General features: G+C 46.7%; 4 protein-coding genes across 4 annotated transcripts; 2 read left to right on the top strand and 2 right to left on the bottom strand.

Annotated features, from left to right (window-relative positions):
* Positions 1 to 7,869: 7,869 nt before the first annotated feature.
* Positions 7,870 to 8,996, top strand: LOC125517574. Its single transcript, XM_048682779.1, has 2 exons — positions 7,870 to 8,386; positions 8,483 to 8,996. Exons 1-2 carry the CDS (start codon positions 8,024 to 8,026, stop codon positions 8,678 to 8,680), a joined length of 561 nt encoding a protein of 186 aa, XP_048538736.1. The 5' UTR covers positions 7,870 to 8,023; the 3' UTR covers positions 8,681 to 8,996.
* Positions 8,997 to 12,177: 3,181 nt separating this feature from the next.
* LOC125516789 lies at positions 12,178 to 23,994 on the top strand. Its single transcript, XM_048682103.1, has 3 exons — positions 12,178 to 12,732; positions 14,804 to 15,780; positions 23,519 to 23,994. Exons 2-3 carry the CDS (start codon positions 15,420 to 15,422, stop codon positions 23,992 to 23,994), a joined length of 837 nt encoding a protein of 278 aa, XP_048538060.1. The 5' UTR covers positions 12,178 to 12,732; positions 14,804 to 15,419.
* Positions 23,995 to 24,312: 318 nt separating this feature from the next.
* LOC125513542 lies at positions 24,313 to 25,050 on the bottom strand. The gene has a single exon (XM_048678667.1). It carries the CDS (start codon positions 24,875 to 24,877, stop codon positions 24,425 to 24,427), a length of 453 nt encoding a protein of 150 aa, XP_048534624.1. The 5' UTR covers positions 24,878 to 25,050; the 3' UTR covers positions 24,313 to 24,424.
* A 3,557-nt stretch (positions 25,051 to 28,607) lies between these two features.
* LOC125512141 (putative serine/threonine-protein kinase) lies at positions 28,608 to 32,781 on the bottom strand. The gene is made up of 7 exons (XM_048677220.1): positions 32,703 to 32,781; positions 32,525 to 32,548; positions 31,968 to 32,435; positions 31,761 to 31,876; positions 31,407 to 31,667; positions 31,042 to 31,239; positions 28,608 to 28,878 (listed from the first exon to the last, which is right to left on the bottom strand). Exons 1-7 carry the CDS (start codon positions 32,779 to 32,781, stop codon positions 28,810 to 28,812), a joined length of 1,215 nt encoding a protein of 404 aa, XP_048533177.1. The 3' UTR covers positions 28,608 to 28,809.
* Positions 32,782 to 71,390: the final 38,609 nt, after the last annotated feature.

The raw sequence follows: 71,390 nt of genomic DNA, 5'->3' as shown, positions 1-71,390 counted from the left end.
CTCTCAAATTATGAGGTGACAACCTGCCACTCGCAGAAAAAGAATTGGATTGGTATGAACAAGGAGACGAGGAACTTATTTCACCGGGAGGATAAAGAAGAACTTGGGTCCTTTATAAGCACCATAATAGCAACAATCCTTAGGGAAGAACTTTAGGTGAAATATAACCCAAGATAACTCCAACGAAGAGGTTGATGGATTTAAAATACCCCATTCTCGATAACTTGTGAAACATGAAACAAGAACTCAAATTATCAAGAATGACATAATACCATCTCCGATAATATGGTAGAAAGAATTGCACTCCTGATTGCAAGATGAAGAAACTTAAGCTCCTTAGAAAAGAATCTTGATGAACGCTTCGAGAAGGGAATAAATCCTTGATGAACCGTCATGTATAGCCTCCATGAAGAAACTTCGGTAACAAAAGAATAAAAAGAAAGAGAAATTGAAAACACAAGGTGAAACCTTGTAATGATTTAGATGGATCTTTGCGACGAGATAAAGTGGAAACATGGAACTCCAGAAAAGAAAGATGAAACAAGTGAAACCGAGAATTTGAAGAGCCTCCGGAATAAGGAATTGAATTTACTCGATGAAACAAGAATAAGAATTACATTATGCTTATCCTTCACCAATTTAAATTGATGACAAACAATGGATTTGACATATTAGTTATTCTCGTAGAAAGGATTAAGATAGATATAGCGTAAACTTGAGAAGGTCTTCCACGAACCACCGGTAGGATGAAACAACGAAAGAATGGACCTGATAAACGAATGACGAGAAGTCTTGGACGAACCACCGTAAGAATTAAAATGACCGAAGGAAAGATAAAGGAACACCGGGAAGAATTATGAAATGAACGAGGATACTTGAGAGAATTTAGATACAAGTGAACGAAGGGATCACAAACTGATTAGAGAATATTGAATGATGCACCGGTAAGATTGGAGAATGATAATTGATAGCTGAGAATGAATAAACCCGAAATGATGGCCTTCGGGGAATAAAACTGAAAAGACTCTTGAATTGCTCCGGATGGATGAAAAGAATTCTCACAATTGAGATCAATTATGAGAAGATGGCATAAAGCTAGCATCATGAATCTTGAAGAGAATGGATAATATATGGAGGTAAAACTCTTCTTCAGTCTTCAAATGCAGAGAATGACGATGAGAAACACCACCATGAATCGTTGATGCACTCCGGAATGAAAAAAAAAGAGGAGAGGTTGAGCCAAAGATGAAAAGAATTTGAACAATCTTGGAGAAAACATAAGACTTATGATAATTCATTCTTACGTCAAACTTTAGAAAAGAATTTGAGAAGCTCCGGAAAAATAAGAAGAGTCGGGTAAGATCCTGGGAAAAGACCTGTGTGTTAGGGCCCACTCAAAAGATACACCATTGAACGATTTGAAGGAGAGATTGCACCGGTTGAATTAAATGACTTGAAAGAGATAACATCCTCGAAAGAGTTTGAATGAATGCAGAGTGGAAACACGAATCTCCGAGATATCTTGAGCACTCCGGAACAATTGAATAGCGAGAAGTGGATGAATATGAGGAGCACCGGCAAGAGAAAGTATTTGAAACGAGGAAAGAATATGATCAACAGAGTTTGAATTGGATCCACCGGAGAAGAAAAAAGAATGAATAATGGTGAACTAGAAACTCCGTTAAAATCTTCATGAGCATCACCGGGTAAGAACATTGATTGAAAAGAAAGAAGAGGCTTCACATGAAAAAGATGGATAGCTGATTAAGAAATCTTAGTCCTAAAAAAAAAGGGGGGGGGGGGGGGGAAAACAAGGTCAACTTGGAACGGATGAAGACAACACCGTTGAGAAGAGCTAGAAATAGATCTTGCTGATGTTGAAATGACCGGATCCACTTGAAGAGAAACACGCCGGTTGAAAGGAATGACATGACAAACTCGATGACCGAGAAGGATTAGTATTCACATAGGAATATGAGAACACCGCTTAGGAAAGGTGTGGAATCAACATTTGACTTCGAAGCAACTCGAATACCACAACTGAAAACAAAACAAAAGATTGGCTTGCAAAATAAGCCGGAACAAACATATGATAGAGATTTCGTCCGAAGTTTTCGTGGTGGGGCCTACACGGGCTCGATCGTACAACACCATCATGTACAAGGCAGTGCACATGACATACGAAGCGTCCCTGAGTCGGCATAGCCAAGGACTCTTTAAGACACAACGAGACCACTATAAAACCAACCGTGGATAGGCGGACCACTAGACGTCGAACCGCAATTTCATATCATACATCTATCAGAAAGATATCCTAAGAGCTACTTGAATTCCCACTTATAAACTCCCGAAATTTTCCGGTTATGCAATCAGGTGTTGGGGATACAGGGGAAGCATAATGTCTCACCCAAACTAGCAAATCCTACATCCAGCTGTATCCATCCTTCAACACATAACCGAGAAAAACTTCGGAAATCGTCTACCTCAACCTTCGAAAAGCATCCGTTATACAAGTTATGGCAATACTCCCGAACTCCCGCCCCAGTACAGGGTGGCGTCAAGGTTATCTCACCAACAACTGCATAAAAGAGATTTTCGATGTCGGCGAAACTAAACTCAGGTATTCCAGAACTGTAACGATAAAATTGTGACGACAACACCTCGGAGCTCAACTCCCCGGGACACTGCCACAACCCCTAAATGTCAGGAGGCACCAAGAACAATGTTCTCGTCACAAAACCATCGGAACGATTCCAAGATACCCGCGTGATCCTAAATTTTTTTTAGTGAAATTTGAGAAGAGAAGAGTCAAAACTCTATGTCAGGATGCCTTACCAGAGCGATGAAGGGACTGGGGAGTAAAAAGAAGTCCTAACTCTCCGATATATATAATCCTAAATGACTCAAAACATTTTTCTAGACTCAACAACGCCAGCTATTCGATCAAGCAGGGGGGCTCCTAAGGTCGGGGAAGGCTCTGATTACCAACTTGTAACGCCCTCAATGCGGCTATATCTCCCACGTGTCGAGGCATGACTTAGAGGCATAACCGCATTGAAAGCAGTGTCGCAAGTGAGGTAATCTTCGCAAACAACCCATGTAATAGATAAAAGGGGGTAAAGGTACATAGTTGGCTTACACTCGCCACGTCACACAAATACATGAATAACATTACAATCATCCAATACACTCATGGTCCGACTATGGTACCAAAATAAAAGATCAACCCAACATGCGACACAGTCCCGATCGCCCCAACTGGGCACCACTACTGATCATCAGGGAAAGACACATAGTAACGGCGTGAGTCTTCGTTGAACTCCCACTTGAGCTCAAGCGCATCATCTGGAACGGAATCACAGGGCCCTGCATCTGGTTTGGAAGTAATCTGTGAGCCACGGGGACTCAGCAATCTCGCACCCTCGCGATCAAGACTATTTAAGCTTATAGGTAAGGCAAGGTAATATGTGGAGCTGCAGCAAGCGACTAGCATAAATGGTGGCTAACCTGTTCGCAAAAGAGAGCGAGAAGAGAAAGCAAAGCTCGAACGAAGAACTAGAGAACAACCTATGGCAAACATTACTCCAACACCGTGTTTACTTCCCGGACACCGCCGAGAAGAGACCATCACGGTAACACACACAGTTGATTCATTTTAATTAAGTTAAGGTTCAAGTTATTTACAACCAGACATTAACAAATTCCCATCTGCCCATAACCGCGTGCACGGCTTTCGAAAGTTCAAATCCCTGCAGGGGAGTCCCAACTTAGACCATGACAAGCTCTCACGGTCAACGAAGGATATACCTTCTCCCGAGACATTCCGACCAGACTCGGTATCCCGGTTCTACAAGACAATTTCGACAAGCTAAAACAAATCCAGCAACACCGCCCGAATGTGCCGACAAATCCCGATAGGAGCTGCACATATCTCGTTCTCAGGGCACACTCAGATGAGCAATCCGTACAACTAAAACCAAACCTCGAGTTTCCCCTAGGGGGCGCTGCACAGGACTCTAGTTTGGACCAACACTCGAGGAGCACTGGCCCGGGGGGGGGGTTTAAATAAGATGACCCTTGGGCTCCGGAAACCCAAGGGAAAAAGAGGCTAGGTGGCAAATGGTAAAACCAAGGTTGGGCATTGTTGGAAGAGTTTTATTCAAGGCGGTTTGTCAAGGGGTTCCCATTATTACCCAACCGCGTAAGGAACGCAAAATCTGGGAACATAACACCGATATGACGGAAACTAGGGCGGCAAGAGTGGAACAAAACACTAGGCAAAAGGCCGAGCCTTCCACCCTTTACCAAGTATATAGATGCATTAATTAAATAAGATATATTGTGATAACCCAACAAGTAAACATGTTCCAACAAGGAACAACATCTCCATGTTCCAGCAAGGAACAAACTTCAATCTTCACCTGCAACTAACAACGCTATAAGAGGGGCTGAGCAAAGCGGTAACATAGCCAAACAACGGTTTGCTAGGACAAGGTGGGTTAGAGGCTTGGCTCAACAATATGGGAGGCATGATAAGCAAGTGGGAGGTATCGCAGCATAGGCATAGCAAAAGAGCGAGCAACTAGCAAGCAAAGATAGAAGTGATGTCGAGGGTATGATCATCTTGCCTGCAAAGTTGTCAGAGTTGACTGGATCCTCGAAAACAAACTCAACGGGCTCCTCACAAACGCGACGTTATCAGAACCAACCCGAAGAAGCAACACCGGAAAGAAGCACACAACATAGTAAACAACCACCACATAAGCATGACATGATGCACAACCAAGTATGATGCATGTCCGGTTTAAATATGCATGGCATGGCAAAGTGCACAAACAATAATACAAATTAAGTGGATCTCAATATGCAACGAGTTGCATATTGACGGAACACCACATGACTTATTTAGTTCTCTCTCGGTTATGTACCCAACAATATTAAATGTTATTAAGCATGGCAAGAGGTGAAGCATAAAAGAAACTATCTAACTAAGCAATTTAAATGGGGCCGGATATAATAAACAACAAATCCGGTAAATCCCCATATGCATATATTAGATTTGGTACTGTTCTGCCCTAAACACAATTTTGAGTTATTAAACATGCAAGAAAAGTGCACCATGTTAAACTAGGCATTTTTCTACCCCATTTACATATAAAGTTTATTAAATTTGGAGCTATGGTTGAATAGTTATGAATTAAAGTATTTTAGCATGGCATCGGAGCAAATTATATGCAAACAACATTTTAAACATTTTAAGCATAGATGAAAGTTGCAAATTATTAATCTACACAAAATTCTGTGCAAGTTTCATATACAGATCATTTTAATATGATGCACGGTTATTAAGTTATTATATGCATGAACATGGAGGGTTTTTCTGCAAAACAGGTAAACTCTGGATAAAAGACAAAATCGCAAACACGGAAAGAAACTACATTGGGCCAAATCTGCAGCCTGGCCCAACAGTGGAAGAGGGAAAAGGGCGCTGGGGTCAGCTCACATTGGGCTGAGGCCCAGTCGATGCAGCAGGCCGGCTTGGGCACGGTGAAGGAGGCAGGCCGCTGGGGAGGAGCGATGAGGCACGAGGCGAGGCACTGGACGAGTGGGCGGTCAACGCGGTTGCGTTCTCCTCGCTCGTTCACGAAGCAGAGGACGCAGGGGGACGGCGGCAAAGCAGCAGCAGGGGGTGGCGGATCCGGCGGGCGACGCGACAGGGGAAGCAGGAGCCATCGACGTCGTCTTCGTCGTGGATGCAGGCGCGCGGCGGTGCAGGCTTCGTCGGGCGCGGAGGACGGAGCTGAATCGAGGCAGAAGAAGGCCCCGGGCGGCGGCTCTGCGAGGGGGCTTGGCACGGCAATGGAGCCGGTCTCCGGGAGGGGCGGCGCTTGACGGCAGGGCGACGCGAGCAGGGCTCTCGGTCTGGCGATCGCCAAGCTGGAGGCGGGGGTGGTTCGGTGGCGTCGGCGTGGATCCGGGTCGAGGAGGCTGCAGCGGCTTCCGGGCGAGGGAAAAAAACAAGGGCAACGGGGAGGCAGCAGCGGAGGGCGGCAACACCACGCGAGGAGCTCGGGAGTTTTTCCATGGCGCCATTGTTCTCCTATGAACAGAGAAAAGAGAGTGACGTGGTGAGGGAGGAAGCAGAGACAAAGGCGGCGGGGAGAGAAGATAGAGATGGAGAGGGGCAGCGGGGTGGAGCTCCTGCTGGTATTGCTCCGGCGAGGGGCAACATGTGGTGATGGAGCTCCGACATGGAGCTGCTGCTACGCGGGTCAACGGGGAAACAACAACCATGGGGATCGGGAGGAGGAGCGGGGTTGGTCAGGCACGGAAACAGAGGAGGTGGGTGCCGACGGATCTGGGCGATGTGATGGGGAGTAGTGGCGGCGGGCTGAGAGGATCCCTAGGAAATAGGGTTAGGTCTAAAATGGATTAGGGATAGACTATATATAAGGGAAGAAGGGATTTTTTGGATCATCCGATCGAAATCTGACAGACGAGAATAAATATGCTAGGGAGTCCAATTAACAAAACGGAGACGTTTTGTAGATGTTTGGGGATGTTCCGGACACAACGGTGACGTCTTCTCGGGTCGGGTCCGGGACAATTTCGGACGCGCACGTGAGGGGTTCGATGCACTGTGCAGAGAGGGTTTCAGACCGTGCGGTCGCATCGGACAACTCCGGAAGCGAAGAGGGGAAGGAGGATGGACTAGGTGGGCTGTGGCGAGACTGCGAGGGGGAGAAGAGAGAGAGGGCCCGGCATCTGTTTCCGGAGACCGAAAACGTCCGACGTTAGACCGGCTATAATGCCGCTATAGTTAAACGTTGGGGCGTCAAACGAACTCCGAATGCGATGAAACTTGACAGGCGGTCTATCTACACTATAACAACATCGCATGCCAACTTTCAACCCAATCCGAGAACATTTTCCGGCCACTTATAAAATAATATTTCGGACATGCCGCGGACGCGTGCAAGTGTGGTTGGGCTCAGAACGGACAACGGAGAGAACTCGGAGAACCCGGACGGATGCAGGTTTTGAAAACATGATGATGCAATGCACAAGATGACATGATAAGATGCGACACGCAAGCAAATGACATGACAACGACAACGAATAACTGGAAGACACCTGGCGCATCGGTCTGGGGGCGTCACATCCACCAACTCCCAACGTCACACCCCACCCCTGCCCCAAATCCGCCCAGATCTGGCCAAAATCGACGCAAACACCGTCGCTCCATCTCCAGCAGTCGCTAGCCACCGTGGCACATGCGACAACGAGCAGCACCTAGGCCGCTAGCATCCATCCCGAGCCCCCCAACCACCAAGGCCACCCACGTCGTCCCGCTCACGTCAAATCTAAAGGGGATTGACACCTCGCCAAACATGCCATCCGCCTTGTCCCGCGCCACCCAACAGTTCTCCACACTGCCTCCACCAACCGTCATCGTCGTTGAAGCCGTTGCTAGTGCCACGCCTTGCAAAGCGCCACACATCCATCCGAGTTGGCTACCCCGCGCTACTCAGTTCCGAGGAAAGGGAGAACATGGCCCCGTTGTCGCTTGCACCGACCGGGCTTTGCTCGACGGCGATGAAGGGGAGTGAATGCAAGGATGGAGAAGGTGCGGACACAGGAGGGTCCCCTAGGAGCGGGAGCGGGCCAGGCGAGGTGTTTTTCTTTTTCCATGTGTCCTCAGGCAACCAGGATGCTTCGTACTTATGGTAAACTTTTTATAATAAATCCGGGTCTTTCTTTGAAAAAAGAAAAAGAAATCAAAACAATTTGGTGGCTCAAGCCGATCTGCTCATAAACAACTCACCACCTCTCTCGGTCCCTAAAAAACTGATGAAAAAAAGAGGCTCACGATCTCTCGGCCGCCACATTTTCGAATTGCCGCTCGGCAAGCCCCAATTTTCGAAATTCCAGGCCCCAAACCCAGACCCCGCTCCTCACCCCGCATCTACGCACCACCACCGGATCCCCTCCTCGCGCTGCCGCGCCCATAGTGCCCCAGCCGATGGCGGCCACCTCCGTCGGCGGCGAGTGGGAGATCGAATACGATGAAGGCTTCGTCTTCAAGCGCCCCCGCGTCCTCTACCCGGATGGCGCCGAAGATACCGGCACGGCGGCGCCCTCTACACCGGCCCCGGACCTCGAGTCCGCCCGCCTCCAGCGCCGCCGCCGCGCGCTCCTCCACCTCCGCGCCAAGTACCAGCCGGAGCTCTCCCGCTGGGAGTCCCTCTCCTCCGACATCCTTGCTCCGCCCCCCGCCCCCACCGCAGCCACTTCTGGAGCTTCGTCCGCTTCCCCTCTTCCCCTCACCCCCTCGGCCGCCACAATCTCCTCGGACCACACTATCCTCGATGACTATCTCGCGGAGGTAAGATCCTAAACAACCTGCTTCGCTCCATCAGCTCACCTAGTCCTCTCCCCGCTGCCTAGCTGCTAATGCGTTCTTTTGGGGGTGGTTGTGCAGGTGGAGGCGCAGGAGGAAATGCTCAAAAGAGCATCAGAGATGTGCGAGGAGATTGTTGAGTTCTGCAATGAGTACGAGGCAGCCGTCGTGGATGCCGTTGCCGCGCTGCCGGTATGGGGGGATCCACGTGACCTTGTGAACTCCCTGTGCAGTGCAGATGAGCAGGCTGCCGGGCAGCCTGTCCCTGGTATTAATTAGGCACTGTGCAATTTAATTGGGGCCATTTGTATTTAACTAGATAGCTTGCTTTGTTGTGTTTGGTGAATTGCAGTTCGATTGGAGGCAGAAACTAGGCTCAATAGTTGTAGGATTGGCACAGATTTCCTCCTGTTGTACCTGAGGGGGTTGTGGACATTGCAACTGTGTAACTAATTTAGGGTATGTTGGGCTAAAATATTTTAGATTTATTTTTTATCAGGTGCTGTCTTAAGTATTGGAGTTGTACTTGTGTATGGAAGTGTTTTTGTGCCTGATTTGCACATGACTTAATATGTTTCTTGCCTTCCAAACCGGATGAATTGTGTTGGAGTTAAGCACATTTTGGCATAATTTTCGTTGTTACTTTCTTATTTTGTACTTCTGAAGTACGACTTCGCTTTTTATGCCAAAATGTGTCTACTTGTAACAAACTGAACTTGTATTAAGAGGGTATTGAACATTGACATAGGCACTGAGTGATGTCTCAGTTTGATGTATCTATGATCTCTTTGCTTATGTACTGTATTAATGGCAGACCTGTATAGCAGCTTAAAACAGAGCTCATGCGCTCCAGATTACTGGTTGCTCAGAAGACCCTTTACACTGCAACTGCCTCAACTTAGTATTTGTTCCATCAAATCTTCTACTGGTCCTTGGAGAATGTGAAGATCTCAAACTGACCCTTTAACAACATAACACCATTGTATTCTTGGTTATCTTCAATACCCAGGTACATGTCTTTTTTTGTCATGAAAAACAAACCATGGTGTCCTTTTTTAGTATAGTATCGGCCTTCTTTGCAAATGGCGCTCAGTTACTTGTATTGTAACCAATGATTTTCTTGACTTATAGATAATTTTAACTTGATGGCAACGTATATTCCAAGCAACCATTTAATGTATGGTTAGCCGGTAATAACTCACGCCTCATGCAAATTTCATGATATCTTTTACTCCAATTTACAGTGACATTTGTGATATAGTTGTGGAATATACACTATTGGCTTAATTATGTGATATGCTGAACTCTGTTTTCTGCGTTATTTAAGAATGTTTGGTAGTGAAAGAGCATGAATTGTTTAGGTTATCATATTGACGATTTTGAGAATGTTTTTTTTTGTGTAGTTGGAACTTATAGGTGACAGCAATTTTGTTCATCTTAAATCACATAATTACATTACTGCGGAAAAGTTTTTATCCATTGTAGTTGAAAAAGCATCCTCCCACCTTTTATTTCCCTAGACGATTCCTTGCCCAGAAAGGAAAAGTAGAAGGCAAAAATTGGATGCAAAAGAGGGGATGATAGTCAAAAATGAAAACTAACGACAGTTCAAAGGAAAAAAATGCTGGCAGAAAAAAAATGGCGCAAAAAGTCAAAGGGAAACAGTGACAAAAGTGAGAAGTGACGAATTGGATTGAGTGCTCCTCGCTGTCCAATTTCTGGGGATGAAAATGATACCCGCAGAGTCATTGCTTTTGGTGGTTGCGACTTGCTACATGCAAAGAAGGTGGAACTTTATTTGTCACACAGCTATGATTTTGCAATACTGGATTTCAACCAGATCAGAGCTACACTTACATAATGACATACCATGCTTTAATATGTGCAGTTGTGGTGTTTATTACGTACTAGATAATATATTTCACTGTCTTGCATCTCAAATTGTTAACTGATTTGTCATCATAGTCCCTTACAGTGATGGATCTCAAAGAGAGCAACAACACCATATTGAAGTTTGTGTTGAATAGGGCAATCAATATAAGTAGATGAATTATGGCAAGCTATGACATTTGCCATACCTTAATCTAGCCATACATCATAGATGGAGTTTAGTCTGATAATCCTGATTCACCGGACATTGCTGTAACTGGATGCTTGTTAGTAAATAACGGAGTGTATTCCTTGTTACTACTTTTTTTTGTGTACACTTTTTTGGTCTATGGTGCTGACTTTGCCATACCAAAATTTCAATCCGTAGGCTGCCACTGCATGAATCATATTCGACATTTGCTAGATGTTGGCCTGTGTATCAGGAAAGGTTTTAAGATTTGTGGTGTGCCAGAGTATTCATGTTCCCAAAGATTGCCTATTCCCCATCTGTTTATGGACTGTACTATACCTTAACATTGCTCATACTATTTTGTTGCATGTGCGCACTGCTACTGATGAATTTGTTATCCCATGATTTTATCTTCATTTTTGTTGACATATTTTTCCATGGTCAATTTATTTGTTTATACTCTGCTTCATTAGTGAACTACATAGATGTTGTTTGGTCTCGATAGTACAAATTACTCATAAACTATTATTGTTGCTAAGCTAAGCACATCCCAATGACACCGGTTCTTGTACATCAATTTCTGTAATAAATCTGCCATGCTAAGTGTATCTTCATATGTATGCCCAAATTGAGAGCCGTTATACACAGTGGTGCGTAATTCCCCTACTGCTTTCATTATATTTCTTCTCTGTTTCCCCATGAAGAATCATAGTGTACCAATTTCTAAGTTGATATACTTATTTCACTTCCTTTGCACCGAACATGCCTTTAATTCACCGTAGTCAGATGTTTCAGTTGCTATAATAAGCAAATATATGGTGCACAGCTGTTAAATGTTGAACTTGCTCTAGTCATATTTTTGCTCACTACAGTTAGATGTTTGGTTCTACGGACGGTCCCAACACAATCAGTCTGCTCGCCAAGAGTGCACTCCGGAATAGATCAGGGGTGGTGGGTTTCTGCTACCAAACTCACACGGATGATAGTATTAACATAATGCTCGTGAAATGTAATTGAGAAAACATAGAATAGATTCTGCAATTTTAGCCCGGTCGATACATCATTTCTGTTACGCAAGCAAGTACTTACAGAGGGTACCATGCGGCAACAGCGTCAGATGACAAGGACAATAAGAATGGGAAATATTCCCTTAAAAAAGAAGAATGGAAAATAGTTGTACTGTTACAATGCGGCAATTGTGGTGTTTTACAAGAGCGTGACCAGGATGGGGCCGGTCAAATCGGACCCTGGGGTATCAGCGAGTGACTATCTAACTTGGCATGTACGTTTCAGAGGATGCCTGAATGAATTTCAGTCGTTTCCAAACAAGCATAGCAGAGCTCTCCGTCATTGTCCACCAGGTGCGCAGTGGACGACATCCGGCGGAAGAACGGTGGCTCCTTCTCACTAGTCTCCACCACCATGAGACCTTTTTTTTTCCGGAGAGAAACCTTGTTTTTTTTAAACATCAGTACAGACGCAAGCGCTCATACATATGCGCATACATTCATTTCTATGAACGTACACACACATCCTATCCCTATAAGCACCTTCAAAGACTTAAACCTTGGTGGAGTTAGGATACCACTGTTCCTCTAACCATCCAACCATAGGTTGGTTTGCGAAACCCTTGTTGTTAGTGCAATAGAAGCGGCCTTGAAATGACATAGACATATATATAGCTGGTCAGAGTGAATAAGTATTCATTATGGACCAGCGTCCTAACCCTTGTCGAGGTGTATGCATATACGAGCGCTTGCATCTAGTGTGTTAAAAACAAACACTCGTCGCCCGGAGCATAATTCATTTGCGTGCGTGGAAGCGGCGGTCCATTTTTCCTTTGTGATTTTGCTTCCCGGCGCCGGTTCTTGTCTCGTGCCCATCAACTGCAAAGGAAGCCCCACGTATAAAAAATATCAAATGTGGTGGGCTGGGCATCCAGTCCAGCTCAATTTCCTCAGCAGCCCGCTCCGGCGCGAGATCTCTGAGCCCTCCGACCTCCTCCTCCTCCTCTTCCACCGATTTCCGTTGTTGCCGCCCCTCTCCAGACCCGCTCGCCGTCGCCGACTTCCAACCCAGGCCGGGCGCGGGGACGCTACCACAGGACGTCCGACGCCTTCAAGCTGTTCGACAAAATGCCGAATCCGTACGACAATCGGCCAAGTGCCCGTTGTCCGCTACTACCGGTGAGCTGTTGTACCGAGCGCGCCCATGGATCACGGTGCTTGCTCGAGAAAAGGGGCGCGTCTGCAAGGCGAGCTGGTGATCCACGGTACAGTACACATGTCTCATGCCTCGTGCTACTTCGGCATTGATGATTGGTGAATTGACATGAAATGCTGTTTCCGTTTCTAGCCATTCCACAAGCATTGTTTAATGTTTATACAGTCCAACTGTATTGCCAAGTTTAGTAACAAAACACCATGTTAACTCCCAAATAACCACATTTTACAATCACAACATACAACTAGAAGATCAATAGGTGTAGGTGAGTCCATCATCAACGCTCAAGAACCTGCAGCCAAGTTTGGTAAAGGAATAGGCTTTGGTACTTCGTTCGTGGTCTTGTAGCAGCTTCTATGGAAAGCCAATAATTTCTAGGCAGAGATACTATAAACCGTTCCCCCTGTAACTCTACTCTCTGTAATAACTTTGGTTTTGGCAATATAAGTTCAGGCCAGCGTAAGCCCGCCGTTGACGTGTCAAAATAAATAAATATTATAAATCGCTTATTAGCAGTACAAATTATGGGGCCTAAGGAGCAAGTTCTTTGCTTGGCAGAACTCGTTATTGTTTATGGGCCTGTCCTTTCTGTCCGTTCAAATATGTATCAACTGAGCAATATTGTAAATCTTTTTGTTTGTGCACAATAGGTACAAGCTCTACGATTTCATTCTATCAGTGTTAGCCTTATTCACCGTTATTAAAAATATTGCTTTGAATGCCATTTTTTGCCATCTAAGTTTTCTCTCTAATTAGTCGCCATGCAGCTGATGCATAGGAATGTTCATTTTTGCATATCTAGCTGAGGGTCCACGACTGTTGACATGGGAAAATGAAAACCGTTCCCCCAAATTTCCAAATTAAGTTCTTGTTACTTGCATTTTTGTATGACAAACTTCTGTGCAATTCTAGAGAGTACTAATTCTCTTAGAAGACTATATGGGGTAATGGCATTCATTTTGGCCTCGCTTACATGTCTAAAAAATCCGAGGAGTCAAGAATGTTTAAGTATTTCTTAAACTTTAACTGAAAGGAAATGCTTGATTTTTTGCAACAATATAAGAAGAATGGTATACATTAGTATGTAAAATAATATTCCATTATTATTATCTTTCGATATGGATTTCATGCATAGTTACACAAGCTTTATGTTTGTATGGAAAGGTAAGGACATGCCCTATCAGAGTTACATAGATTCCTTAGATGAGGGTTTATATCCAAAATATCGCATGATTCTATTCAAATGGTCCTGACGAGAACACAATATATTCCTTTGGCTTTGAAGGCAGGGATTATAATTGATTTACTCAATTTCTAAATTAGGAAGCAAACACACTAGGATTTTACTCTATTATAATTTTTCTCAAGTCGAATCTGTTCACCAAATTTCTAAATTAGAAAGCAAACTTACTATGCTTGTACTCCTTTATGAAATTTCTAAAGTCTATCGCCTTTACCTACTTATCACTTGAATTCCGGATCCAATCCAAGATCAAGGAAACCGGTTGCGCAAATTTTGAATAGTACAATAAAGCCATCAGACGGCCAAACATCAAAACCTTGCCACTTGTTCCCCGGCCTTCCTTCCTCCAATTCCCACACCTCAGGTCAGATCCCTTAGATCCAGTTTCAAATCCAGTTCCAGGTTCCTCATTGCTATTTGGTGAAATCCCTCAGTCTTTCCGCCTTTAGCATCGTCCGCTTTGCCATGACGTCATCAGGTGCTTTTTTCTTCCTTCGCATATTCTTGTTGACATTAAATGCAAAAATTCTCGTTGTACGAATAAATTGGTGCATCCATAGTTGTGCTTGGAGCAACTTTATCGTTTTATTCATTAATTGTCCTTGTATGGAAAATCAGGCATGTTCTTTGGAAAGAATAGTGTGTCTGTGCGAACTCTGCCCTTGATTAGGTGCTAGCCTGCTAGGCATATCAATATTTTGAATCTATTTCTTTGAGCTGATCTGGGGAATTCTATCTGGAAAACATGTTTTCTTCAGAGAGAGTTGGAATTTTTTTTGTGCTGGGGTGGAATACCTATTGTGTTTATGCAGTCTTTGTTTTTGATAGAAACATGGTGTGATAGCTGCTCTTAATCATCATTCATGTGTGTCAGCAGCTTTTAAAAAAGACAGAGACCTGAAGCCGGCCTTGAAGCTGCATTTGATATGCAAAAGAGCGAGCTAATGGTCCGAGAAATGGAGGCTGGAAGGCTTGCTGATAATGCAGTGAAGAAGGAACTGCTACAAGTGTGTCAGCGTCCAACATGCAGAGGGCGAGAGGCAGTGAAACAGCTGTCATGGCAGCGAAAGGCAAAGGCACTGCCATGGCAGCCGACCGGGCCATGTTGGCAGACAAGTGGATGAATCAAGGCGAAGGACGCGTCATCGCCAGGCCAACAAGGATTCGCCACACCAACCGCAGGTTTGTGGACCCAGACTGGGACAACACTACTTAAGCGCAGAATATCGGAGGAGGGGCATCCGGGCTTGGATCATGGTAACGGCAACGGCGCGGCACTTACTTTCGTCTTCCTTTTTCTTTTGGCAAGTTGTATCCAGAGAGTGAATCACTGCCCTCCTGTGGCTGTAATCGAATTGTGAGAGAAACTAGATCGGGTACCTAACATCGTGGTATCAGCTAGCCACCTACCACCCTTCCACGCCGCCACCGCCCAGATCTCCGTCCTAGAAACCCGCCGCCAGAAGCAAGTGCGTGATCACCTCATCGCCACCATGGATCCCGCGCTCAAAGCTTACCTCGACAAGATGAGCGACGAGGCCACCGCCCGCGCCAACAAGCAAGACGGCGACAACAATGCCATCCTCCAGGCCTTGGCGACACAGACGGCGCGGATTGACTCCCTCGTCACCTGGAAGCCGGAGTTGGAGGCGCGGTTCACGCAATTGGAGCTCTCGGTCGCGGCTCTCCAAGCCGCATCATCTTCAACTGCACCATCCATCGGATCGCCGCCACTTGCGACCCCTCCCATGGTTGCGCGCGAGATCCAAGGGCAATCAGGTCACGACGCGCCACTGCATCCTGGGGGATCCTCGTCGGTGATCCCCGAGTCACCGGCGACTTCCCCGGTCACAGGTATGACCCCTGATTCCGTCCGCATCTCGTCGCCACTATCATCTCAAGTTCTTTTTGCTCTGGGCCAAACTCCGCCGCCGATGACGTTTCCCGTCTTCGCCGGCGAGAACTATAGCTGGCCAAACGGGCCGGGCCAATCAGGCCAGCCCGTGAGCACGTCGGCACGGCCCGCCATGTGCCAGGCATGGCACGGGCTAAACGGGCCAGGCACAACACGCGGCACGCCTTGGGCCATGCCTGGGCTTGGAGGCTGGGCACGCGGGCCGGCACGGCACGGCCCCTTTTGTTTTATTTTTTATATATACGTAAAATACAGTCCAATAGCCCTAAAAATCAGCCCAACAGGCTGAAAATGTGCAGCCCAGCATGCTAAACGGGCCAACGTGCCGGCCCGTTTACTAAATAGGCTGTGCCTGGGCCTAGAGGCACAGCACGTGGGCCGGCACGGCACGGCCCGCTTACTAAACGTGCCTCCATGGGCCGTGCCATGCCGGCCCGTTTGGCCAGGTCCGGCGAGAACCCACAGCTCTGGAAGACGCTCTCAGAACAATACTTCCAGATGTTCACGGCGCACGAATCGTACTGGGTTCCAATCGCGATCCAGAATTTCTCAGGACCAGCCGCGATTTGGTTGCAGTCAATGCAGCGTAAAATTGCGGGGCTCAACTGGAGTCGTTCACAGCCTTGTAGATAAACATCAGCTATTAATTCGCCAGTTCTATGCTATCCGTCAGACCAATTCCGTCGCAGATTTTATTGAGCGATTTGAAACTCTGATGAATCATATGATCTCATACTCTGAACTGACCCATCCTTATTTTTTCCTGACGCGATTCATTGAGGGACTGCGTGCTGACATTCGAGTGGTGGTTCTCATCTAGCGACCGCCTGACTTGGACACAGCCTGCTCCTTGGCCCTGTTGCAAGAAGTGGCAAATGGCGAGGCCGTCCTACACGCCACCGTTCCCCGACCACCAGCGTCGCGCTTCGCATTGACCAGTACAGCGGTAGTGCCAGTGGCATTCCCTCGACCCACTGCTCCTACTCTGGCAGCTGAAGATGGAGAGGCACTGGCGCAGCCAGAGCAGCGTCTGATAAGAGCAAAATTGCAGCTCTCGGAACATTCTGTAGAGCTCGAGGTCTCTGTTTCAAGTGCGGTGAGCGATGGGGTCAAGATTATACTTGTCCCTCTACAGTTCGCATGTGGTTGAGGAACTGCTCGCCCTGTTCAGTACAGATGCAAATGTACTTGGTGATCGACAGGTCAGTTAACTGAACCTGAAGACAAAAACCTCTGCTTTATATCCGTGCACGCAGTGGCAGGTTCAGAAGGTCCTGGTGTTATGCAGTTGCATGCCAGTTGCATGCCTGGGTCCAAGGCCGAGAGGTTCTTTTGCTGGTGGATTCGGGGAGTACATCATCCTTTGTGGACCAACGTCTGGCTGAGCAACTGAAGGGTGTCTCACCATTAACCAGTCCCTGCTAGGTCAAAGTAGCTGATGGTGCTCTGTTGTTGTGCAATAGTTACATTCCACAGTGCCAATGGATGTGTCAGGGTCAAGAATTCATCACGAATTTCAAAGTCGTATCTCTGGGACTGTGATGCAATACCAGGTATGGACTGGTTCAAGAAACATAGCCCCATGTACATTGACTGGGAAGCACGTCTATCAGTCACAATAGGTACTGGTGCTGTTGAATTACATGTCGTCACTCAATATCTGCAACAATGTGCCACTATATCATCCCAGGAACTAATGCATTCCTGCAAGCAACGGTCGTGGCTTATGTTGTTCACCTCAATACTGTAGCAGACCAAGGGATTGTCGACAACACCATACCCACTGAAATTCTCAGAGTTCTCGAGCAGTACACAAATGTATATGAGGAACCACGCACCCTACCACCTTGGCATGCTTGTGACCACCATATACCACTGATGGCGGCGGGCACTCGTTCCCCGTGGGGCGCACTCACAAGCTGGGGGAGCTTCGTGTGGCGGCGGCCGGCGTGCGTGACTCCGGCGCGCGGCGGTTCTGCGGGTGGTGGTCGGGGACGGTGGTGAGGATGCGCTCGCAGCTACCTCCCGGTGGCCTCCTTCGTTTCGGTGCCGTCTCCCTGCTGCGGGCGTCGGGGTGGGCTGCTGCGCGCCAGATTGGATCTGGCCGGCGGGGGTGGCCTCTGCGAGGCGCGCATGGTGGTGCTCGCCCTCCACCTCCCCTGCGGCGTGTCTGCTGGTGCTGCTGCCTGTTGGCGCGCACAGGTGATAGACGTGCCTGCCGGCTACGGCTTGGCACGATTCTGGCGGAGGAGGGCGGCGTGGGCAGGCTGGATCCGTCGGGTCTGGTCTGCGGTGGCCCGGATCTGGGCACGTGCGGCGGCGGGCTGCAGTGGCCCTTGTTATGTGGTGGTGCAGGGAGCAGCAATTCACGGTCTACCAGTGCCTCTCGAAGGTGGTCGGCTCACTTGGGCGAAAGCTTATGCTCCGGCCGGAGCCAGCGATGGTGACTCCCACGGGTGCCGCTTACCTCCTTGGAGGCATCGCTGCCATGGTGACTTCACCTTCGAGGCACCAGGGGAAGCCCTTGTTCTTGGTCCGCCCAGAACGGTCGATGGCGGCGCGTTTCGCGTCGCATTCCTTCTTGAAGGCGTCGACTCGGTGGATTCGTTTGGTGGCTGCTCACTGCGGGGTTGTTGATGGTGGTCTTGCGGCTGGCTGGGGTCGACGGTGGCGTCATCTTGGCTCGGCCACTCCTTGGAGTGGTTCCGATTCTTCCATCCGAAGCCGGGTTAGCGGGGTGTGATCCTCTCTGGACCACCTCGTTCCTGTACGGCACCTCTTCCCTTTGCGGGGTGTTGTTGGGTGGCGACCAGACGGCCAACGTTCAAGGCTCACCTTGCTTGGTCAGATGAAGATGGAAGATGAGATCCCAGGGGAAACCCCTAGCCCGGGTACTCCTGGTGCGGATGATGGCGGCGCAGCTGGCATCGCGACCCTTCTTGAAGGCATCATCTTGGGGTCTGCTTGGGTGACGTGTGGTGGTGCTTGCTGCGGGATGGTGGTGGTGGTGGTGCGGCCGGATGGGCCGATGGTGGTATGTGCTTGTTTATGGTGGTGTTCTTCGGTGTCGTCCCTGTTGCTATGCATGCTCAAGACATGCCATGGCTGCCGTTGTGGTGCGGCGAGCTTCGTGCTCTTGGTGTTATCTCAGTTCATCTTTGCTCAATGATGACGCAAGGTGCCTCCCCAACTTGCTAATCGTTCCTGAATTTTCATGGCGGAGCTCCCAGTCAAGGTTCGTGCTTGTCACTCGTTGAGTGTGGATGCTCCTCTGTTGCGCCGTGGTGTTCGGTACGCACGCCGGTGCGGTGCGTTAGGCTGCTTGCAAAGTCTTGGTATTGTGATCCCTTGACGACTCCCCTCATCTACTTGTGCCTCTCATGCTGTTGTCCTTGGTCTGCTAGCTAGGCGCGCCTTGTCTGGGGCGTCCTCTCTTTTTGTTTCTCTTCTTGTTCTACCTTCTCTTGTACGGTTTTCGACTCGGTTTTCCTCATAAACGGGGTCAACTTGTTCAGATTTTCGATCCGGTTTTCCTTATAAACTGGATCAATCTCTTGGCATTATGGCCTTTTGAAATATATTCAGGTGGGGAGCCTTTCCCCCCCGGTGACCATTTCAAAAAAAAAAAAAATATACCACTGATGGAAGGTGTTCAACCAGTCAACTTGCGTCTGTATCGCCACAAACCTGAACTGAAGACTGAAACTGAAAGACAAATGAAGGAACTATTGGATGCTGGCATTATTCAGAAGAGCACCAGTCCCTTTTCCTCGCCTGCCCTGCTAGTGAAGAAGAAAGACGGTACCTGGCGCATGTGCGTGGACTACAGGCACCTGAATGCTATGATTATCGTCAGCAAATACCTGGTGCCGATTATCGATGAACTTTTAGATAAATTGGTGGGTGGCCGTTGGTTTTCCAAGCTGGATTTGCGTGCAAGGTACCATTAGATCCATATGGCTGAAGGCGAAGAATATAAGACAACATTCACCACACATTTAGGCCATTGGGAATTCCTAGTTATGTCCTTTGGACTAGCAGGCGGATTGGCCACTTTTAATGGAGCCATGACAACCACATTGCATCCATTGCTGCGTGTTTGTGTGCTGGTCGTTTTCGATGACACTTTGGTCTTCAGCAAGACACTGTTGGATCATGTATCTCACCTCAAGCAAGTGTTATAGCTCCTACGCAAAGATGGCTGGCAAGTGAAACAGTCGAAATGCTCTTTTGGTCAATGGCAAATTGCTTATTTAGGGCATGTGATCAATGCTGATGGGGTGTCGACTGATCCAAGTAAAATTGATTCGATCAGAAACTGGCCGGTGCCAACATCTGCCAAAGAGATGTGCAGCTTCTTAGGTCTTGCGGGATATCACCGGAAATTTGTCAAGCACTTCGGTATCATCGCAAGGCCACTGTTCAATTTGCTGAAGAAACACCAACCTTTTGTTTGGATGGAGGACACGCAGAAAGCTTTCACTCTGTTACAACAAGGTCTCATTTCAGCATCTGTCTTGCAACTGCCGGATTTCTCCAAACAATTTGTGACTGACACCGATGCTTGTGACTATGGAGTGGGCAATGTGCTACAACAAGGGGGGCATCCCATTTGGGGCCAAAGCGGGGTCTCTCCACTTACGAGAAAGAGTGTCTGGCTATACTGATGGCCGTAGAGCAATGGCGCCCCTATCTCCATCATGACAAGTTCCTGATTCGTACGGATCAACATAGTCTCATCCATCTCGATGATCAACGGCTGTCCACAGTGTGGCAACAGAAAGCTTTCACTAAGTTGCTGGGTCTGCGATACAAAATCAATTATCGCCAAGGCACTGCCAATAGCGTCGCTGATGCGCTCTCTCGCCGCTTACACACTTAAAACCAAGCCATGGCCATGTCAGTGTGCCAACCTACTTGGGTGGAGGACATTCGTGTCAGCTATGCAGAGAATGACCAATCTAAGAAACTGCTCACTCCAAGCGACCCGATGCAAAACAGAGGTTTTCTGTCTCGGACGGCTTGCTGTATTTCCGCCACAGATTATGGCTTGGTGGGTCGCCAGCATTACAGCAGCGTATTCTGCGTGCCTTCCATGACAACACCGTGGGTGGGCACTCCGGATTTCCGGTCACCTATCGTCGCATGCGTTGTCTTTTTGCCTGGCCCAAAATGAAAGACACTATTCGCTAGTATGTGCGCACTTGTGCTGTCTGTCAGCAAGCCAAGCCGGGGCGAGTCAAATACCCTAGTCCGTTAGAACCAAATTCCATTGCCGGAAGGATCTTGGGAGGTTGTTACTATGGATTTAATTGATGGCTTCCCGCGATCCAACAGGGCCAACTGTATCCTCGTCGTTCTGGACAAGTTCACATGGTATGCTCATTTTCTACCACTGAATCATCCTTTCACAGCAGGTAAGGTCGCTCCAGCTTATTTGGACAATGTTTACAAGATGCACGGTCTCCCTAAGGCAGTTATCTCGGATCGAGACCTGGTGTTTACCAGCAGATTCTGGCAGGAATTGTTCAAAATCATTGGGACAGAGTTGAACACGAGCACACCGTATCATCCACAGAACGTGTCAATCAATGCTTGGTGATCTATCTTCGCTGCTTCATCCATGCCTGTCCAAATCACTGGAGTCAATTTCTGGTGCTGGCTGAGTTTTGGTATAATTCGAGCTACCACTCTGCCCTAGACATGTCACCATTCCATGCTCTGTATGGCCATGAGCCGAGGCACTGGGGCATTTAGGCTGCATCTGCTTGTAAGATCCTGCTCTGAAGGAATGGCTGGAGGAAAGAAGAACCATGCAGCAAGTCCTTAAGCAGCACCTACATCGAGCTCGCCACATCATGAAGGTGCAAGCAGATAAGAAACGCACTGACCAATCATTTCAACCTGGCGATGAGGTTTACGTCAAGCTCCAGCCGCATGTACACCGCAGAGCCAACCACAAGCTGTCGTTTAATTACATTGGACCATTTCAAGTATTGCGAGCCATCAACCCGGTCGCTTATGAGCTCGCACTACCACCAGGTTCGCAAGTTCACCCCGTTTTTCATGTCTCTCAAATACGACAAGCTCAGTCTTCAGGTACAACAGCTTCTTCGACTATGCCGGTGCCGCCTAAGGCTGATCTCATTCCGGTGGAGATCTTGCAAACAAGATGGCGCCAAACACCTTCAGGGCGACGAGAGCAGGTCCTGGTACGTTGGTCAGACTATGAGGAGGTGGACACTACTTGGGAGGATGCCATTGCCTTACAGTCTCGTTTCCCTCATCTGCCGGCTTGGGGGCAAGCCACAAGTCAAGGAGGAAGGGATGTCAGTGTCCAACATGGAGAGGGCGAGACGGGCAGTGAAACAGCTGCCATGGCAGCGAAAGGCAAAGGTACTGCCATGGCAGCCGATCGGGCCACGCTGGCAGACAAGTGGACGAATCAAGGCGAAGGACGCCTCATCGCCAGGCCAACAAGGATTCGCCACACCAATCACAGGTTCGTGGGGCCTGGACTGGGACAACACTACTTAAGCGCAGAATATCGGAGGAGGGGTATCCGGGCTTGGATCACGGCAGCGGCAACGGCACGGCACTTACTTACTTCTTCCTTTTTCTTTTGGCAAGTTGTATCCAGAGAGTGAACACTGCCCTCCTGTGGCTATAATCGAATTGTGAGAGAAACTAGGGGGCAGTTCTTTTGGCCGCTTAAAAAATAATAGCAGCCTGTATCTCCATGAGGTCATAGGCTATTATATATACATGTACATACATGGTACAATATGCTGAAAACCCCTCATACAACACCCCCTCCCCCTCCCCTCTCAAACTCACGGTGAATCAACAACACAGAGTTTGGAGAGGTAAAAGCCCTGATGTGCTCTAGTCTGGGCCTTTGTGAAGAAATCCAGCAACTATAACTCTGAAGGCACATACTGAAGAGCAATCACCCGATCCTGCACACGGAGTGCACAAATGAAGCATCTGCACCGATATGTTTGGTGAGCTCATGCTTCATAGGGTCACGTGCAATACAGATAGCACATGTGCTGTGTAACATGAAAGGAGTAGATGTAGTCACATAAAAGGAATCAATGCAATGATTCCTTGATTAAGCCTTTCAACATCCAACTCTACTTTGTGCAATTTGTCAAAAAGCTTTTTCAAGTCTTGTTTTTTAACCTCCCACAAATCTTGATAAAAACTCAACAGGGAAACCATTGGGCCTTGCGAAATTAATAAACGACGAGTCCTGGTACATACTTCTCTTCTTTGGACATGGTCCAGCATAGGTTTACTTTTGCAACCCCCCTAATATTCTGGAGGTAGATGCTGATGAATGCACCATGTCAGTCCCTTTTTTGACACATGTCACACATAGTGCTGTGCGTTGTTATTGTGCCCTAATGGGATGCTTAAGTGCTACTGCTATTGCTCATGTAGTCATGGCATTCCATAGACCAACTTTTAGCAAGAAATGCAGTTCCTTGGGGAAATTCTGCGGAAGTATGTATGATGAGTAAAAATGAATTAGTAGAAATGCCTATTGTTAATATTGGCAATTGATTCAGTGAGCGCCTCTTGTGAGCAGTTCCCCTTTTCATCTGTTATTCTCAGCAGCATGATTCTTGTTATTATGAGTGTGTACCTAATTCTTGAAACAAACTGCTGCAGGACTGGTGCAAGTAGCAGCAGGTCAATCTGTGACGGCACAAGCTCAAGTTGCATATGGAAGTGCATTTAGCAATCTCCCTGCTCAAACAACTCAAGCTTACGGCATGCCTTACGCATACGCTAATCCCATGGCGGGCTATCAAGATGTGCAAGCTAGTGGACATGCTGGCTACCCAGTTGCCAGTTATGATCAGAATGCCATCCCCTACTATACAATCTATCCTGGCTACCCTGCAGGTTATGATCAGAATGGCCTCCCCTACTATACTGGCTACCCAGCAGGTGATGATCAGAATGCCATGCACTTCTATCTTGTCGCCTATGCTGCAACTGCGGTGGGCGTCCCAGCAACTGATGCTGTCAACATGGACGGCAATGCTGGATCTCCTGCCGGCGCCGGGCAGGCCGAATCGACAGGCCGCATCACACTTGCATCAGATGCTCCTCCCGTCGCTGCAATCGACTCTCCGAAGTGAGAACCTGATGTTTGCAATGCAAATGAGGTTCGGCACCTCATACCAAATTTCCTTTCGTTTACCGGCAAGACATTTGTTATGCCATTCCTGTGGCGTTATTGGGACGTAGGGTGCGATCACCCAAGTTACCTGGATTCTGGATTTGTCATTTTGTTTTTCTTGTCGTCGTTCCTGACTGAATTGTTGGACTGCAGACGCATCATTCGTTATTATCGTACTTGAACTCTGATCGGCGATGTGATTCTGGATTATATGCTTCATTCGCCATATATGTATTTCTATCTGACTGTGTTTTCTCTACCTAAATGCATGCTGTGGTTGGCAATACAGAAAGCTCTGTAATAAGTTGCATATAGACGCTACCCAAGTCTTTCAGGCAAGGAAGGACTAGAGAGAGAAACATGAAGGTAGAGAGGAGAACACTAGCTAGCTAGCTGCTTGATTCCTCGAACCTCCTGGACGAGAACCGGCGGAACAGGCTCCTGAGGCTACGCCTGCTCTCCCTCGCCCGCTTCCCTCCTCCGGCGCGCGTGGCGTCTTTGTCGGTGAAGGCACGCCTTGCTGGCCTGGCCGTGGCCTCGTCCACGATGGCGAGGCTGGACTCGATCTTCTGCGCCACGGTGACCAGCTCGTAGGTGTCCCACAGCGACTGCGTGAAGTCCCACGGCCTGCTGTTTGGCGGCTTGGCCGCCGCCGCCGCGGCCTCCAGCTTGAACCGCGACGGCCTGTAGCGCGGGGCGCCCGCGCGGCGCGCGCCCAGACCGGCGGCACCGTCGTCTTCCGCCGGCGCGCGGGACGGCCGCGGGTTGCCCGAGTGCGCGTACCACGCCTGCGCCACCGCCTTGACCAGCTCGATGTCCACGTCGTCCGCCGAGCTCCTCATGCCGATGCCGATGCCGACGCCGGCGCGGTGCGTGCGTGGGTGGGTGGGGTTTTGTGTTCGGCATTCGGCGGCGCACGGGTGGACGTGAGCGGCTGAGTTTGAGCCCGTCGCTTTGGCGGCTACGGCGTGCCCGGTTATCAGCCTCACGTTCACAAGTGGCGCAAGAGAGAATCCAACGGTAGCCGCATTCGTTTTGAACTACTTGAAAGTTTTGCAAGTGTAATAGGATTATGCGTGTGGGCGGCTGCCCATGTAGTTTTTGTGGTGTATGCAGCACTTGGAGTTGGGTTGACGAGATGAAAGCTACTCCACACCAGTGGCGGAGCTTCAACGAATGGGCAGGCCAAGATAAGACAAAAACATAAATTGTTAGGCATTACTACTCCTTAGGGCATCTCCAGCCGTTGGGGGGCGCCTAAAATCGCCGTCTGGGGATGAGCCGGCGCAAAAATTGGGCCTGAAGGCGAGTTGGTCCCCAGCCGCCGGCTCCAGGGCCGTTCCCAGGCACGTTTTAAAATAAAAGAAGTTTGGCTTAAACACGATAAATTTCGGTCAAATACGATAAATTTCGGCACATTTCGGCGAAGTTCACGGATTTTCATTACATAGCACATATACATAAACTAATCTAAAGGAAAAACTGGCTGAAGTCGCCGCCGTCGCCGCCATCGTCGTCGTTGGCCTTCTCCTCCTTGACGCGGGCGCCCCTGCTGGACCCTTGCCCGGCGTCGCCATGGCGGACTGGTGGCGGCGCATCGTCGTTGTCATCGTCGCTATCGTAGATGACGACGACTCCGCCTTCGTCGCGGCCGCGTCGACACTCCGCGAAGCGAAGCAGGGCGGCGCACTGGCGCTCCTTCGCCTTCTCCAGGCGCTCCTTCTCCATCGCTATGGAGTCCCTGCGCGCCCATTCCAGGGCCGCGTCGTCGTCGTCGAGCTCCATCGTCACCGGCGCGGCCGGCTCCTTCTTCACCGGCGCGAGCCCCGGCTCCGTCTTTGGCTTGACGAAGCGCGGAGGAGGAGCCGATGAGTAGGCGCGCCGGCCGCCCTCGTTGATGACGATGCCGGCGCTGCGAGTGCGCCGGCCGAGCGGCGTCTCCGCCGCGGGCTCGGCCTTGACGCCGAGCAGGGCCGGAGTGCCGGAGGAGTGCGATGAAGATCGGGAGGAGGAAGAAGAGGAGGAGGACCCGAACCTCCTTGGCGCCCATGGCCCGGCGCGTCAGTGCTGCGCCGGGGCGGCCGCCCTCGCCGGGTACGCCAACGGCGGGTCGTTGCCGCCCTCGAGATACGTCAGCACGCCCTCGAGTGTGCGGCCGGGGACGCCCCACCACAGGTGGCGCCCCTCGCTGTTCTGCCGGCCGCCGACCACCAGCGCGCCGTTGATGGACGCCAAGCGCTGCTGCTGGCGGCGCTCGAAATACGCCGCCCAAGCCGCGTGGTTGTCGGCGGCGTACTGGGGGAGGGAGAGTTGGGCGTCGGTGAGGGAGGCGCGCACGACCTCGACTTCCTTGGCGAAGTACTTCGGCTTCGCCACGGCGTCGGGCAACGGGGGAATGGGCACTCCCCCGGCGCTGAGTCTTCACCCCGTCGGCCCGGCGCGCATGTCCGGCGGCGCCGGGATGTTCGCCTGGAACAGGAGCCAGGACTCCTGTTCGCGGAGCGAACGGCGGCCGAAGCCGTTGGCCGCCGCCTCGTCTCCGGGGAAGCGTTCCGCCATGGCGACGGACTCGGGAGAGGTAGAGAGATAGAGGGAGGGGCTGGGCGGCGGCGCTCGGGAGAGGTAGGGAGAGAGAGGGGCTGGGCGGCGGCGAGGGGCGGGGCTGGTGTGGGCACAGGCGAGTGCAGGCCACCGGCTATATAGCCGCGCCGCACCCGTGTGTACGCGTGCGAGGGAGGGGAGGCGTCGGCGCGTCGTCCCGTGACGCGCCGCCCGTGAGGAATCAATGGCAAGGCTGACCGGTGGCAGCCTTGGCGTTGATTCCCCGCGGGAACCGAGGCCGTTGGGGGAAGACGAGGCGCCGTGTCGCTGACGCGGCTGGCCCGCGGCTTTTTCGCGCCAAAACAGCTCGCCCTGGCGCCCCCGGCGTCCCCCGGCGCGCCGGGTTCGGTCTGAATCCGTCGGCGCTGTTTTCGGCACAGGCCGGCGAAAATCAAGCTCCTGGGGGCGCGACTGAGCCATTTTTTTAGTGCCGGCGCGAAAAAATTGCCTAGGGAGGCCTTTCTAGAGGCGCGGCTGGAGATGCCCTTACTCCCTATCTTTTGTTTGTTTTCATTGGTTAATAAACAAGTTACTACCTCCATTTCAAAATATAAGATGTTTTGATAGGCTACTTTATATTTTAGAATGGAGGTAGTACGTGCAAGATGATCTTCATACACCGAATGACTTTTGATTCCTCGATAAATATATATTTCCCCATCTTATATTTCTAACAAAATGCATTAATTTACACTCAGTTCAACCAATGGGTTAAAAGAAACAGCGCTCCTTCGTAGATAATCAGAACTTACCTAGTGGAATCGGGAGGTGAACATTGAGCTCGGAGAGACATGGGGCTATAGTCATCATAGACAATTGTCTTCCTGGAACCGTGGGTCCTATGTTGCCATGTCGCATACAGTTTTCTTTCCTTAATCGTGTGCGATGACTCTTTGATTGTACGCATTTATTTTTTGGACAAACGGTTTTATATTTGTATTGTCTGCAATGTTGACATTGCACACAATGATTCCCATCATGTGCGATTATGAGGGCTTAATAGTTCGCTCGTGTACCAGTGTTATGTTTCAACCAACTATCCAAAAGTCTGAATTGATGAAGAGAGACGGCATTATTTTCCAACACTCCTCTCATGTCTATACTTATTTAGTTCTTAGACGTCCCTTCATGTGTATACTTATTTAGTTTTTAGACGTGAAATTGATGTAGGCTGCAATTTTTTTTAATAATGTGTTGGGAGGGTCCTTTTGATTCTGATATCATATTGAATTCATTCGCAAGCCAGTTACTCTAAATGTCCAAACTAATGAAGAAAGGTGAAAAATATATTTTTAACAGTAACAACTATTACACATATACCCTAATTTAGCAAATATATGTAGGGTTGTACATTCCCGTATAACAAATTCACGGGACAATAGAGCATTGATGCCTCTTTATGTGTGAAAGTGTCCTTCTCAGCTTGAGCTCATATGAGTTCGGGTGAACAATAAAATCCAAAAATAATTAAAAATTTATAAAATTCTGAATCATTTTTGTGATAAATTTTGACAAATTCAATTCTTGCAAAGTTTCATTATGAAGAGATTCGTGGAAGTCATGGCAAAAAAACCGATGCTCCAAAATGCTTTTGGAAACATTTTTTTTTGCATCAATATTTTTTTTGTCACAACTTCCATGAATGTATTTTACGACAGAACTTGGCAAACATTGAAAACATTTATCAAAGTTTGACACAAAGAAAATTCAGAAATTTTTGATTTATTTTCAATTGTTTCAATTTACTGTTCACGCGAGCACATATGAACTCGAGCTCAGCTAATCTACGGCCTATGTGCCTCTGTCGATGGTAATTCCACTGTGTTTGCAGAGTAGCATTCTGACCATGAACAGAAACGCAATCTTTTGTATTGGGCCTGGAAGGTATACTTTAGGACAGTTTGACAGAAACCACCCTATCATGCTGTGTGCCTGTGTTAGGTTTCGGTGAATTACATAACTGAACTTCTACTCGGAAGTTGCCGTTTCATGCTCTTTGTACTGTGCATATACAACTAAGTACGTAGGTAACCTAGAGGGAATATCACAGTTCGTAAGTGCAATACTCCTTTTGTATAGCTTTGGCATATTAAGCATCTTCTGCAGTTCATGTGAAAAGTGTGCTCTTGCATATTCCACGCTATTGTTCTTCTTTGTTTGGACAAAATGTGAACTACACATCTATCACTTTTGCATACTGTACTGTATTTGACGAATTTATCTCCTTCCTTGACCTAGTAGCCTGCGCAAGTATAAAAGTAGGATTTTAAGAAACAATGGACAGTGAGTTCAGAAAATACTCACTCGGATCAAAATACATGACATTATTACTTTACACAACCTTCAGCCGCAACTTTGAGTGTTGGTTTTTTATATGAATATATGCAAGTAAAATATTATAGAACGAGACTAACGTCCGGACGGCAGGAAATTAGCAACGGATCCGCACGATCTAATCCCACTTCGCTCCTGCAGCTTGCGATCTCACTAATCACACATGCAGTGCAAACTTCCTCGCGTGCATATGTAAACTCCTTCATGTTAGAGAATAGTTGCATGTAGAAAAAACAAAAAAAAAAGATGTCATCAAGATTCCATCCAAAAATAATATTCAAAATGTTTTATAGCTCAAACCACCGCTCCGATCGAAAAATTGTTTTCACATAAAAGATTCGTCACGACGAGACCTTCGAAACTAGATCCCATGTTGGTATATTTTGACGACTTTTTTTTTCAGGTCAAAAATTACCAGACCCGGACTAAGTAAGTTATCACGTCTATGATACATAAGTTACCATCTCATTTATAAAGAAATTACCGAGGCATCAAAAGTGGTCCTCCAATTCTCCCATATGCAAATGAATTAGAAGACTGAAACGTTGATGTCATCCTTGTTTCCTCCTTATTTTGAAACTTCAAAATGTTTTGTAGCTCAAACCTTCGGTCCGATCAAAAAATTGTTTTCACATAAAAAACACGCCGCGGCGAGATCTTCGAAACTAGATCCTATGTTGATATGTTCCGACGACTTCTATTCGGATCAAAAGTACCACTTGTGGGCTAAGCAATTTATCATGCACATGCTACATATGTTACTGTGTCGTTTACACAAATATTCCCGGGGCATATATCTTCTAACCTTCTTATTAGCTCGGGTTAATATTATTGCGGTGATTGTGCATGTGTTATCACGTATACGATGCGTATAGTACCAAAAAAATTACACGAAAGTTATCAGGGATATGTTTTTAAACAACTCCCGCACCAAAATTATCAGGACCGAGGCACATAAGTTACCAGGTATGAGATGTATGAGTTACCATGCTATTCACATAAAATTTACCGAGTTGATATTTCATCAACCCCTCCCCCATGCCAAAGTTATCAGGACCGAGGTACACAAGTTAGCAGGTCTACGATATGTGAGTTATCATGATATTCAGATAAAAGTTAACGGTGGTATATTTTCATCACCCCCCTCCCCACGCACACACACCATGCTAAAGTTATCAGCACCGAGGTACACAAGTTATCAGGTCTGCGGTCAAAAGTTACCGCGGTGTTTGAACGTGGGTTATCAGCTTTGATGTGGGTGTGTTAACATGCTATTTACACAAATGTTTTCAAGTGGTATATTTTTCAAAAAAAATTCTGGGTCAAAAGTTATCATGGTTTTTTTGTTCCTCTAGTTTATTTGCATGTGAGGAGAAGGTTGGATGACCATTTTTATGGCTCGGTAATATCAAAATGGTAACTTATGTATCACAAGTGTGATAACTTAAGTAACACATACGTGGTAAATTTTGACCTGAAAAAAAAAACGTCGGAACATATCAATATGGGATCTAGTTTCGAAGGTCTCGTCACGACGAATCTTTTATGTGAAAACGGTTTTTCAATCGGACCTACGGTTTAGGCTACATATAATTTTAAATTTTTTGCATTGGGAAGAATCTTTGATGACATCATCATTTTTGTTTTTTCCATAGATGCATGCATACATGTAAGTGAGAAAGCGAACATGCATTGGCTAAAAGTGACATGCGCGTGTGATTAGGAAAAAAGAAACCGACATGCGCATGATTAGATAAAAAGAAACTGTCATGTGTGTGATTAGCAAAAAGGGTGCAAACGCATGCAGCCCTTGATACAAAAATCTGACGGCAACGCGTCCGTGTGGATCTGTTGCAATCTGCCAGTCGGCAGGATTTTAGTTTTTCCGAATATTATAACATATCATATTCAAGAACTGCTTTTAGTGAAAAATATAGTTGCAACATTTTTATCTAACCAACCTAAACATTTTTTTAATGAATTGTGGTCAAAGATAAAGAAATTTGGTTGCGCTAACAAAGGTAGCATAATGTAGTGTGTGTGATGCAAAAATCGTGTCAATGACGCAAACCTTTGTGTTTGTATTTCTCCATGCTTTGTCCATCTCCTCGTACACATCTTTTATTGTTGGACGTCCTACGCTAGAGTGTGCCACACAGAGGACTCCAATCTTTAATATCAATACAAAATCTTCGATATTAACTTCATCTCGAACGCGCGAGTCTATGAATTCATCCAGTGGTTTTTTCCCAGTTACGACATCTTTTGCCTTGAGACAAGAACGGAGAGCAAATTAGGTGCGTCAAAAACTTGAGTTCCTTGACTGTAGGTCAAGATAAGAACAACCAATGGTGAGAATAACTTCTGAAATTTACTTGCCGAGTTCCTTCTCAGTGTAATAGGGATATGATTCTGAAAAGATATGGCTGAACTTACCTTCTTGGTGAGAGAATCGCGCGCAACAATGTCAAGCTCTATGACCTTTCTTCCTGACAGAAGCTGCAGCACAACCACACCAAAGCTGTAGATATCACTTGCGCAGGTAAGCTTGGAGTGTGTTATGTACTCCGGATCCATGTAGCCGATGGTTCCCCTCACATCGGTGAAGACCTTGGTCTCCTCCATTTGCAGCATTTTTGCCAGCCCAAAATCAGACAGCTTAGGCTCCATGTCCTCTGTCAGCAAGATGTTGGTAAGCTGTAAAAATGAATTAAGCACACAAAAGATAAGATGGCTTCGCAAATTTTGCGTGCTTATGTTGTGGGATCGAATATACAAGGATATTCTCACCTTAATATCTCTATGTACAATGCACCCATCGGAGTGTGTGTGAAGGAACCTTAGTACAGATGCACAGTCCCTAAGGATCTTCACCCTTGTCGGCCATGAGAGCACAGAGTCACTTCCTGCCAATCAAGAGCATGCAAAACTTGTAGTAATTCAACACTCTAGCTAGCTTAAATACAGTATTAAACATGATGGATGGATCCTTCTTACTGAGGAGATTCTGGGCAAGGTTGCCATTGGCGCAGTACTCGTAGACGAGGTACTGGTCGCTGCCGTCGTCGCAGTAGCCGAAGAGGCAGACGAGGTTGGGGTGCCTGACCTTGGACAGCCCGTCCGCCTCCCTGGTGAAGGAGCCGGACATGGCCGTCCGGTGGATGTGCTTGATGGCCACGAGCTGGCCGCTGGGCAGCACCCCCTGGTACACCTGCCCCGCGCTGCCGGACCCCAGGTAGATCCGGCTGTTGGCGTAGTCCAACGCCCGCTCGATCTCGGCCTTGGTGAACCTGTACAGCCCCGACCACCGGTTGATCACCTCCCCGCCGTGCACCTTCATCTCGTCGTCGGACGAGCCGATGGTGTCATCGTCTGATCTTCCCTTGGGCGTCAGGTACTTGACGATGGCGAGGGCGAGGGCCAGCATCATGACGGGGAACAGTATCAGGATCGCCAGCAAGCTACCTGGAAATGTGTTAGGCTGGATCAATTCATTCATCGACTATTAATCCTTCATTAGTTAAGTATGCATGTACTCAAGCTAGAAGGCGTACGTTTGATCCTGACGTAGTCGCCTTCTGCAATTTCCAAAAGGAAGGATAGTGTTAGTGGTCCTTGAGATGGGTTGTTAAAAATTACTCCCTCCGTCTCATAATATAAGAGTGTTTTTGACACTAAGGGAGTACTTGAGAGAGAAAACCTCTCGTGATTGACGCTTTTCAGAAATCAAACCTGTGACAATATCTGGATCACCCTTGCAGCCAAGCAAGGCTACCAAGATCAAGACTAGGCAGAGCACCGCTTTCTCCATCTTCAGTTTGTAGTTCCCTGCAATCATACGGGGACGAACTTTGCGACTACTCCCATGGAGCCTCATTTATAGGCAGTCTCACCCTAGTTACCATCGTTGGTAACAGCTAGGTGTATGTGTCCGAGCTGGATATTCTTCTTGCAGGGTCCGGTACTCGACTAGTTTAAGGACCTCTCGCCTTCTCGTATGCATTGGTCTTGGCGCACCTAGCTAAGTATGCACCGTTGCTCACTGTTTACCCTTTTGTTTGGGCGGGGAATCTTGGGCGAACTGTGTCTTGTACTATTAGCTTGCTTTCAGTTTCAGGGCATAGTTCGGACTTTGGACCAATCGTTCGTGGTCACAGAGGCGTGAGATTGAGGTTCTGCTTGTATTGTGCACTCCAAAGAAATGTGGTGCACTAGTGCAGGAGCGAGGTCCAGTCTTGGCTGAGTTGGACTTGTAGTTTGTAAACCCCAATGAACACACCAGTAACAACACTGTTCATTCATACAATTAAAAACATGCAGTACAATTGTAAGTTAATGCATCAAGAGAGATATGATCCGTTCCAACAAATCACATACAGGCTAAAATAGTAGCAAGGAAAATTAGCCAACTTACTTAGTATTTTCTGAGCTTCCTTACAAAAAGGGTTCCCCGCTTTATATTATAAAGCATAACCGCCAAGCATCCAACAATTATGAGAGTACAAGTTCAGGGTACGAACAACAAATAAACGAGGTCCGGCTGGGGGCACAGCCAAACAAGCCCCAAACACAAGAAAAAAGCGACTCTAATCAGGCTCCGGTGGTGGGGGAGGTGACGGCGGGGCCATCGCGGCTGCAGAGGAGCGAAGACCTGCGGCGATGGAGTTGATGAAGCCACGATCACACCGCTTGCTGAGCGGTCTCCAGAGCTGTAGAAATCCACACATTTTAAAGATGGAATTAGTCACACGGCAATGAATCATGTGCTTGATCACCAGTTTATTGCGACAATTCCAGAGGGTCCACGCCAGGGTACCCACCGCCACCCAAATGGAGGATCTACTAATAGGGGGGAATTTAGGATCTCCCTGAACAAGTCTGGGAGATTATCATGGCACCACGTCCCACCCACGACATCCCGGAAGCAACTCCATAGGAATCGCGCCACCGAGCACCGAAAGAAGATATGCTTGGAGTCTTCCGGGACTCCACATAAGGGACAAAGGCCATCACCCGGGCCATTACGCTTCTAGACCTCCGTGCCCGAGGGCAGGCGGCCACGAACCCATTACCACAAGAAGATACATATCTTAAGTGGTAACTTGATCTCCCATAGTACCATAAGCTCAGTGGGACCCAGAGTCAGCAAAATTGCGCGGTATAAAGATTTAGTGGAGAATGTCCCACTTGGCTCAAGGTGCCACGCAATAGAGTCCGGCTCGAGCGAGGGAGTGTGCAGAGCCATGCACTCCAAAAGCTCGCCCCATTGTTCTCGCTCAAGCTCCCCAAAGGTGCGACGAAAGGCGATGGCGCCTATGAAGGAAATATGCCCTAGAGCCAATAATAAAGTTGTTATTTATATTTCCTTATATCATGATAAATGTTTATTATTCATGCTAGAATTGTATAAACCGGAAACTTAATACATGTGTGAATACATAGACAAACAGAGTGTCACTAGTATGCCTCTACTTGACTAGCTTGTTAATCAAAGATGGTTAAGTTTCCTAGCCATGAACAAGAGTTGTCATTTGATGAACGGGATCACATCATTAGAGAATGATGTGATTGACTTGACCCATCCGTTAGCTTAGCACTATGATCGTTTAGTTTATTGCTATTGCTTTCTTCATAACTTATACATGTTCCTATGACTATGAGATTATGTAACTCCCGAATACCGGAGGAACACTTAGTGTGCTATCAAACGTCACAAGGTGATTATAAAGATGCTCTACAGGTGTCTCCGATGGTGTTTGTTGAGTTGGCATAGCTCGAGATTAGGATTTGTCACTCTGATTGTCGGAGAGGTATCTCTGGGCCCTCTCGGTAATGCACATCACTATAAGCCTTGCAAGCAATGTGACTAATAAGTTAGTTGCGGGATGATACATTACGGAACGAGTAAAGAGACTTGCCGGTAATGAGATTGAACTAGGTATTGAGATACCGACGATCGAATCTCGGGCAAGTAACATACCGATGACAAAGGGAACAAAGTATGTTGTTATGCGGTTTGACCGATAAAAATCTTCGTAGAATATGTAGGAACCAATATGAGCATCCAGGTTCCGCTATTGGTTATTGACCGGCAGTGAGTCTCGGTCATGTCTACATAGTTCTCGAACCCGTAGGGTCCGCACGCGTAACGTTCGATGACGATCGGTATTATGAGTTTATGTGTTTTGATGTACCGAAGGTATTCCAGAGTCCCGGATGTGATCACGGACATAACGAGGAGTCTCGAAATGGTCGAGACATAAAGATCGATATATTGGAAGGCTATGTTTGGATATCGGAATGGTTGCGGATGAGTTTGGACATTTACCGAAGTACCGGGGGGTTACCAGAACCCCCCGGGGAGTCAATGGGCCTTATTGGGCCTTAGTGGGAGAGAGGAGGAGGCGGCCAAGTGGAGGGCGCCCCCCAATCCCAATCCGAATTGGGTGGGGGCCGACCCCCCCTTTCGTTCCCTCTCTCTCCCTCTTCCTTCTTCTCCTACTCCAACTAGGGAAGGGGGGAAACCTACTCCTACTGGGAGTAGGACTCCCCCTTGGGCGCGCCATAGAGAGGGTCAGCCCTCCCCTTCTCCCCTCCTTTATATACGGGGGAGGGGGGCACCCCATAGACTCACAAGTTTTGATAGTTGTCTTAGCCGTGTGCGGTGCCCCCCTCCATAGATTTCCACATCGGTCATATCGTTGTAGTGCTTAGGCGAAGCCCTGCATCGGTAACTTCATTATTACTGTCATCACGCCGTCGTACTGATGAAACTCTCCCTCGGCCTCAGCTGGATCAAGAGTACGAGGGACGTCACCGAGCTGAACGTGTGCAGATCGCGGAGGTGCCGTGCGTTCGATACTTGGATCGGTTGGATCGCGAAGACGTTCGACTACATCAACAACGTTACTAAACGCTTCCGCTTTCGGTCTACGAGGGTACGTGGACACACTCTCCCGCTCGTTGCTATGCATCACCTAGATGGATCTTGCATGCGCGTAGGATTTTTTTTGAAATTACTGCGTTCCCCAACAGCCTATGTCATGAAGGGTGGCTCCCACCGAAAGACGTGGGTGGGAGCATATCGAGAATAGGGCATGGAACCTTTTCGCGAACGGGCTGGTTGCGGACCATCTGTCCAGCCAGAATAAGGTATTGGAGCCAGAGCCCACAAGATGTGCCAATCCGGAGAACCGACATCAATTGAACAATTGACTGCCAGAACTGGGATCCCCCAACCCGGGGGGCAAAGGCGAGAGGTTGTCCGCGTAGGTATTTTGCGCGGATAATATCCAACCACAGGCCACCGACACCCATCTCAATGGGCCATAGCCACTTGGCGAGAAGTGCGATATTCATACGCTTCGAGGAGATAACACCAAGGCCACCCTGATCCTTGGGTTTGCAGATCTCAGACCACTTGATCATGTGGTATTTCTGCTTATTGCCTTCTCCCGCCTAGAAGAACCGGGAGAGGTACTTGGCGATCTCCTGATGGAGGGATGAGTTAACCACCCGTACTGCCTTGGAGAGCCACCTCCCTTGCCACGGTTCCACCCGAAATTGGAGTTTGGAAACCATAGGGCGGAGGTCCTTTTCCTGAAGGCGAACATCACTAATCGGCATGCCCAGATAAGTCGTCGGGAAGGATCCCAAGCGACAGTTGAGGCAGTTAGTTATACGGTTCGCCTCCTCCGCGGAGTATCCAAGTACCATCACCTCGCTCTTCGCAAAGTTAATAGTAAGACCCGACATCTCCTGGAAGCAGAGTAGCATGAACTTGAGGTGTTGGATGTCCTCATCTGAGCCCTCTACCATCAGAATTGTATCGTCCGCATACTGAAGATGCATTAGCCCCTCATCTCCGGTGAGATGGGGACAAATACCTCTAATGCGGCCTGCCCGCCGTGCCAAATCCAAGATTGTAGCCAAGGCGTCGACCACCAAGTTAAAAAGGAAGGGGGAGAGGGGATCTCCCTGGCGCACCCCCTGACCCGTGGGAAAATATGGCCCCACCTCCCCGTTGATGTTAATCGCCGTGCGTCCACTGGTCACTAATTGCATTACGCGGGTAACCCAATAAGGGCCGAATCCGCGTTTCAACATAACCTCCCGAAGGAAGGACCAGTGTACTGAGTCGTAAGCCTTGTGAAAGTCTATCTTAAAGAAGACCGCACGGAGGTGTTTATGTCTAAGCTTCCTTCACCCCTCCAAATAGCATTCAAACATTATTCAGGATGTGGCTAAACGGATAGAGACCAATATTGTGAGACATGTTCAGATAGAAGTATGTGCATTACTTTTGGCTATATGGAACTGTAGAAATGACATGTTTTTTAACAGACAAACTTGTATCAATTTCCCGCAGGTTATCTATAGGGCCACTGTTTGGATCTGTATGTAGTCGTTACTCACTCCTGTGGAAGCCAGGGAGCCTTTGGTTACTGGGTCTGCTCAATGGGAGATAGCTCGGGATATCTGCAACCGGTTTGGATGATGGTCCAATAATATGATAGGTGTTTAGTCATCTCCTCTTATTTTCCGGTTGTGGCATATTAGATTTTTTTTATTTTTCTTCATTCTGAGCGAGTTTGTTGTGGATTACAGACTGACTTGTCGATCACTTTGCTTAATAAAAAGACTGCATGCATCATTTTGATGCAGAGGCCAGAGGTAATTCTCTTTCTCTAAAAAAATATGCTTCGTCGCCCAACCTTTCAAGAAGAGGCATCCTGACCTGGCCATAGAGAAAACTAGCACTCATCACTTGGAGGAAAAAAGGAAAGAGAAAAATCAAGACTTGTAATCCAGCATCTATTAGAACATCGAGAACACAAGCATGAGTAGTGTTTCATCACACCGATGAGCTGAACCTGTGTAAAATAAAAATAAAACCAGGTCTTTGTGCATTTGATCTAATTATTTGAAAATTAATAAAAATATGCAGCAGAGTCCTGCTGATTCCCTAAAGAAAAATCTAAGAAAGAACATGCAGTGGTTTAGCCCCTGTCCGAACAACTAAAGAGGGTCGCCTTAATCACCAATATCGATGAGCTCACCGCGACAACTCAGTGAGTTCCGTCGGTAACACGTGTCGAACGCCGTTCCACATGCTCCATGAACAATATGAAAAAGTGGAAAACTACAAGGACGGTGCCAAATCGTACCCATCCACATACCCTGAATTACAAAAAGCAAGCCCACATACTCCCCAGAGAAGTTAAAAAAATCTCAAAAAGACCTGAAAATTGTATCCTACGAAAACTGAGTGAAATCACTGTTTAGAAGTACCCCTGGTAAAGGTCATCTCACCCTCCCATTTTTCGTAGATTGATTTATTTAAAACGTTTTATCACTTTAATCGTGCGTCCAAACCGTGAACTGTTTTCACCATTGAATTTCTCATGTAGAGATCTTCAAAACTAGATCCCACGTTAATAGATTTTGATGAACTGTTTTTCACAAAAATTGAATACCGAAAAAACCAAAAACCTTCAAAAATAAAATCCGGCCAAAAAATGAAAATCGAAAAAAGCACGCAACCGAAAAAGAAATACTGAAAAAAGCAGAAGAAAAAACCGAGGCCCAGAAGCACGATTGTGGTTTTTCAATTTTCCTTTACCTTTTTGAGAAGCACGAGTTTTTTTCCGAGAAGCCTAGCATGCAACATTTTTTTACCTTTTTTGTGAAAACAAATCAAAACCCAAAAGCAAAAACAAAACATCTAATATTTGGAAACACGTACAGAAAAATACAAATAAAAACAAAACAAAATCTAGAGGTAGGGCCCAACACGTGACACTTGACGATGGTAGGGCCCACCACTTGGTGGACTCACATGCCAAGAAGGGGAGATCCACAAGGGATAATCCTTAGATAGTTGCTCGAAATCACTAACAAAGGAGCACTCTTTGCAAAAGTTAGTCCCACCTCCTCAGGTTACGATAAGTGGCGCACTGGGCCACTTGTCGTAACTTGTGAGTTTTTTCTTTTTTCGTAAATCTGTTTATTTAAAACATTTTATCTCTTAAACTATGCGTCCAAATCTTGAACCGTTTTCACCGTTAGATTCCTCCCGTCGAGGTCTTCAAAACTAGATCTCACGTTGATAGGTTTTGACAAACTTTTTTCAAGAAAAAAATGATGAAAAGAACCGGCGAGAAAACTAAACCGGGACCACGTGTTTTTTGGGAAAGAGGCACGGCTGTGCCTCTCACCCAAGAAAATCCAGGCCTCTTGCAAAAGCAAAACGTGCCTCTCACGAAAGCAAAAGAAATGAAAACACATTTTTTTCATTCCGAGAGGCACATACCGAAGCAAAACCGTACTTTCTGCGGAAGGAAAAAAAAGAAAACACATTTTTTCCGTTTCCGAGAAGCACGACCCACAGAAGAAAAACGCGTTTTTCATAAAAAAATAAATTATTTTTTCAAAAGCTAAGAAAGGCCGGTGAAACACCGGAAAAAACCTATCTAAAAAGGCAAAAATGCGTGCGAAAAACAATCCGAAAGAAGCGCCCAGAACGCGACACATGATGGCGGCTGAGAACGCGCCGCGCTCTAAGCCCACCCCAAGTGACACTTAGGGAGGCTCCCGAACAAGGGCACCCCTATTTCTCGCTTTAAGCGAGCACATGAGATGCCTCGCTCTGGGAGGAGCCCAGATGGGCCGGCCCAGCAGTGCGGGACGCCACGACCTGTTTTTGTGCTTTTTTCTTGTGTTGTTCGTTCTCCTTTTTTGCTTTATTTTGTTACTATTTTATATACTTAAAAATATTATATATATATATGAAAAACACATTTGAAAAATATTAAAGAAGTATTTGAAAATGTTAAATCAGTATTAAAAAAATTTCACCAAATATTTGTAAAATGTTGAACAAAGTATTTGAAAATTTTTGAATATGTATTAAAAATATTGAACAAGTATTTGATGAATGTTGAATAAGTACTAAAAATTGTTCAATGAGTATTTGAAAATGTTGAATAAGTATTTGAAAATGTAAATAAATATTTAAAAACGTTGAACATGTATTTGAAAAATGTTGAATAAGTATTAAAATGTTGAGCAATTATTTGAAAAATGTTGAACAAGCATTCGAACAATGTTGAACGAGTATACAAAAAATGTTGATCACTTATGAAGGAAATGTTTTTGACATATACGAAAATCGGTAAAACCCGGGAAAAACAAAAACAAAAACTTGAAAAGGTAATGGATATCCGGTATTTCTACTTCATCATGTACGCGTCGTAATTTCTTGATATGAGCTAGGTGGTGGCTTAGTGGTAGCATCGCAATCAAGCAATGAAAAGATCTGGGATCGAACCCTTGAGCGACCTTTTCTTGTCTAATCTTTATTTAGTTTTTTTCTTTATTTTCTTTTATTGCGCTAACGGGCCGGCCTGTTACTATAGACCTCGACGCGACAGATCCCTATGACTCGCATAACACAAGAAGTAGCCCCCCTGCCCAAACAAGGAGCGGGAGTAAGGGGATTGGGGAATTTCCTATTCGCCCCTCGCTGCGGCAAGATGTTGCAGGTTCGCACAGGCGGTCGACCGATAGTTCATATTTGGCTGGCCTGTTTAACCTTTATTTTCTTTTATTGTGCTAACGGGCCGACCCATTATTATAGACCTCGACACGAGAGATCCCTACGACTCGCATAAAGCAAAAAGTAGTCCTCGTGCCCAAACAAGGTGCGGGAGTAAGGGGATTCGGGAATTTCCTATTCGCCGCTTGCTGCGGCAAGATGTCGCAGTGTAACATCCCAAAATTTCAATTTAGAATGTTATACATAGATCATTTTTGCATATTATATTTTATTGCATTTCGTCTCGCGATCTTCGAAAATCCTAAGCAACTCAAGGACCCTCGGAGAGAGTTGGGGATTTTCCCGGTTTTCAAATTTGATTTTATCAAATTTTGAAACGAGGATTTTGGTTTTAAATTATTTTTCTCTCCAAAAATATTTCATATTAAAATATATGAAAGGAGATAATATGACTTCTCCAAGATAATTGAAATATTGGAGGAAAAATATTAAAATCAATAATTTGTTTTATTTGGATTTTATTGCAATTTTGTTTGCATTAGAAAAATTGCACGTTTTCAAAAATTGCATTTTAGGGCAAAGAAAATGTTCATCTCATTCTAAATATTTTATTTAGACGGTAAAAAATTGTTTTGGTATTTTTAGAATTTTATTTTATTTTCTAGGATTTTTTTAGTTTCGGCGGAATTATTTTTAAAAGAAAGTTGTGCAGGGGCTAACTGGGCTGAAGCCCAGCCGCCGGCCCGCCTTTCCCCGCGACACCGTCTCCTCCCAGGAGACCGACGCCGCCCACCGCCGCCGACTCGAGGAGTCCGGCTAGGACTCCTCCCCGCTGCCTCTTGCCCCCCCCCCCAGGCACCCCCCCCCCCTTTTATATACCCCACCCCGCCATCGCCACCACCACCCCACCCCGTCCGAATCCGCCGCCCGCAGCCGCCTCGCCGCTGCCGCGCCTCGCCCCGCCGTCGCCGCCGCGTCTCGCCGGACCGACGAGGTAGCCGCCGTTTTTTTAAAGAAAACCGATCCTTTTTTTAAGAAAACCCTAGTTCATTTTTTTTCGGTTCGCCGGTTTTTCTTTTTAGTGGACGTTCGTCCGTACGTTCGTTTTAACAAACGGTTTTCACTCATTAGTTACAGACAATGAACGCTCATTCGTTAGCATGTTCATTAGTTTTCTTTAATCAGATTTTTCCACGGTTATTTCTGATCGCGATTTCTGATCCGATTTTCGTTTTAGTTTTTCTTTTCGCTCGTTTGTCGGAATCAGGCGATTCAAGCGCCTAGATCTTCGTCTCGAGACCCTCTTTCCGTTTAACCAACTTGAAAAAGCTTTTGCTACTGTAAAATTTGACCTAGGTCTAGATTAGTAAACGGATCTTGTTTCTTTCGCTGTTTGAGTTTCGTTGCTCCGTTTGATTTGATTCTTTTTGCAAACCGGAGTTCTTAAGTTGAACTTTCTGGTTAGATCTTCTTATTTGAGTTTTACCCGTGTTTATTTGCTTGATTGCTTATGTATGCTATTGTTTGTTTGCGATAGAATTCCCAGAGTGCGAAGCGTGTTATTTGGACTCCCTAGGTTTCGCGGATCATCAACAAGGCAAGTAACACTTTGATCATACCCCTTTATCACCCAGTTTGTATGCATTAGTTCCAATCCTCAAACATTGCATGGTTAGGATGTCATTAACTTGTGGGTTGGGAAGTAGTTGATGAGGTAGAACATATTGCCCTGTTACATTCAAACCCTTGGGAGTTACTTCTACGCGTTGCTTATATTGCTATGATATGCTCGTAGACGTGGTTTGGGTGAGTGAAATCCATGACAGATGTGAGATTGTTAATTAATGGTTCAACTTAAGGTGGCAACTTAAATACACATCTGGGTGGATTGAGGCACCTGGAGTACCTAGTGTTGCCTGTATTTTTGGAAATCCCGGAGTACCCGTGTGATCTTCCTATGAACCGTCACCAGGCTCAAAGGGAACTGAGATGATTCATGCTAGAAACTTCCGTGTGCAGCCACAAGCTATTATGGGCTCTAGCATAGTTGAGTAAGTTACGTGAAGCTCTTGAAGAGGTGGATCAACAGGTAGTGGGTTGTAGGTTTGGTATGGTCCGCCCGGAGTAGAGAGTTAATGTTTTTGGAAGACTGTGTCTCGGTCATCCGTTTCTCAAACATCATGTGGTGCGAGAAATTCAACAGAGGCGATCGAGTCTTATGGGGAAAAGTGTGCAAACCTCTGCAGAGTGTACAAACTAATCATGGTTAGCCGTGTCCCTATGGATATCTTGAGTATTTAGTACTTGGAGTATCTTAAGTATCTCATCACTCTTAAATTAATATTGTTGGGTTGATAATTACTTTTAATTGGGATTGAGTTGGAGGAACCTTTTTAATGATGTTTCAACTACCATGATAGTTAAATAAAATCTATTCCTTTGTTGTAGGGAAAAAATGGCTTTTCGCAAAAACTGTAACCATACAGCTTTCCATCAGCCAAATATGCATGTAGTGATAGCATTGTTCTGTTCTTGCTCTACTGTGTTACTTTGCCAGCATATTCCATGTGCTAACCCTTTTTCGGGCTGCAACGTATTATGTTGTAGACTTTTCAGACGAGGAGTAAGGTTCGTTAGGTCGCTGTCGTGCAGCTCAGCTATGCCGTTGGAGTTGATGGACTCACTTTATCTTCCAAGCCTTCCGTTGTTATCGTATTAGATGGCCTTAAGCCATATTTATTGTAATAAGTTCTCTTTGGAGACATTCAATGTAATAAGTGTGTGATTGCTACTCTATTATAAATTCTCGAGTACTGTGTGTGTCAGCATTACCGATCCAGGGATGACACTGAAGCACAGAGACTTGATCGTTTGAGGTCGGGTCACTACAAGATGGTATCAGAGCACACGCTGAGTGTAGGATACGACCACTAAGCTAAAACCATAGATCACTATTCTCTTCTCATTTCCGACTCCTCTCCATTTTCCACTCTTTAGGATGTCAGATGCAAGGAATAAGTTTGCACAACCGGATGAAGAAGCACCTTTTGAACGACACTTGAAGGAAGTCACTAGGTACCTGAACATAGGAATACCAAGCTTCACCGGGACCTAGAATGCCACTTTGCCAGATGAGGAGCGATGGATGATTCAAGTTCAAGTTCCAGGAAGAAACTTCACGCCAGTCACTAAACCCATAGAGTTTTCCTTCGATGCACCAACCTGGAGTCTAGGAAAGAGTATGGCAGCTCACATCACCATGGGACGCATTGGAGAAGTTTACCAAAAGGAACTTAAGGATACTATCTACCAGATTTGTGGGTGCTGAGACGAGCAATGGGAGATGATCAGCACCAGGAAGGATAGATCAATTGCAGCTTTCATCCAGGAACTAAACCAACACATTCGATGCCAGGAGAATCAGATGTGCGCAGGCATGATAGATCTGAAGAAGGCAATGACTAGGATCACGGAACTGGAGGAAGAACTCAAAGATACACATGAATATTATGAGGAGGAAATCGTCGTACTAGTGAAGAAGAATGACGACCTGATTAAGAAGATTAGAATATTCATGGGAGACCCCACACCAGTAGAAGAAGATGAAGAACCCAAGGAGATTCGCCCGGAGGAGTACATCATCATCGATGACACCGACTCTGAACTTAGCGATGATGACTTTGAAGACGAAGCTGGAGCAGATATCATGGAGTCTTCAACCGAGAAATATTTTTAGTAGACCACCACATCAGTAGTAGTATTCCACCATGTAAATACTGTAGTCCGAGCATTTTTGCGATAGTTCTAGACCGATTGTATGCCTTGCTTGCTTGATTGAGTGAAATGATTGTGTTTGTCTCATGTGCATATGGGTAGTGCTTTCTCATTAGACCTCATTCTATTCTAATCTCTCCCCTCTAAACCCATCAGATGCCTCCGAGACGTGACCCTGGATTTGCTTTCCCACCGGAGCTCACTCAGTTGATCCAGCAACATAATACCCTGATGCAGTTGTTAGTTCAGAACCAAGGCAACAACAACAACAACAACAACAAGCCACCACCACCACCGGTTGACAACTTAGCCCGTTTTCTGAGGTTGCAGCCGCCGGTGTTTTCCGGTAGCACCGAGCCTATAGTAGCAGATGATGGCTCCGCAGAATTGGAAGGGAGTTAACCACTGCAGGATGTACCAATGCTGAGAAGGTGCGTTTTGCTGCACATCAGTTGGATGGACCAGCAACCTCATGGTGGGAGAATTACACTGTCACCTACCCTATAGCCACGGTAACATGGGACCAGTTTCAGCAAGCCTTCCGTACAGCTCATGTCTCAACTGGAGCTATGAGTGTGAAGAAGCGTGAGTTTCGCAACTTACGCCAGGGGAACCATACTGTGGCTCAGTACGCGGATGAGTTTAGCAAGTTATCTCGTTATGCCCCTGATGATGTGGCCACAGATGCCGCAAAGCAGGAGAAGTTTATGGAAGGGCTGAATGATGAGATGAGCATGCAGTTGATGGTGGCAACATTCAACAACTACCAGGAGTTGGTAGATAAGGCTCTTATGATTGAAGGGAAATAGCAGCAGATTGAGAGCCGTAAGAGGAAGTATGGACAAGGGAGGTATAACTCAGGAGCTCAGCAGAAGCCTCGCCTAACCCCGAACTCGGGAGGACTTGTTCATAACCATGGAGGTCACACCCATAATGGAGGAAGTAACCATAATCATACTGGCCCAAGGAATGGGAATGGGAATGGAGCAAGCAACAATCAGAACCGCGACAATCCAGCCACACCCACCAAGAGAGACCTAAGCCACGTCACTTGTTTCAAGTGCGGGAAGACTGGACACTCTGCCACGGAGTGCCCTGAAGGGAAGAATGGAAACGGAAATGGGAGCGCTGGGAAGAAGCTCAATCCATTCAACAAGGGACAAGTAAACCACGTTAACGTGAAGGAGGTTGAAGAGCAGCTAGACGCGGTTATAGGTAAGTTTTTGGTTAAGTCATTTACCGCTTTCGTTCTTTTTGATACTGGTGCATCGCATTCATACATATCAAGGGAATTCGTGGATAAGTTTAAACTACCGACCCAAACCCTTAGGACCCCTCTGTTAGTAAGTTCACCTGGAGCAGAGTATATGGCTAGTCGATGGTGCGACCAGATACCCTTAACCATTGGCAGCCATGTTTTTCCGTCCGACCTAATAATCTTGGAGTCACAAGGATTGGATGTGATATTAGGAATGGACTGGATATCAAAGTATGGAGGAAGCATTGACTGTGTTAATAAGTCAATTTGTCTCACCACCCCAGAGGGAAAAAGGATCAAGTATATATCTAGGCATGCACCCAGAAGTAGACAAGTAAATACCCTCACGGGAGTTGTTCAGGAGGAAGTGTCTGTAGTAAAGGATTACCCGGATGTTTTTCCAGAGGAGTTACCAGGCATGCCACTGGATCGAGATATCGAGTTTTTGATAGAGCTATTACCAGGCATAGAGCCAATATCCAAGAGACCCTATCGGATGCCTGCAAATGATCTGGAGGAGATTAAGAAACAGATCAAGAAGTTATTGGAGAAAGGTTACATTCGACGGAGTTCATCACCATGGGGAGGCCCAGTACTTCTGGTTGAGAAGAAGGATAAGTCCCTAAGAATGGTTGTTGATTATCGGGCCTTGAACGAAGTAACGAATAAGAACAGGTACCCATTGCCGATGATCAATGATCTGTTTGACCAGCTGCAAGGAGCTAAGATGTTTTTGAAGATCGATCTGCGATCAAGATAGCATCAGCTGAAGATTCGCGAGAAGGATATACTAAAGACAGCCTTCACCACACGGTACGGGTTATACGAATATATGGTCAATGTCGTTTGGACTGACTAACGCCCCTGCCTATTTCATGAGCATGATGAACAAGGTGTTCATGGAATATTTGGATAAGTTTATTGTGGTGTTCATTGATGATATAATGGTATATTCGAAGAATGAAGAGGAACACAAGGAGCATTTGCATTTAGTTCTCGAGAAACTCAGGGAACACCAGTTGTATGCCAAGTTCAGCAAATGCAAGTTTTGGTTGAAGGAGGTCGGATTCCTTGGACATGTTATATCAGGAGAAGGTATAGCAGTAGATCCCACCAAGATTCAGTCAGTCACTGAATGGTTGGCACCCACTTCAGTTAGTGAGATCCGCAGTTTTCTTGGACTCGCAGGATACTATTGGAGATTCATTGAGAATTTTTCCAAGATTGCGAAGCCAATGACAGAGTTATTGAAGAAGGATACCAAGTTTAAATGGACGGAAGATTGCGAGGCAAGTTTCCAGGAGTTGAAGAAACGTTTGACTACAGCCCCAGTGCTGACACTGCCAGATATACGTAAGGATTTTCAAGTGTATTGCGACGCCTCTCGCTTAGGACTTGAAAGTGTGCTCATGCAGGACGGAAGAGTTGTTTCGTATGCCTCACGACAACTAAAACCACACGAGTTGAATTATGCCACGCATGATTTGGAGCTATCAGCCGTAGTGCATGCGTTGAAGACTTGGAGGCATTACCTTATTGGAAACCATTGTGATGTGTACACGGATCATAAGAGTTTGAAGTACATCTTCACACAGAAGGAACTGAACCTTAGGCAGAGAAGATGGTTGGAGCTCATAAAGGATTATGACATGAAGCTTCACTATCATCCAGGAAAGGCCAATGTCGCAGCAGACGCTTTGAGCCAGAAGAGTTATGCTAATACCCTAGAGAGCACGGGATTGCCGAAGGAGTTAGCAGAGGATCTCAGGGAACTTCGATTGGAGATTGTACCTAGAGGTTTTGTTGCAACAATGGAGGTTCATTCTACATTGTTGGGAAAGATTCGAGAAGCCCAGAAGGATGACAAAGAGATTGCGGAGATAAAAGAGAAAATGAGCGAAGGAAAGGCCAAAGGTTTTCGTGAGGATGAGCGCGACACCTTATGGTTTGAGGACCGTGTTTATGTGCCCAATAACATAGAGATCAGGAAGTTAATACTTCAGGAGGCTCATGACTCACCATACTCGATACACCCCGGAAACACCAAGATGTATTTGGATTTGAAGAAACGTTTCTGGTGGACAGGGATGAAGAAGGATATCACTGAGTATGTAGCCGTATGTGATGTATGTCAGAGAGTGAAGGCAGAGTATCAAAAGCCAGCAGGATTGCTACAGCCTATGCCGATACCCGAATGGAGGTGGGATAAACTTGGCATGGATTTCATCACCGGATTGCCCAGGACCAAATCAGGTTATGATTCTATATCGGTAGTAGTTGATCGCTTGACCAAAGTGGCACACTTTATCCCAGTGAAAACAACTTATACCAGTGCAAAGTTGGCCAAGATATATATATGACCAGGATCATATGTCTGCATGGAGTTCCGAGGACCATCGTATCAGATAGAGGAACACAGTTTACTTCAAAGTTTTGGCATCAGCTGCATCAGACTTTGGGAACGAGATTGGAGTTCAGTACAACATTTCACCCGCAGACGGATGGACAGACCGAGAGAGTCAACCAAATTCTGGAGGACATGTTGAGAGCCTGTGCGCTATATTATGGATCTAGTTGGGATGATAATTTGCCTTACACAGAGTTCTCATACAACAATAGTTACCAAGCTAGTCTGAAAATGGCACCGTTCGAAGCCCTGTATGGACGAAGGTGCAGAACACCGTTGATGTGGGATGAAGTTGGAGACTGACAGTTTTTTGGACCAGACTTGATCAAAGAGTCTTAGGAGAAAGTTAAACTGATTCGAGATAAACTGAAGATAGCTCAGTCCAGACAGAAGAGTTATGTAGATTCGAAACACAAGGAGGTAACCTATGAAATCGGAGAAAACGCATATCTGCGAGTATCACCTTTGCGAGGAGTGAAACATTTTGGAGTCAAGGAAAAGTTAGCCCCGAGATTTGTAGGGTCGTGTTGTATTTTGGAACGGATGGGAGAAGTTGCCTACAAGTTGAAGTTACCTGAAGGACTGTCCGGAGTTCACGATGTATTTCACGTTTCCCAGTTGAAGAAGTGCCATGCTGAGATGGCCGATATACCGCTAAGAGATACCGTACCCTTGGAGGCGATTCAGTTGGACAATGATTTGACTTATGAGGAGAAGCCAGTCAAGATTTTGGAGTTTGCCAGTCGAGTCACCCGCAGCAAGGTTATCAAGTTTTGCAAAGTTCAGTGGAGCCATCATACCCAGGACGAAGCCACATGGGAACGAGAGGATGATCTTCGCAAAGACCACCCACACCTATTTTCTAGCCAACCCGAATCTCGAGGGCGAGATTCATCTTAAAGGGGTAGGTTTATAACATCCAAAATTTTCAATTTGGAATGTTATACATAGATCATTCTTGCATATGATATTTTATTGCATTTCGTCTCGCGATCCTCGAAAATCCTAAGCAACTCAAGGCCCTCGAAGAGAGTTGGGGATTTCCTCGGTTTTCAAATTTGATTTTATCAAATTTTGAAACGAGGATTTTGGTTTTAAATTATTTTTCTCTCCGAAAATATTTCATATTAAAATATATGAGAGGAGATAATATGACTTCTCCAAGGTAATTGAAATATTGGAGGAAAATATTAAAATAAAATATTTGTTTTATTTGGCTTTTATTGCAATTTTGTTTGCATTAGAAAAATTGCACGTTTTCAAAAATTGTATTTTAGGGCCAAGAAAATGTTCATATTGTTCTAAATATTTTATTTAGACGGTGAAAATTTGTTTTGGTATTTTTAGAATTTTATTTTATTTTCTAGGATTTTCTTAGTTTCGGCGGAATTATTTAAAAAAAAGTTGCGCAGGGGCTAACTGGGCCGAAGCCCAGCCGCCGGCCCGCCTCTCCCCGCGACGCCGTCTCCTCCCAGGAGACCGACGCCGCCCGCCGCCGCCGACTCGAGGAGTCCGGCTAGGACTCCTCCCCGCCGCCTCTTGCCCCCTCCCCAAGGCACCCCTCCCCTTTATATACCCCACCTCGCCACCGCCACCACCACCACCACCCCATCCCGCCCGTAGCCGCCGCCCGCAGCCGCCGTCCCAAGCCGCCGCAGCCGTCGCCGCCCGCTGCCACGCCGCCTCGCCGCTGTCGCGCCTCGCCCCGCCATCCCCGCCGCGTCTCGCCGGACCGACGAGGTAGCCGCCTGTTTTTTTAAAGAAAACCGATCCGGTTTTCTTAAGAAAACTCTAGTTCGTTTTTTTGGGTTTGCCGGTTTTTCTTGGTTTTTCTTTTTAGCGGACGTTCGTCCGTACGTTTGTTTTAATGAACGGTTTTCGCTCGTTAGTTACAGACAACGAACGCTCGTTCGTTAGCCCGTTCGTTAGTTTTCTTTAATCGGATTTTTCCGCCGTTATTTCTGATCGCGATTTCTGATCCGATTTTCATTTTAGTTTTTCTTTTCGCTCGTTTGTCGGAATCAGGTGATTCAAGCGCCCAGATCTTCGTCTCGAGACCCTCTTTCCGTTTAACCAACTTGAACAAGATTTTGCTACTGTAAAATTTGACCTAGGTCCAGATTAGTAAACGGATCTTGTTTCTTTCGCCGTTTGAGTCTCGTTGCTCCGTTTGATTTGATTCTTTTTGCAAACCGGAGTTCTTAAGTTGAACTTTCTGGTTAGATCTTCTTATTTGAGTTTTACCCGTGTTTCTTTGCTTGATTGCTTATGTATGCTATTGTTTGTTTGCGATAGAATTCCCGGAGTGCGAAGCGTGTTATTTGGAGTCCCTAGGTTTCGCGGATCGTCAGCAAGGCAAGTAACACTATGATCATACCCCTTTATCACCCAATTTTTATGCATTAGTTCTAATCCTCAAACATTGTATGGTTAGAATGTCATTAACTTGTGGGTTGGGAAGTAGTTGATGAGGTAGAACATATTGCCCTGTTAGGAGTTACTTCTACGCGTTGCTTATATTGCTATGCTATGTTCGTAGACGTGGTTTGGGTGAGTGAAATCCATGACAGATGTGAGATTGTTAATTAATGGTTCAACTTAAGGTGGCAACTTAAATACACATCTGGGTGGATTGAGGCACCTGGAGTACCTAGTGTTGCCTGTATTTTTGGAAATCCCGGAGTACCCGTGTGATCTTCCTATGGACCGCCACCCAGGCTCAAAGGGAACTGAGATGATTCATGCTAGAAACTTCCGTGTGCAGCCACAAGCTATTATGGGCTCTAACATAGTTGAGTAAGTTACGTGAAGCTCTTGAAGAGGTCGATCAGCAGGTAGTGGGTTGTATGTTTGGTATGGTCCGCCCGGAGTAGAGAGTTAATGTTTCTGAAAGACTGTGTCTCGGCCATCCGTTTCTCAAACATCATGTAGTGCGAGAAATTCAATGAAGGCGATCGAGTCTTGTGGGGAAAAGTGCGCAAACCTCTGCAGAGTGTACAAACTAACCATGGTCAGCCGTGTCCCCGGTTATGGACATCTTGAGTATCTAGTACTTGGAGTATCTTAAGTATCTAATCACTCTTAAATTAATATTGTTGGGTTGATAATTACTTTTAATTGGGATTGAGTTGGAGGAACCTTCTTAATGATGTTTCAACTACCATGATAGTTAAATAAAATCTATTTCTTTATTGTAGGGAAAATTTGGCTTTTCGCAAAAACTGTAACCATAAAGCTTTCCACCAGCCAAATATGCATGTAGTGATAGCATTATTATGTTCTTCCTCTACTGTGTTACTTTGCCAGCATATTCCATGTGCTGACCCATTTTCGGGCTGCAACGTATTATGTTGCAGACTTTTCAGACGAGGAGTAAGGTTCGTTAGGTCGTTGCCGTGCAGCTCAGCTATGCCGTTGGAGTCGATGGACTCACTTTATCTTCCAGGCCTTCCGCTGTTATCGTATTAGATGCCTTAAACCATATTTATTGTAATAAGTTCTCTTTGGAGACATTCGATGTAATAAGTGTGTGATTGCTACTCTATTATAAATCCTCGAGTACTATGTGTGTCAGCACTACCGATTCTGGGATGACACTGAAGCACAAAGACCTAACTGTTTGAGGTCGGGTCGCTACACGCAGGTTCGCACAGACGGTCGACCGATAGGTCATATTGGGCCGGCATGTTTAAGCGCGTCCAGCGTTCCCAGTTTTCGGAACCTTCTAGAAGATTCTTGAACCAGATTTCTTTCTTTTCTGTATATGTTTTTCTTTTTCTTTTTTCCTGTTTTCTTTTTCATTTACTCTCCTTTTTGGTTTATTTTCTTTACTCATTTCTTTTTTCTTTCTTTTTTCTCCGATTTTATTTTATTTTTATTTTCACTTCTCTTTCTCAGATTTCTTTTTCCTTTTCATGTTCGCATTTTAAAAATTTTGTTCATTTTTATGAAAAATGTTCCTGTTTTCAAATTGTGGTCACAACTTGCAACATTTGTTCGCTTTGTTTCAAAAAATGTTCACCTTTTTAAATTTTGTTCACAAAGTAAAAACTATTTGTTTTCAAAAAATTCTCATTTTTAAAAATTTGTTTGAAAATTCCGAACATGTTCACATTTTAAAACTGGGTTCCTAAATTAAAAAATGTATGTGAATTTTAAAAAAATTGTTCCAGTTTCGAAATTTTGTTCACAACTATGAAAATGTTATAGAACTTCAAAAATTGTTCCCTTTTTGCATATTTGTTCAAAAAATCAGAACATGTTTTTCATTTTCAAAGTTTTTTCACATATTTAAAAATGGTCACATTCCCAATTTTGTTCAAAATTCAAAATAAATCACATGTTTAATTATTGTTCAAAAATTCTAAAATATTTTGGAATTTCAATATATGCTCCCCTTTTCCAAATTTGTTCACATATACTAAAAGTGTTACAGTTTTCAAATGTTGTCCACACATATTCTCAAAAATATTTGAAACTTTGAAAAATGTTCCCGTTTTAAAAATAGTTCTCAAATTTAAAAAATATTCATGTTTCCATTTTTAGGAGTTTCAAAAAATGTTTCCGCTTCAAAAATTGTTCACAAATCTAAGAAAATCGATGCTTTCAAATTTTCTTCAGGAGTTCTAAAAACTGTTCGCTTTGCAAATTTTGTTTTAGATTTACAAAAATTGTTTTTGTTTTCAAAAAAATTGTTCATGATTTTCAGAAAATGTTTCAGTTTGTAATAATTTTGTGTTGCCTTAGAAAAAACTGTGTTCAGAACTTCAGAAATATTTTTGGATCTGCGCTGGGATTTGGTTCTTAAAAGTTTGTGCTGTTCAATAACTACAAATGTTCGGTAGCTCAACCGGCTGTATCACTTTGTCTCCTGGACGAGATCGTATGTTGGATATCCCGCCTAGATTTTTTTTTCCCGGAGCTACAGCACTCGATCACAGCGTGTCATTACCTTCGTGGGCTGGCCCAGTCGAAGAACTCCCCTGTGCGTGCGGGCGACAACTTGCCGCATTGAGTGGCAAATAGGATCTCCCGGGGATTGGAACCAGCGACCCATCCTATGCGACCACTGCGCTTAAACCACCAGGTCATCTCCACGCTGGTGTGTAGTTACTTCGTTTTTAATTCTTTTATTTCATTCTTCAGTTATTCTGTTTCTTTTTTTCTCATCCTGTTTTATTTTCTTTATGCGTAGTTATCTTAAAATTCGTGAACCTTTATTAAAACTGGATGAACGTCTTTCCGAATTTGATGTTTTTTTTCAAATTCAATGAACATTTTCCAAATCTGATGATTTTTTTTCTTAAAATTGAATATATATTTTTTATTCGATGAACTTTTTCCAAAATCAGTGAGCTATTTTTAAAATTCAACGAACCTTTTTAAAGGTTGATGAACTTTTTGTGAATATGATGATTTTTTTAAATGATTTTTTTTCAAATTCGTGAAATTTTTTCAATTTCCTTGAACTTTTTTGTATTTTGTGACTTTTTCAAATCTGTGAATTTTTTTAGACTTGTGAACTTTTTTCAAACTCATGAACTTTTCTGAAATTAGTTTTATTTTTAAATTTCATGAACTGTTTTCAATACTCCTGAACTTTTTTGAATACGTGGGCCTTCTCTTTTTTGAATTTTTTTGAAAACTTTATAAAATTTGTGAACTTTCAGTTTTTGAAACCGCGCAAGCAGTATTTGTCATTAATTATTCTCAGGTGCTACTAATCACTTGTACCAGGTAGCCGTAGTGGTTTGCCGAGCGGGTGGGGTCAGTTCGTTTCCTAGGAGCAACAACTTTCCGCAAAAAACCTCCTGCATCCGTCTGCGGATAGGGTAGATCAGTCCGTGGACACGGATATGGGAGAACGTCATTGAAAGTGCATTTGGCACTTAGACTTTATTTTGGTGTGATGACAATGTGGTTAGTGGAACTAATATTGGGTGCTATAGTTTATCTCAGGATATTGGTTTCATATTGCGTTTGATGGAGATGTGCGACCACCCCAATTCAAAAAGATCAAAGGCGTGGTCTTCCGGTGATTCGAACGTTTTATTTTTGGTTTACTTCGAGTCGTAGGAAAGACCACGCTATTAAGAGGGGTCGGTGTGGATATGTGCTGTGTGGGAATGTCATTGCCGAAACATATACACCAGCCTACCCATTCCTACCACTAAAATCCTGTAACGCCCCGAGACCGATGTGCCAGGTGTCGTGCAGTTATTCGATGTGTTGCGTTGTCATTGCTTGCGTGTCATGCATAGCATATCATGTCATCATGTGCATTTTATTTGCATACGTGTTCGTCTCATGCATTCGAGCATTTTCCCCGTTGTCCGTTTTGCATTTTGGCGCTTCGTTCTCCTCCGGTGGTCATTTCTACCTTCCTTTCGTGTGTGGGGATTAAACATTTCCAGATTGGACCGAGACTTGCCAAGCGGCCTTGGTTCACTACCGGTAGACCGTCTGTCAAGTTTCGTGCCATTTGGACTTCGTTTGATACTCCAACGGTTAACCGAGGGACCGAGAAGGCCTCGTGTGTGTTACAGCCCAACACCCTTCCAGTTTGGCCCAAAATCCACCTCAACCTCCTCCATCCTCTCGGTCGTTCGATCACGATCGCGTGGCCGAAAACCGCACCTCATTTGGACTCTCCTAGCTCCCTCTACCTATAAATATGTGGCCATCCCCGAAATTCTCACGGATGAAACCCTAACCTTCTTCTCCCTCGTGCCCGGACGAAATCGCCACCGCGCCCGGACATGTCCGGCCTCCCCTGCGCCAAATCCGGAGCTGCCAGGTGGCAACGCCGCCTCCCGCCGCCGCCGGCCCGCGGGGCCCGCGTCAGGCCCGCACGGGCCCAGATCCACGCCGCCGCCCGGCGCACCTCACCCCGTCGCCTTCGCGCGCGCCCCCCGCCGCCTGCCAACCACCGCGCCGCCCTTCTCCATCGCCGGCGCTGCCGCGGTCCGCCTCGCCGCCACCGCCACCTCGTCGCCACGGCCGCCATCCGGCGCCACCGTCCTTCATGCCGGCGCGGCTCCGCCACCCCGCCGCGGTTAGCTCGCCTCGCCGCCATCCATTCTGTCTCCCGGACGCCGCCGAGCCGCCGGATCTCCACCGCGCCTCGCCGGAGTCGCCGCCTGCCTCGCCGGAGCTCCGGCCAGATCCGATCCGGATCGGGACCAGATCCACCGGTCCCTTATCCAAACGCCCTCGCCCGTCCCCGCACCGCTCCGTCCCGATCCGCGAGATCCACTTTTCCCGGGGTGAGATTTTTCACTAAGTCCCCAAATTCTCAGATCCAAGTGCTCATGTTCATAGCCTCGTAACTTTGCATCCGTAGCTTCGATTTGGGCATATAGCAAATCAAAATGTTCATCTCAGAGAGTACATCATTTCTTTCCATTGCATCATTTTCATTTGAGTTCATCTTGATGCCCGAAATGCTGTTGGAAGAGGGCTACTTGAGATAATTGTCAGATCTGCTACTCCATTTAGCTTTTTTGTCATTTTTGCCATGATTAATGTGTGCATGATATGCCCCTGAGTTCTGCATGTGTTTTGTTAAGGGTTTTGCCATCTTTGCAGAGGTGCAACCCATGTATTTTTGTGATGTGGTGACTAGCACAAGCTTGCAAAGTGGTGCACTTGGTAATTCTGTTTTCACGGACTTAGCATTTCCACTAAGTCTTTGAGCTGTTTATCTCATATGGCCATATGTTCATGTTGTTTCCTAGTGATCCGTGCCTCTTTTGAGGATGATCAGTAAGGATGTTTTGTTAATCTTGTAGTGCTCTATCCATCCATGTCTTTGTTTATAATTATGGAGCACCCTAGCTTGAGTTAATCGAGCTCTACTTTTGCTACTTTGTGAATCTGAACAGATTGTCAACTTGTTTGCAATTTTGCCGATGATGTTGTAGTTGATCCGTGCATGCTATGTTATTGTTCTTGCCATGTCTAGCTTGCATTTTGTGTGTTCTTGATGGATGCATGCTTATCTTATCATGACTTGCTCCGTAGTGAGTGCATCGAGCTCGTAAACATGCCTACTTGATATCTGTTTTCAGCATGCTTCAGTTTTCACTAAGTCTGTGATCTGATTATGTTTTTGCCATATTCACATGCTTGCAATTGTATTTTCTGATCCCTTTTGGCTCAAGGTCATTAAGGGACTTTTGTTAAGCTCTTTGAGTAGCTCCATGCCATGCTTTACTTTGCCATGTTCAGGTCCTGTAGCATGTAGTTTCGTTGCTCCGAAGAGTGCTACCGGATCTGAAATTCCAGACAAGTGTTAATTTCACTAAGTCTGAGATCTGTTTGCCATATGCATTTTTGCCATGCTTGTTTGAACCTGTTAATGGATGAATTGGCCGTAGCTCAGTGCTAGACTTATGTTAAGATTCTTGAGTGGATCCCTGCCATGTATTTTGTTGTCATGTTTGGGTGCTGTAGCTTGTTCATCTCATTGCATTTAGATGGCTACCTGCTGTAAATCGCAGACCGGTGTTATATTTGAATCGCTTGCCATTTCCAAACCGTAACTCCGATTCCGGCATTCTTTATATCGTTTTCAAGCGATTTCATCTCATCTTTCCGGTGACATACTTGGATTTCCAAGTTGAGGCCAGGTTCATTCATCTCTTGTCAAATCATGCATATGCATCGCATACCGCATCTCGCATATCATACCATGTTCATGTGTGGTTTGTTTACTATGTTGTGTGCTTCTTTCCGGTGTTTGCTTCTTCGGGTTGATTCCGGTAACGTCGTGTTTGTGAGGACCCGTTCGTCTACATCCGTTTATCTTCTTCATGGACTCGTTCTTCTTCCTTGCGGGATTTCAGGCAAGATGATCATACCCTCGAAATCACTTCTATCTTTGCTTGCTTAGTTGCTCGCTCTTTTGCTATGCCTATGCTGCGATGCCTACCACTTGCTTATCATGCCTCCTATATTGTTGAACCAAGCCTCTAACCCACCTTGTCCTAGCAAACCGTTGATTGGCTATGTTACCGCTTTGCTCAGCCCCTCTTATAGCGTTGTTAGTTGCAGGTGAAGATTGAAGTTTGGTTCCTTGTTGGAACATGGAGATGTTGTTCCTTGTTGGAACATGTTTACTTGTTGGGATATCACAATATATCTTATTTAATTAATGCATCTATATACTTGGTAAAGGGTGGAAGGCTCGGCCTTATGCCTGGTGTTTTGTTCCACTCTTGCCACCCTAGTTTCCGTCATATCGGTGTTATGTTCCCGGATTTTGCGTTCCTTACGCGGTTGGGCTATTATGGGAACCCCTTGACAGTTCTCCTTAAGTAAAGCTCTTCCAGCAATGCCCAACATTGGTTTTACCATTCGCCACCTAGCCTCTTTTTTCCCTTGGGTTTCGCGGACTCAAGGGTCATGTTTATTTTAACCCCCCCGGGCCAGTGCTCCTCTGAGTGTTGGTCCAACTGAGCGATGTCCGGGGCTACCAGGGGCAACTCTGGGCTGGCCTACCTGACGTCTGGCTCATCTGAGTGTGCCCTGAGAAAGAGATATGTGCAGCTCCTATCGGGATTTGTCGGCACATTCGGGCGGTGTTGCTGGTTTAGTTTTACCCTGTCGAAATGTCTTGCTGTACCGGGATACCGAGTCTGATCGGAATGTCTCGGGAGGAGGTCTATTCCTTCGTTGACCGTGAGAGCTTGTGATGGGCTAAGTTGGGACACCCCTGCAGGGATTTGATCTTTCGAAAGCCGTGCCCGCGGTTATGGGCAGATGGGAATTTGTTAACGTCCGGTTGTAGAAAACCTGAAGTTTGACCTTAATTAAAATGCATCAACCGCGTGTGTAACCGTGATGGTCTCTTTCCGGCGGAGTCCGGGAAATGAACACGGTGTTGGAGTTATGCTTGACGTAGGTTGTTCTAGGATCACTTCTTGATCATACTTTATCGACCGTGCTTTGCCTTCTCTTCTCGCTCTCATTTGCGTATGTTAGCCACCATATATGTTAGTCGCTTGCTGCAGATCCACCTCATACTTTTACCTTACCCATAAGCTTAAATAGTCTTGATCGCGAGGGTGCGAGATTGCTGAGTCCCCGTGGCTCACAGATACTTCCAAAACCAGCTTGCAGGTGCCGATGATGCCATTCCAGGTGACGCAACCAAGCTCAGGAGGAGCTCGATGGGGATCTTGTCCTTTGTGTTGTTTTCTTTCTAGTTGATCAGTAGTGGAGCCCAGTTGGGGTCGATCGGGGACCTTGTCGCATTTGGGGTTCTTCTTGTATTTTGGTTCCGTAGTCGGACCTTGATTGTATTTGGATGTTGTAATGCTTTATTCATGTATTGTGTGAAGTGGCGATTGTAAGCCAACTATGTATCTCTTTCCCTTATGTAATACATGGGTTCTGTGAAGATTACTTCACTTGCGACATTGCTTTCAATGCGGTTATGCCTCTAAGTCGTGCTTCGACACGTGGGAGATATAGCCACATCGAGGGCGTGACAAATCCATAGTGTGCGTGCATGCGGTACTCAGAGCACGGGGTACTGCATAACTCTCCGGGTACCCCTGTGCGCATGGGGTACCGCGCAAGTCTTTGAGTACCCCGTGCGCACGGGTTCTTTTGACCCCTGTGCGCACGGGGTGGTGTGGAAATCTCTGAGTACCCCGTGCGCACGGGGTCCAACGGGCAAAAATGGCCACCCGAGCACAAACACTATAAAAGCCCCCCTTCTTCTTCCTCCATCCCCATCCCCAACCCTAATGTCTTGTTGAGCTCCACCATTGCTACACCTCATTTTGCTCAATACTCTTAATCCCTCCACTCAATCTTGTTGAAACTTTGGGGATTGGGAGAGCAAGACCCGATCTACAACTTGACCAAACCAAATCGTGTTCCCCGCAACATTTCTTCCCTGTTGACTTGTTACTCTTGGAGCTTGGGCTCCTAGGTGGTTAGAGGTTCCTCCGGAAGCTTCCTTGATTGTGGTGTGCTTCGGAGAACTTTGTAAAGGTGTGGTGGTCGCCTTCAAGACCAACCCTGAGTGATTCAAGGCTCATCTGTTGGGGATGACTCGAAAGATACTATGGTGAGCCTTCGTGGTGTTCGACAAGCTTTGGCTCCGGCACTGCTCTAAATGAAGAGTAGCTCTTCCCCAAGAAAGAGTGAACTTCGGGATAAAATCTGCATCCTCGCCTCGCTTGTGGTTATTCCTTTCCCGCACTTTACTTTGCCTTGTATGCTTGTTGGCTTGCTAATTAGATTGTTGCCTAGCGTACTTTGCTTTAAGCTTACTTTTCATATAGGTTGTCTTCACATAGTTGCATATATAGTGAACCTTATTTATCTGCTAAACCTTAAAATTGACAAGAAATATTAAAAATTTCTAGTCTCCTATTCACTCCCCCTCGACCGTATCGATCCTTTCAATTGGTATCAGAGCGTCGTGCTCTAATATAAGGTTTTACAACCTTAGAGGATATGCTCGATCTAGGGAATGAGGGAGGTGGCGCACCCGTTGAGGAGGATGGTCAAAACCTACCCCCCGTCGCGCCCGAGGCACTTGGTGCCCCGGTCGTTGCTCCTGTCGCTTCTATTAACCCGGGTGCCCCTTTGACTGTGGCCGATATTCTTTCAATGTTTGCGGACCTCAAAGCCTCTATGTTGAAAGAAGTTTGTTCCTCAATCAAGGAGGAAATTGATGCTCGCTTAAAGCCCTCGACATCCGCATCAAACTCATTTAATCCTAATGCCATTCATGATGCGGATGACTCGAGAGAACCTCTTTCATCTCCGGCTCATACTCAAGTTCCCAAGTACAAAGTCGTGGAACACTTTTACTCACCGCAACCCTTGTAGAATCCTCGCATTAATCCTGTTGGGCCTCCGCCCCTTTGAAAGCTAATGCATTTGCTAAATGGAAACTAGATATGGAGTCTTATATTCGAAGTGTTTCAAGACAACTTTGGTGGATTGTGGTCAATGGATTCAACCCCAAGGACCCAATGAATCTCCCTCCAAGAGATATGTTGCGCACCGCGGTGACTGAAGACTATAGTGACTCCATTGCTCTTCTCAAGACCGCCAAGGAAATCTAGGATTGCCTTAAGGAGGCCCTCAAAGGAGATGAAGCGATTCGGAGATCTCGATTGGCTTTGCTCAAGCAAGAAGTCAATCTCTTTGTGAGGAATGAGGGTGAGTCGGCGGAAGAGGTTTACCGAAGGCTAAAGTCCCTTGTGCTCAACTTAAGAACCTTTGGGTGCACTTGGGCAAATGATGATTTCATCGAGGACAAGTTTATAGATGCTATGGTTCTCACGGAACATACCATGGTCATGATGATACATCAATGTCTGGATTATCACAAGTTGACCGCTGCTCAAGTTGCCTCCACTTTCTCCACTCATGTTATTTTGGAGACCAAGTCCAAGAAGACCTTTGCAATTGCTCAAGCAACCAAGAACTACAATCTTGCCTTGAAGGCCAAGAAAGTGATGAGCCAACCCTCAAGGGATGAAGAAGTGAGTGAAGAGATATGTGAGGAAGATGTTGACACCTCTTACCCGGCAAATGACTTTGCGAAAGACTTGGCTCTTTTAGTCAAAAAGTACTCTAGGACCATGGCAAACAAAGGGAAGAATCTTCAAGAAAGATCATTCGGACGAAGGAAATGCTACAATTGTGATAGCCCAAGACACTTTGTGCATGATTGTCCGTATGAGAGACATGAAGACAAATCCGAGAAGCTTGTGCTCAGGAAGAAGAATTTCACCAAGTTTGCAAAGAGGAAGGATGACAATGCTTTTGTTCATGAAGAATACATGTCCAGAGATGAAGATGACGGTGATGATGACCAAGTGGGCACGACCACCATTGCCATGCATGCCACTACCTCCTCCTCCACCACCGGCCTCTTCGACTCTCCAAACGAGGACAAGCCTTTCACTCATAGGTGCCTTATGTCTAAATAGGTAAAAACAAAGTCCAAATAAAAAAACCGCCATCTACACTCCCAATGTCTCATGTGAGATAGTGGAGGATGAGTGTGATGAGGGCGTGGATAATGATGAGGAATCCTTGATGGCTTTTATGAAAACTCTTCATGGTGAAGCTCATGCTCGTTTTGGCGATCTCCTTAAGTCACTCACCGAACGCGATGACTTTATTGAGAATGTTGAAAACCTCCTCCTAGAGGAAAAAGAGAGAGTCGAACTCCTCGAGCACGAACTAAATGAAGAGAGTGTCACGAGAGCATCACTCGAGGAAGCATTGTCGACTCATCAAATTGACTTTGTTAAATCCAATGATGCTTTGCAACTTGCTCTTGAGAACAAAGACACTCTAAATGTTAGGGTTGAAAAGCTTCTAGTTGATCACACGAGACTTGTTGAGGAACATGAGTTCCTTGTGACTAGTTCCAAGGTTGTCAAAGGTGACCTCATTGCCCTCACCGAGTCTTATGCTTAACTTAAAGCTACAACCATTAAGGCTCTCACTTCCATACATCATATGGATTTAAATGATGATTCTTGTACGACTAACTTTGTTCATGATTGCGCCTCTCTCCAAGAGGAGAATAAGAAGTTGAAGGACCAATCTGAGAAAGGGCTTCTATCATGCATCCAAGGGGACAAAAACCTTAATGACCTCTTGAGTAACCAAAAGGAGTGTGTTGCCAAGGAGAGAATTGGGTTTGATCCCGCATTCAAGAATGGTAAGAACAAGAAGAAGATCGGTCCGACTCCTTCCCCTCCCCAAAAGGTAGTGTTTGTGCAAGAAGGGAACAAGGAGAAGGAGAAGGAAAAAGGGGTTGTTGGGAGTGGCAAGGTCACTAGGGACAAGGCCATTCCCAAGGATATTTACGGCAAGAACAATCCATCTTATGTCCTCATGAGAGGAGATGATGGCTATACATTTGCAAAATTTGTTGGCACTAACTATGATGATTATGCTTGGACTATTTGGGTTCCTAAGACCCTTGTTGCTAACTCCCCAGGACCCATTGCAAAATGGGTACCTATATCCAAAGCTTGATTCTTGTAGGACTATATCTCTAGTGGAAAACAATGGGTGATCGATAGTGGATTCACCAATCATATGACCGGAGAAAGGGAGATACTTGTGGAGTTCGTTGATTCACTCAAGGCCTATTCGAACATCTCTTTTGGTGACAATAGAAAGGTCAAGGTATTGGGTTTGGGCAAGGTGGTAATCTCTAATGATTCCTCACTTTCACATTTCATGCTTGTCCAATCCCTTCACTACAATTTACTTTCGACTATTCAATTGGCACGTGCCGGTTATGATTCTCATTTCAGTGAATTCCATGTGTCTGTCTTTAAGAGAAGCAATCTCAAAGTGGTATTTGTTGGGCATGTTGAAGACAACCTTTACGTGGTTGATTTCTCAAAAGAGAAAACTCATCTTGCAACATGCCTAATGTCCAAGGCCGACGTGGGGTGGCTATGGCACCGACGACTACCCCACGTTGGCATGAGAAATTTACAAGCTCTCTTAAAGGGGGATCACATCCTTAGACTAACCAATGTGTCTTTTTCCAAAGATTGTCCTTGTGGTGCTTGCATTGCCAGAAAGCTATATGAAAAATCTCATAAAGTGAAGACTATCATCACCACCTTGAGGCCCCTTAAGCTTATCCATTTGGATCTTTTTGGGCCTCCAACTTATGATAGTTTGGGAGGGAGGAGGTATTGCCTTGTCATTGTCGATGACTTCAGAAGATATACTTGGGTGTTCTTTCTCAAGACCAAAGATGAAACTCAAGAAAACTTCATCAACTTTGCCAAAGAAGCTCAATGTCAACATAATTGTGAGATCAAGGCAATCCGAAGTGACAATGGCACCAAGTTCAAGAACTACATGATGGGTGAATTCTTGAGTGAAGAGGGGATAAAGCATCAATCTACCGCGCCATATACCCCCCAACAAAATGGTGTTTTGGAGAGGAAGAATCAAACTCTAATTGAGATGGCTAGGACCATGCTTGAGGACTACACGTCTCCGTACAAGCTTTGGGCCGTAGCCATCAACACCGCGTGTCATGCTTCAAGCCGGCTTTATCTTCACAAGCTCAAGAACAAGACCCCATATGAACTCCTAATCTGGAGAAAGCTTAACGTCAAATACTTTCGGGTATTCGGTTGTAAGTGTTTGATTCTAAACAAGAAATCCCAGTTAGCTAAGTTTGATCCTAGAACTTATCAGGGCATATTTGTTGGATATGCATCAAACTCTCATGTTTGCCAAGTTCTCGTTAAATCCACCGGATGCATTGCGGAAATGGTAAATGTGGAGTTTGATGAAGATAACGGCTCTCGTGTGGAGCAAATTGTTCCTAGTGTTGTAGGTGATGAGGCTCCTTCACAAGCTATAAGGACGATGGGGATAGGCCACATTCTTCCACAAGAAACACCCCAAGTCCAAGTAGAAGAAGGAGTAAGAGCCCCTCTTGTGGAATCTCCATAAGGGAAGTCATCACCGGCACCACTTGTTCAAGATGCTACGGGAGATCATGAACCTATCCAAGAACAAGATCAAGACCCTCATATTCCCGAGCAAGATCAAGGGCAAGCTCATTCAAATGGTGAAGAACCAATTGTTGAGTCTCAAGGTCAAGCTCAAGTTTGTGATCAAGATCAAGATCAAACCCAATTAGAAGATTCTTCATCATCGCCACTTCCCAATGAACAAGAACTTCTGGTTGCAAAGAGAAGGGTGTCTCCACGACTAAAACAATCTCAAGGACAAGCTTCTTCAACAAGTCCAAAACCAAGTGAAGAAGTGCTTGCAATCAAAGAGCAAAAAGTGGCCGCCAAGCTAAAGCATCTTCAACATCTCACCGAGAACATCTATGGAAGCATAAAAAGGGGGTAACTACTTGTAGACGCTTGGCAAAAAATTTTGAGCACCACTCGTTTGTCTCTTGTGTTGAGCCTCTTAAGGTAGAAGATGCACTGGACGATCTGGATTGGATCCATGCATGAAGAACTCAACAACTTCACCCACAACAAAGTATGGACCCTTGTGGAAAGACCCAAAGAGCATCATAATGTCATTGGAGCAAAGTGGATCTTCAAGAACAAACAAGATAAACATGGACAAGTAATAAGGAACAAGGCAAGGTTAGTGGTATAAAGTTTCACCCAAGTTGAAGGTTTGGAATTTGGTGAAACTTTTGCCCCCGTTGCCTGATACGTCCCCGTCGTATCTAATTTTCCAAACACTTTTGCCCTTGTTTTGGACTCTAACTTGCATGGTTTGAATGGAACTAACCCGGACTGGCGCTGTTTTCAGGAGAATTACCATGGTGTTATTTATGTGCAGAAACAAAAGTTCTCGGAATGAACTGAAACTTCACGGAACATCTTTTTGGAAATAATAAAAAATCCTTGCAAAATATGAAGACCAGGGGGCCCGCACCCTAGCCACGAGGGTGGGTGGCGCGCCCCCTACCTCGTGGGGCCCCTGACGCTCCACTGACCTCAACTCCAACTCTATATATTTGCTTCCGGGGAGAAAAAAATAAAGAGGAGAAGGATTCATCGCGTTTTACGATATGCAGCCGCCGCCAAGCCCTAAAACCTCTTGGAAGGGCTGATCTGGAGTCCGTTCAGGGCTCCAGAGAGGGGGATTCTTCGTCGTCGTCATCAACCTTCCTCCATCACCCATTTCATGATGCTCACCGCCGTGCGTGAGTAAGTCCATCATAGGCTTGCTGGACGGTGATGGATTGGATGAGATTTATCATGTAATCGAGTTAGTTTTGTTAGGGTTTGATCCCTAGTATCCACTATGTTCTGAGATTGGTGTTGCTATGACTTTGCTATGCTTAATGCTTGTCACTAGGGCCCGAGCGCCATGATTTCAGATCTGAACCTATTATGTTTTCATGAATATATGTGAGTCATTGATCCTATCTTGCAAGTCTATAGTCACCTACTATGTGTTATGATCCGGCAACCCCGAAGTGACAATAATCGGGACCACTCCCAGTGATGACCATAGTTTGAGGAGTTCATGTATTCACTATGTGTTAATGCTTTGGTCCGGTACTCTATTAAAAGGAGGCCTTAATATCCCTTAGTTTCCTCTAGGACCCCGCTGCCACGGGAGGGTAGGAAAAAAGATGTCATGCAAGTTCTTTTCCATAAGCACGTATGACTATATTCGGAATACATGCCTACATTACATTGATGAATTGGATCTAGTTCTGTGTCACCCTAGGTTATGACTGTTACATGATGAACCGCATCCGGCATAATTCTCTATCACCAATCCATTGCTTGGTATGATCACCTTACGACATTCCTAAGCAAGAAGGGGTTCCAGATTGGGGTAATAGATTCCACTCACTTCACAAAGAAGGTACAAGGAGAGTTGTTTGTTTGCCAAATATATGTTGATGATATTATCTTTGGGTCCACTAACTGATACATCTCCAATGTATCTATAATTTTTGATTGTTCCATGCTATTATATTATCTGTTTTGGATGTTTTATATGCATTAATATACTATTTTACATGATTTTTGGGACTAACCTATTAACCTAGAGCCCAGTGCCAGTTCCAGTTTTTTCCTTGTTTTAGAGTTTCGCAGAAAAGGAATATCAAACAGAGTCCAAACGGAATAAAACTTTCGCGATGATTTTTCTTTGACCAGAAGACACCCAGAGGACTTGGAGTACATGTCAGGGAAGCCACGAGGCACCCACAAGGATGGAGGGTGCGCCCAGGGGGTAGGGCATGCCCGCACCCTTGTGGGCCCCTCATGACTCCACCGACCTATTTCTTCTGCCTATATATTCTCAAATATTCCCAAACCAACCATGAGAGCCACGGTAACACTTTTCCACCGCTGCAACCTTCTGTACCAGTGAGATCCCATCTAGGGGCCTTTTTCTGCGTCCCGCGGGAGGGGGATTCGATCACGGAGGGCTTCTAAATCAACACCATTGCCTCTCTGATGAAGTGTGAGTAGTTTACCATAGACCTACGAGTCCATAGCTAGTAGCTAGATGACTTCTTCTCTCTCTCTCTTTGATTCTCAATACCATGTTATGCTCGATGTTCTTGGAGATCTATTCGATGTAATACTCTTTTTGTGGTGTGTTTGTCGAGATCCGCTGAATTATGGATTTATGATCAGCTTATCTATGAATATTATTTGAATCTCCTCTGAATTCTTATATGCATGATTTGATATCTTTGCAAGTCTCTTCGAACTATCGATTTGGTTTGGCCAACTAGATTGGTTTTTCTTGCAATGGGAGAAGTACTTAGCTTTGCGTTCAATCTTGTGGCGCTCGATCCTAGTGACAGAAGGGGAACCGGCACGTATTGTACTGTTGCCATCGAGGATAACAAGATGGGTTTTTCATCATATTGTTTGAGTTTATCCCACTACATATTGTCATTTTACTTAATGTGTTACTCTGTTCTTATGAACTTAATCTAGATGCAGGCAAGAGTCGGTCGATGTGTGAGTAATAGTAGTAGATGCAGGCAGGAGTCGGTCTACTTGATACGGACGTGATGCCTATATTCATGATCATTGCCTTAGATATCGTCATAACTTTGCGCTTTTCTATCAATTGCTCGGCAGTGATTTGTTCACCCACCGTAATATTTTCTATCTTGTGAGAAGCCTCTTGTGAAACCTTTGGCCCCTGGGTCTATTTTCCATCATATAAGTTTCTGATCTACAATTTTAGTTTCCTATTTACTTCCTTTGCAATCTTTTACTTTCCATTCCATAAACCAAAAATACCAAAAATATTACTTTACTGTTTATTCATCTCTATCAGATCTCACTTTGCAAATAACCGTGAAGGGATTGACAACCCCTTTGTCGCGTTGGGTGCAAGTTGGTGTTTGTTTGTGCAGGTATTTGGTGACTTGTGCATTTTCTCCTACTAGATTGATACCTTGGTTCTCAAAACTGAGGGAAATACTTACTCTACTTTGTTGCATCACCCTTTCCTCTTCAAGGGAAAAACCAACGCAGGCTCAAGAGGTAGCAGGAAGAATTTCTGGCGCCGTTGCCGGGGAGATCTACGACAAGTCAAGACAAAGCAAGTACCCACCATAAACTCTCATCTCTCGGATTACATTATTTTCCATTCGCCTCTCGTTTTCCTCTCCCCCACTTCTAAAACAATTTTCGAAAAGATTTGCCTTTTCTTCACCCCTCTTATGTTCGTCTTCTTCGCTTGCCTTTTGTGTGCTCGTGTGTTGGATTGCTTGTCACGATGACTCAAGAGAATACCAAACTGTGTGACTTTTCCAATACCAATAATAATGATTTTATTAGTACCCCGATTGCTCCCTCTACTAATGCGGAATCTTGTGAAATTAATGCTGCTTTGGTGAATCTTGTTATGAAAGATCAATTTTCCGGCCTTCCCAATGAAGATGCCGCATCCCATCTAAACAATTTCGTTGATTTGTGTGATATGCAAAATAAAAAAGATGTGGATAATGATATTGCTAAATTGAAGCTATTTCCGTTCTCTCTTCGAGATCATGCTAAAACTTGGTTTTCATCTCACGCGGGGATATTGTCGGATTTCAGGTTCCGGCAGACCCTTGAGGTTCGAACACTGGGGTGCGCGCGGAGATCTCTCCCCTACCGATCTACATCCAATCTCCTCGCGTGATCTAAGCTGGAAACAACGAACAACACAAGGGACATGAGGTTTATACTGGCTCGGGCCACCGTTGTGGTGTAATACCCTACTCCAGTGTGTGGTGTGGTGGATTGCCTCAGGGGCTAATGATGAACAGTACAAGGGAAGAACAGCCTCGCGAGAGGTGTTATTGAGCTGGTGCGATGAACTGCTAGGGTAAGTTTAGTCGCCTCTCTCTCTATCTCTCTTTTCCGGTCCCTTCCTATCTGCGGTGTGTGTGTGTCCTCTACTCTGTGGTGACTAGCTCTATTTATAGAGGCCCTGGGTCTCTCCCCAAATAATGAGCGGGAAGGGCGCCAACAATTGGCCATTTTGAAGGGGAACATCTAATACAAGTTATCCTGACCAAGGGTGGTCTTCGGCTGCCAAAAGTACTGGTGATGACGCCGTCTTGGGCTCCATGGTGACCTCCGTCCTGCCGCTCTGCTGGTCTTGGTCTCGTTGCACCGGAATGGTAACCTTTGCCCGATGCCTTGGCCTGTGCTTGCCCCCTTTGCACCAAAGGGGAAACAAGGACACTGCGCAGGCCGGCGCCCGCCTGGTCTCGATCGTCATGGCTTGCGTCACGGGCTCCTCGTGAGGTACCCCCGCCTTGATCTCTCCGCCTCCTCGCGAGCCTGCCTGATGAGGCTGCCTCTGAGGAAGCTTCTTGTCGTCCGCCCCACGAGGCTTGGCCCCTCGCGAGGGTCTTGAGCTTGAGCTGATGAAGATGGGACGCGTTGGGCCCCCACTTGAGCCACGCCGCAGGCCGCAGGCAGGAAAGTCTGGGGACCCCCGTTTCCAGAACGCCGACAGTAGCCCCCGGGCCCAAGGCGCGCCCGGGCTTGGCCTAGCAGGAAAGCGAAGGGGCAAGCGCGAAGCACCACGGGCCCTAACAGCCTGCAGCCTTGGGCGCCGTGTGGCGATTGATTGGACGTGGGCGTCTGCGCTTCCCCACGACGCCTCGGTAACTGTCCATCTGACAAAAGAGGAGCCCAGGCCAGACTTACTTGCTTTGTTCTCGTTTGCCTCGCTCCAGATCCCCTTTCTCGCTCTCCTCTTTCTTCCTTCCGAAATCCTCCAGATCTGTCTCAATCCTTCTCGCCCGGCACGCCATGGCGCCTCGCAAGTCCTTGACCGAGGCCTAGTACTCGCCGGCCCTGGATTCCCCGAACCTACCGGAGAAGAACCTCGCCCTCACGCGCCTGATGACGGTGGCGTAGGGCAGCAAGGGGGCGACTATGCTCAAGGCCGGGTCCGACCAGCCTGAAGGCAGGGGGAGGACCTTCCATCCGCTCTTTGTGAGCGCCATCGTCGCCGATCTGGTGCCTCCTTTATCTGAGTTCTTATCTGCTGTTCTCCGCCAGTACAACTTGCAGGCTCTGCATCTCCACCCCAACTCTGTTCTTCTCCTGGCAATTTTTGCTTACTACTGTGAGGCTCATGTCGGGGTAAAGCCCTCAATGGCCTTGTTGCACCACTATTTTCCCCTCTGGGTTTCTGGTGGCCATGTCTCCTCATGTGCGAGCTTCATCGCATACTCCAATTCCAATGCTATCTCGAAGCCTGGGAAGAGAATCGAAGGCTTCTGGGGCAAGTGGGTCATGGTGGACGTCGGGCGCCTCCACCCCCGTCTGGTGTTGCCTACGGGGCAGCCCAAGGTTTTCGACGCGTGGTCCCGCACGGAGCTTGTCGACCCCCGTGCGAGGGCGGTGCTGAAGCGGATGAACGCGGACCTAAGGCCGAGCAACTTGGGGACGGCGAAGCTGACTGGAGCCACGCTCCTGAGGGAGTTCTTGGAGCACCGGGTGGCTCCACTCCAGGAGCACTCGCTCCCATTGTGGAGGCTTGGGGAAGCGGACGCCGCCTTGCGCCTAAGCTCTGAGGCCCTGACCGATGAGAATCTGGTCGCGGCCCTCCATTCCTTGGTTGGGGGAGACGTGGCGAAGCTGGTGGGCGCCCCCATCCCCCTGTTCCTTCGCGACGACTGGGAGTAGGTGGTGAACGCCATGCCCACCTTTAATGGCGATGGGCTGGTGCCCGCGGAAGCTCCCGAGGGTCTTGCGGCGCTGGCGATGGTGAACGTGTCCTTCGGCAGCTCCAGTGGGAGTGAGGGGGAAGAAGAGGCAGAGGAAGAAGAGTCTGACTTTGAGGCGACTGGCGAAGAGTCAGGGGAGTCCTTCCCTCGGCTCAGGTCTCGGGCCCTCCGCTCCATGCCGGATGACGACGATGCCGGCGCCAGGCGAGGAGGGGAGGACTCTCCCTTGGTCACAAGGAAGGGCAAGTCGGGGCTGGTTCCCCCAGGGTCCGCTCTGATCCCTGGGCGGTCTGAGGCCAGCCCCAGCCCTCCCGACGTGGCTTCTGCTTCCGGACCTCCCGAGGCTGATCCCAGCTGCAGGCTCTCGGGCTTCAAGTTCGGCCGGAGGTTGCTTGGGTCCATGAGCGACGACCAGTAAGTGCTTGATTCCTGCTTTGTTTGGTTTCTGCCGCCGAGGCTTGACGTCAATATTCTTTTGTCAGACCGGCGCCTGCGGCGAAGAGGTTGAAAGGGGCTTCTGCGGCCTCGCTTGGGGTGAGTACACCTGCCGAGATGGCGCCTTCGTCCAAAGACGGCGCGGCCCCGGTCGTCCTCGCGAGGTCGACTGGGACGCTTCGGCAAGGAGTCAGCCCACGTGGCCCAGCTGACCCTGGAGTCGACTGTGCTCGATGCTGCAGTCGGGGTAGCCAAGGCCCAGGGGGTTCCTTCCTGCCAAACCATGATCACGCTGCCGTCTTCTTCGCCCGCTCCGTCAGTTCCCGCTCCTTCTGTTCCTTCTGCCGCCGTCTTCGACCAGGGCGCCTGGAGTTGGCTTCTGGCTGGGCCCGTTCCGCTGCTTCCGTCCGAGCAGCGCTGATCCAGGCCGTGGGGGCCTCCGATGGGGAGAAGCAGGCCGCCAACCAAGCCAAGGCCGCTCGCAACGCTGCCCTGGGCGACGCTGAGGCTGCCAAGGCTCGCTGCGAGGCGCTGGAGACCGAGCTGCAAGGCCTGCGCGACGAGCTCGCCAAGGAGGTCCACTGCCGCTAGGAGAAAGAGAAGGAGATGAAGGCTCGGGAGGCTGCCGTCAAGGACCGGGACATTAAGCTTTATGACCGCCACGGCCGGTTGGAGATGTTGGAGCGGTCGCTGAAGGCGGAGAGGACCGAGCTAGACGCCAAGGCGAAGGTCCTGGCGGAGGATCGGGTGGCCTTCGTGAGGATGGAGAAGAGGGCTCGTGCCGCGCTCAAGATGCTTTACGAGAGCGGCTTGGAGGAGCCGTTGGCCGGCGCGGAGGACGGCCCCGCCAAGCTGCTTCCCTTCCTGGTCTGTGCGCTTGAAGATGTCGTAGACGGCCTTGGCCCCACGACCGAGGCTGAGGCGCGCGCCCTATCTTCGGCGGCGCTGACGCGTGTCCTCAGCCACGTCTACCTGCGCGACCCCAACGTCGACCTCGACAGCCTGCTGGAGCCCGTGAGTGGCGACCTTGCCACCGCTGCCGCTGACGCCATGAAAGGCCGAGCCGAAGCTTTGCTGGGGAGGTTCCGCGCCTTCAGCATCTTGCCCGGGAGCGGTGCCGCCAGCTCCGCGGCCCAGGAGGCGGCGCCACTGGAGAGTGATCTCTTCGTGTCTTCTGTCCTGTTTTTATTCCTGCAACATGCACCATGCCTCGCGGAGGCGTTTAAACTTGTGTTTGGCGTCGTGAAACAATCTATGGCTTGTAATATTTTCTT

The sequence above is a fragment of the Triticum urartu genome, chromosome 6, assembly GCF_003073215.2.
Source record: "Triticum urartu cultivar G1812 chromosome 6, Tu2.1, whole genome shotgun sequence".
In the NCBI taxonomy this organism is placed as follows: Eukaryota; Viridiplantae; Streptophyta; class Magnoliopsida; order Poales; family Poaceae; genus Triticum; species Triticum urartu.
Note: the sequence above shows the minus strand (reverse complement) of the source record. Positions and strands in the feature narration are given on the sequence as shown.

Bases quoted from the DNA above. Each gene is read 5' to 3' on its own strand.
- LOC125517574 (XM_048682779.1), top strand. From the start codon at position 8,024: ATGGCGGCCACCTCCGTCGGCGGCGAGTGGGAGATCGAATACGATGAA. The intron at 8,387-8,482 runs GTAAGATCCTAA...GTGGTTGTGCAG, and splicing joins TCGATGACTATCTCGCGGAG to GTGGAGGCGCAGGAGGAAAT.
- LOC125516789 (XM_048682103.1), top strand. From the start codon at position 15,420: ATGGATCCCGCGCTCAAAGCTTACCTCGACAAGATGAGCGACGAGGCC. The intron at 15,781-23,518 runs GTATGACCCCTG...AAACTGCTGCAG, and splicing joins GGCGACTTCCCCGGTCACAG to GACTGGTGCAAGTAGCAGCA.
- LOC125513542 (XM_048678667.1), bottom strand. From the start codon at position 24,877: ATGAGGAGCTCGGCGGACGACGTGGACATCGAGCTGGTCAAGGCGGTG.
- LOC125512141 (XM_048677220.1), bottom strand. From the start codon at position 32,781: ATGGAGAAAGCGGTGCTCTGCCTAGTCTTGATCTTGGTAGCCTTGCTT. The intron at 31,668-31,760 runs GTGAGAATATCC...TCATTTTTACAG, and splicing joins TTGTACATAGAGATATTAAG to CTTACCAACATCTTGCTGAC. The intron at 28,879-31,041 runs GTTTGCGTCATT...ATACTTGCGCAG, and splicing joins GGAGAAATACAAACACAAAG to GCTACTAGGTCAAGGAAGGA.